At 43.5% G+C, this 72,089-nt stretch overlaps 2 protein-coding genes across 4 annotated transcripts in view; both read right to left on the bottom strand.

Moving 5' to 3' along the window:
* Positions 1-3,583, bottom strand: part of lysmd4 (LysM, putative peptidoglycan-binding, domain containing 4) — a 6,495-nt gene extending 2,912 nt beyond the window's left edge. The window contains exons 1-3 of one of the 2 annotated variants that reach the window (XM_035396694.1): positions 3,440-3,583; positions 2,041-2,315; positions 1-1,581 (exon numbers count right to left, since the gene is read on the bottom strand). The exon at positions 1-1,581 is cut by the window's left edge and continues 2,912 nt beyond it. In XM_035396694.1, coding sequence (XP_035252585.1) covers positions 1,003-1,581; positions 2,041-2,307 — 846 coding nt within the window. In that variant the 5' untranslated portion in view covers positions 2,308-2,315; positions 3,440-3,583 and the 3' untranslated portion in view covers positions 1-1,002. The remainder of the gene's footprint in view (positions 1,582-2,040; positions 2,316-3,439) is intronic. The other variant, XM_035396695.1, reaches the window with a different exon arrangement.
* A 40,566-nt stretch (positions 3,584-44,149) lies between these two features.
* LOC118215702 (arrestin domain-containing protein 4-like) lies at positions 44,150-57,111 on the bottom strand. Of its 2 annotated transcripts, XM_035396659.1 has the most exons (9): positions 56,719-57,111; positions 55,890-56,198; positions 51,642-51,717; positions 49,754-49,901; positions 48,888-48,990; positions 48,298-48,554; positions 47,530-47,692; positions 46,638-46,792; positions 44,150-46,140 (listed from the first exon to the last, which is right to left on the bottom strand). In XM_035396659.1, the coding sequence occupies exons 2-9, from the start codon at positions 56,176-56,178 to the stop codon at positions 46,057-46,059; spliced, it is 1,275 nt and encodes a 424-aa protein (XP_035252550.1). In that variant the 5' UTR covers positions 56,179-56,198; positions 56,719-57,111; the 3' UTR covers positions 44,150-46,056. The 2 variants fall into 2 exon arrangements, with proteins under 2 accessions (XP_035252550.1, XP_035252551.1); XM_035396660.1 differs by lacking the exons at positions 49,754-49,901; positions 51,642-51,717; positions 56,719-57,111 and having other exon boundaries at positions 55,890-55,941.
* Between the last annotated feature and the right edge of the window lie 14,978 nt (positions 57,112-72,089).

Below are 72,089 nucleotides of genomic sequence, written 5' to 3'. Positions count from 1 at the left end.
CTGTTCACTTACTGTAGCCAAACCAGAAGACAGTAGAGCTCCATACGCTGGAAATAAATGGAGATGATTTGTTCCACTTTGAAAAAGGATACGTCACAGTGTCATAACCCTATATGAATAATCTAGGTACTGCATATTCCTGAGGAACCTGCAAGGATTGGGTGAGCTTATTGAAGAAGACGCCTGTAAGGAAGGTCCTGTAAACACTGAAACTATGTTAGCGATAAAAACAAAGTTAAGAAGCTAGAGAAGAAACAATTTTCTGCAAAGCTGCTTCCTGCAACTCAGAAACTTTATTACTAGTGATAATGTTTTGGTGCTGAAAGAAAGCAATGTTGCAGAAAATCTTTTCCTCTTTTGGTTCTTAGCTTTCATGTTCCATTTGTTAGCACCAGCAAAGACGTTTCTCAGGTGTGCAAATAGTTTTTATAGTTTTTATAGTTTCAAAGTGGTAAGTTAGAAAAACTTTGATTCCTTTTTATTTCTTCCATGTTTAAATAATAAAACTCTGATCCTGGCAAGCCTTCTGGTAACCAGTTAACGCAAACACAAAAAAGTTACGCGTTCATGAATTGGCACTGTTGGTATGACACGCAGACGTAAATAACCTCTTAAACACAGCATACCTCTTAAAATGACAACAGGACAAGAGACAATTATAAAAGTCAGAAATTAACAAATTAGTAATTAATATCTGGAGTGCAAAAAAAGTGTTAACACACTGGCAACACTTGTTTTCCTTTCCAAGATGAGGAAGCGACAAGCACTTGAAGTTAGGATGAACTAGGGGTTGGCGGGGGGGGGCATTGGCAGGGGCAGTAGGCTAGGAGGGCCAGGGGTGCTGAAGCAAAAGGACCCACACTTGTTCTGGTGATCTCATCTCATTGAGCTTGCCTGCAGGATAACCTGTAGGGTGACTGTTAAAAGCTGGTTTAAGTAAAAACGTGCTTCCTCTCCTAGCTTCCTGTCGTACCGTCGCAGCCCTCCAGCCTCCCGGCAGAGCTACAGCAGAGGCCTGTTCAGCAAGTGAGACGGGCTCCCCCTCTGCGTCAGGGCACTGAGGTTCGACCGATCGCCATCCCAGGTAGAGTTGAGGATGCCCGCCGCACCCTCGCTCGTGGCCGACGCCCCGCTGTCTTGCGTCTTGTAGTAGATGATGTAGAACAGGGGCAGGATGATGCCCACCAAAAGCATGACGACCACAGCGTTCCACCACTGGATGCCCCAATCCGCCCCATAGCTGCTGGGCCGCCCGCCCCCGCCCCCCCGCTGGGGGCCCTCCTGGCCTTCCGACAAAATCTCGTCCTGGGCGTCTGTGCTCTGGATCAGCATCTCGATGTCCTGGTCCACCTCTTTGAGGAAGTCTGTGTACTCCTGGAGGCGGGGCTTGATGGAGCCATTTGGGGTCAGAGGGTGCGAGAATGAGGGCGAAGCTCCAGGGGGCGGGCCCGGTTCCGCTGGTTCGGCGGCACCGCCCACCTCAGTCAAGAAGCTGTGTTTTTTTACAGGGATTTTTATGGACTTGAGAGCGTACAGGTCCTGCTCCTGGATCAGGTTGTTAACCCGCTTGATGTCAGCCACCTGCATTGGGAGAGAGAAACTGGTCTTTGTTTTGTATAAACATCAGCACATTAAAACTTGCGCAATGTTTTACAATTTCAGAAGTGGAAAGTGAAAGTCCATAGGGATCCAACAGCCCGTTCCCACTTCTGTGATGTTCATACAAATTTGCCATGATCAAAGCTTGTTTAATTCTACGCCTGATGTGTTTGTATTACTGTTTTCTCTCTCACTCTCTCTCTCTCTCTTCCACTCTCTCCCACTCGCTCCACAGCATGATGATCCCAGACATGTAGTGTAAACTGTGAATACCAGACACAAATGTATGCATGAGGAAGCACACCATGTTGACACTTATCCTAAGTAAGCAGTAACAACTTGACGTATTTGCACAGTAATTCATACCGCATGCCCCCCTGGTTGTTTTAACTTTTTGACTGTATGACCTGCGTTAAGGGTGGACGGATCAATTGGATTCACCTTGCAGCCATACTGAAGCGCCAGCTTGTTCAAATTGTCTCCGTGAGCCACATCCCGCTCCAGCAGCAACAGGTCCCCGGTCCTCTCGCGCTCCTGCGAGCCCGACTCCCGAGTTCGAGGCCTCAGTTCCGTCATGCTGAACTCTTCCTCGGAAGACCCCCCAGAATCCTCGTGGCCGCCCCTGAACAGGTACACCTGACCATCCGCGCTCGCGTGCACGTCAACGGGAGCCTGAAAGGCTCTCGGCACCGGCTCCCCGCGCCGCATCGCGGTGACTGCACGAGCAGAAAAACCGACAAGATGCATTAACTGTCAATCAATCATAATCTGTCGCAAGGAACAGACACTTCAAAAACTACAAGCAGCAGCTGAGACAAAACTTAAGAAAAATCGGACAAGTCGTCTGACGTTAGAGCGCATCTGAACGGTTCACCAGAATACCAGAATTTACTAACTTTAGGATTGTATAGGCTAAGCAGATAGGTTTCACGTTACAGCACTTTATAGACCTTAGTTAAACATGCATACTTAAATTTAATAGCTCCAATGGCCACGCATGTCTGATGCCCTTATCGTGAACACTGAAAAATAAAGAACTTACAGGAACAGGACCGGCGTCGTGGCAAACTGAAACTGTACAAGTTAAACAATACATGGACCTTATCCACCGGCGAATTTACCACTGCACCTCATCTAGGCCTACAGTTTACAATTGTCCAGGCAGCGAACAGCAGATGGAATGAATGCTCTTGTAAAATTAGCAACATAATAACTGTATATTGATATAGTTAGTTTCCACCACAGGCAGGTTAAACAGATCAGTCAGTTCGCTAAACTTGTCAAAATTATCGATAAGCCAGACTTTCACTCACTTAACGTCAGCTAGATTCTTCGTCAATGATCTTTTCTGCAGACATCTTTTTTGTTATAGGTATGATATGATCGTGTAAATATTATACTGCATAATGACCGTGAAAAACACCACTGTAATTGTAACAAATGATTTCAGTATAGCTAGAATAGTCTGATGTCGCTAACATCAGGTACAGTTTCACAGAGAAATTGCATTTCACTTCAGCTGGACATCAATCTGGCAACAATCTAATTTAGACAAAAACAACAGCTAACTCCAACATAGTTAGTCAACAACTAGCACACAAAAACGAAGAGTCGAGAAGTTAACTGCTGACCGGTCAAATGTAGCAGTTAACTAAACTATCTTTACAATACATCGGCTAAGGTTTACCAGCTAGCTAGCAAGCTTTTGCTCACACGAGCAAGTTCATGTATGCGATTTACGTGCGTGCGTGAAGAATTTGAGAACATGCTTGCATGTCATAAGTACAATTCACAAAGAAATATGTAAATTTTACTGTAGTAATCGAAAAACTGTACTTACCAAGCTATTTAGAAAGTAGACCGTTTGCGAACCGCCTCGCTACCTTGATAGCTAACCTCATAACTAGTTCCGAAAAATCCCAGCAGTTCCCAATTTCAGCGGTTTGTGCAACCTACAACCTTGATAGTCGCTCCTGAGAAATGGGAGGGTGAGCGATAAGTAGGCCAATCACATCAAACGTAAATTCTGTCAGTGACCAATGATACATGTGTTTGCTTTCTCTTTCAAGGTAGGTAGGCAGTGCGGAGGGATGGGACTACTGTACGTGTTCAGGCAGTACATTACTGTATCCGATCATGTAAATGGGCAAGTATAAATATTTGTCCTGAATTGCGAGGACACATTTCATTTAAGGTTGCTGTTGCAGTCATCTCAGGTGATATACATTTGTATTTTTGCGCACATACCAATTTTATACAACGACTGGCTTTTAGTAGCTACATTAGAAAATGTAACATTCAATTCAGTAAACCTGTATAAATTTAAATCTACAATACATAAAGCATTCCTCCTCCTGGCATATAGCCGATTAAACCCGAGGGTACAGTTTTAATAATAAACAATTAAATAATGCTAATTTCTTTTTCCATATTGGAATCCAAAAACAAACTGTGCGACATGACTCCTACAAGGCTAATCTTTTTCCGAAGTGTTTCAGGCATCACTACAAAAAATAAAAATACAATAAATAAATAAATAAATAATATATACCTATCATTGTTGCCTGTGCCTTCTGCATGGTATAACTGTTTCAAACTGACAGCTCTTTGCCTGACTGGTACTTTTCCAGAGGAGCGCTTTTGGTCCTCCATTATATCTCTGTGTGCCATCAAATGATGGCATTTCTATTCTGGTGAATGCAGTAGGACTGGTTTCTTTTCAAGGGAAAGAACAGCTCACCATAACTTGGACTGTTATGAAAACAAACAGCCAAACAGGAATGCATACACCAATTTTGGGTTATTTATAAAGTCACAAAACCAATGTGAGTTGAATAATAAAAGACACAATGCAACTCTATCACATTAAATTAGGGCCTTATCTACTGCATGTCACCTTTAAAATTGAAATGTTAGTGTATTAAAAATGCTCATGTTACATAAATTGTTGGCTGTGGAACAAACACATTGTTCCATATCCAACATTACTCAACTGCAGTGGATGATGTGACTGGCTAATTAGCCCTTGTATGAAGAACTGAATTCCCTTATTTGATTAACCCCTACTATGTCCACCTGTGCATGAATTTGTTCTATGATTGTGCATGGGCACTTCAAAAACATATTTATTGACACGTCTTCATTGCCTCACAAACAATAAGTTCCCTCTCATCGCTGTGATTACCATGCGTATTGCTGAAATGATCCCCATTTAAAAGTTGAAATGCTTTTCATTTGAGAAAACAGTCCAAATAAACTATGAGTTTTTCAATATATTATATTATAGCAAATAATAAATTATGACATGGACAGAGCTTCCTTTTGGTAAAGCGCATACGGTTCATAGAAATTAAGACATGGTCATGAAGCACCAAATAAACAGACAAATGGGGTTAGTTGTAATTTAGCAATAATTATACTGTATATTTAACTGCTGAATTGCTTATATTTGAGTAAGTTAGAATGTCACACCTCAAACTGATCAAAGCAAAACAGGTTCTCTAAAACTGGTTGTGTACCAGCATAACCATATAAAAGTGAACCGTTGCTATTTGGAAATAGGCTGACAAAAAGCGAAGTCTTGCTTTTGTAGCCTTTTACAAATCAAATTAGTGTCACTGTTTTTTTCTACTTCTAGATGGCGCTGTTTACCCACCTTACATTATCACTGTACAACTGCCTTCAAAGCAAGATAGATACCAATTCAGTTCAACTCAACCGCTAAATCATTAGGCTGTAAAAATGTTTACACGTGAATGATCCTCCCCACACTTCCCTAAACTGCATAGCCCTACAAAATTACAACAGTTCTCCTCGGGTTCCCTTGTTGTAATACTGAATTGCATTTATATAGCACTTTTCTGGACTTCAAAGCACTTTACACTGAAAGGAATAAACAAATTCCAGCCAGCATCAATGTGGTTCTGCTTCCACACACTAAAGTGATTTTGGCATCTCCTACAGTACAGTCTCCCTATCCTTGCAAAAGGGCATCGTAGCTGCGTTAGGGCCAGAGAGAAGGCTGCTCCCCACTGGCACAGCTTATGGTGAGGTGGGCAAACATTATTCTGGACAGCAAGTTGGCATTTAGGGGGCTGTTCCAGGCCAAACACAACAATTCGAGAACTAACCACAGATCCATTCTCATAGACTATTTTAACATGACAGTAATGCATTCATTTTTTTGATGGGGTTATGATGGGAGGTTGTGACTGTATGTGTGTAGCACAGACCAGGGTAAACTGAAGCAGAAGGGTAATATGAGCTCCCCTGCTGGTTGCTAGGCAACCAAGTACAAGAGTAGCCACGCAGTGCCAACCACATAAAAGTGACACAGACTACTATTACTATACCAGCCTTAGCAATATTACATACGAGGTAAGTGAACCGCATAAAAAAAGTTATTTTAGTTCTGTGTAGTAATTCCATCAGTTCATACTGTAATGCCTTCCACATCTGATGGGGGGGGGGGGGGGGGAGCCTGAGGTGAGATTGCATCTCCATGTACCATGAGGCAGTGCCTGGTTTAGCTCCAGTACAAGGTCATGGATCAAACAAGGCTCCAGGGTCTGTCCTACTGCGCAGTTTTCTAAAGCAATATCCATCAATGGTATCCCATGATAATCCTTGTACAGCAATTAAAGGGCGACAGTCTATGGGTGACACTAATTTCGTAGAATCATATCTTTCATGACATTAATATAAATTGTCATTTATGGGCAAATGTTTCATTCCCCTCAAGGCCAAAATATACCAGAGGTTTGAAGTATGGTTGATCAAATATGTTTCTTACTAAAGCAAAGCCGTTCTAACATCCTAATATTTTGTGCGGTTTCACAGGGCAAACCATACAAAATTTACTGCATAGACACTGGGGGCCAGTACCCTCAGGGGTCCCTGAAAGGGTGGCCAGGGATATTTTGGGAGGAAGGCTGATTTGATTTATGGCTGTCGAACAGAACAGATCGAATGATACTTCAGACCGAGGTGCTTCATCGGCAGGTGCAATTAGGTCTAGACCCAGGCGTATTTTGACCCAAACCCTGGAGTCAAACCTTCCCAAATGTCAGAGGAAATGTTTGGGACTGCTTTCCAGGATGAGCTTGGTTAAATGGAGAGAAATGTCGAGTGAGTTCACTTATGTATGAGTCGCTATACCAGAGAACTGGTGTCGAGATGTTAAGCATGCATGTATGCATGTATGCATGTTACATTTAAGTGCAGGCTGTCAATGTATTCTACAGGGCTGAGAACCTTAATTATAGGCACAACAGCAGTGCCCCGCTCAGGAATCAAACCTGCAACCCACAGGCTAGAGCTTGCAGTTCCAGCACGACTATGCCAAACAGCCAAGTTTCAGGACCGGCTGGGCATTGCATCAGGTTTTCTGATACGTGAGGAGATGCCTTGCGTTCATCAGCGATATAAGCCACATCTGAGCTCAGAAATTGTCCCAGTGCTGTTTATAGTAGTTGATCAGAAAGCTCATGTTTCATTGAGGGCTGCTGAAATGGCCAAAGACAACAGAACTGTGGAGGTGATTCTGCTCCCCTCCTTGGTCCCACCACCAGTGGCATGATATTTGTCCCATTCACTGTATCCTAAATCAGAGCTCCATGTGAAATAAGGTAAATTCCTGTCATAGACATAGCCCTGATATCAGCCATAACAGAGAAACATCTTCTCTTCACATCCATGATCTCCTTTCCTCATAGGAATTTTTTATTTTTTTGCTCCCTGACATAACCATCCCTGGAGCACTGCCGACTGTGCCAGCAATGACCTTCAAAGACCCTGCCCCCATTTCCCTGTGAGCTAAACCTAGCAGACCCACCCCAGCTGCTGGCATGTAGTCAGAATCTGACGCAACATGGCCCTGGGGGTAAGGCCACAAAACTGTGGCTAAGGTCACATACTACCTCTGATGATGTCACAGTCACCTTCTCAGAACGGAACTCGATAAAGTGACTTTGAAAGATCGCGCTCAAAAGGAGCACAGCGAAACCTGCCCAGAGACAACCGCAAAAATAACCCGGTGGTCCTGAAAGCTAATCCTCTTCCCACTACTGACCTGAGCAGCTCAGACGATGCAAGCCCAAGAAATGCCGTGTTGGATAAGGCCCCCGTGTCAGGAACGCCTCGGAGACATTAGTGAGGAATGCAGTGGCTGCTGAGATATTGTAGACTTGTAAAATTTACCACAGAGTTCAGAGATTATCATTACGCTGTTCTGGACAGGGTTTAAATAGATCAGGGGTAGCCAGCCCAGGTCCTGGAGAGCCGCAGGGCCTGCTGGTTTTTGTTTTTACTCTGCACTTAATTGATCAATTAAAGCAGTTGATTACACAGTTGACTCACTCACCTGGTTTCTTTAGTCTGAGTGCTAGTTGTATTTAAGGTGAAAACAAAAACCAGCAGACCCTGTGACTCCCCAGGACCAAGGTTGGCAGACAAAAAATGAATGAGAAAAGGTGGAGGTAAGATCACAGCCTGACAAAACCAAAGCCTTTACCGTAACCGAGAAGATGAGTTATCTTTCCCAAAACAAAAACTGATCAGCAAGTGGCACGATCAGTTGCGCTTTCCAGGTGAGAACTTCACCAATAATCTCTACGATGGCACATTGAGCAAGCTTGAACAATCTCAGCCACATGGATGAACTTTAACCAGCTGCGAAAATGTTCATTTCTTTAAATACCTGAATGGCTTTCTTCCATTTATGAAATGTGAATCTCTCTCTCATTGGAATAAAAACAGTGATGCACTTTGTATATTCCAAAAGTCAAATAAGTCAGAAATGGCACTATTTACAGTCCCTCTATAACTATACACTGTACTACATCCCTCTAGAGGCAGACTGAGACAGAAAGGAGACTTTATTCTATGAGTAACATTCACATTTATTCATTTATCAGCCACTGTTATTTGTAGTGATTTATAAAAGTGACTGTTATAAGCAGCATTGATGTAACATAATATGTTGGTTTCCATGGATGAGTAACTATGTGACGTATTCTGTACCCAGGGGCCACAGCAAGATGGAAGAGCCTATTCCTCTAGCAAGTGGAGTAAATTATTTAAAAACAGGCTCGTTTTACCCCCCTCTTCCCTGCCAATGATTTGACCTATCTACATCTGGTATCTAGAGGGCTTGTGGTCAATTATAAACTCAGTTTATGAGTTAAAAGCGAGGCTCGTGCTATTACAGCTAGACAGCGCAAAAGCAGATTATTTTTTTTAAAGGAAGTGAACATCAGGGAGCAAGACGGGGCTTGGCAGAGTCACAGATGCTAAAGGACAGTCTGAGGAAATGAGGAAAGGCAGAATAAATAGAATCCCTCCCCATTGCCCCCCCCCCCCCCAAAAAAAAAGGTGTGAATTTGAGATGCCTATATGATGTGTGCTGGTGAATAATCCCAGCACCGCCAATGACTTGATGTGCCGTGAGCATCTGTGGCTCTTTAAATGTGCCAGTATGTAAATGTTCAGGGATTGCCATTAAATTACCATCTCTATGCACGCCTCATTCATTAATAACTGATGTCTAATGGTATTTGTTTCAAATTACAGTTTAATTTATATGGAAAACGGGCTTTGTGGAACCACTTTCAGTACAGAGTACTGTGTGTGTGTATGTGTGTGTGTGTGCGCCAGTGCACGTGTATGTGTGTGTGCAAACATGACAACCTGCAGCATGACTTATTCATGATGTGTCTAAAATATGCAGCTGTTTGTGATAACCTATAACAGGTGCCCTGATTTGTGAATGAGAGCGCACATGATTCAGTCACACAGACAGAACAAAACCAGAGCAGAACATCATGCATTTGCATCATATTGTCAGGCATAGGCATGTGGCTTCATGGGCGTGTTTCGCTACCGTAACATTATCCAAAATTTTACAGAATCTGTGGAAGGTTGGCACTGGCAACTGTGGGCCCACAGCCCCGTAAAATACAAGCCAAGTTTAATCTGCTCTTATTTAGCACATATCATTTGTTCCAGTGTATATGTTAAAAACGCAGACTTTTTGCTCCATATTCAAGGCTCTAGGCCATAAAATGCTATACAGTTATCATGTTCAAATAGGTCTTGAAATGGGCATAGACAATTAAATATTAGTGTTGAAGGTAAAATACATAAAATTCTGTTTCAGCTGTAGCAGTTGTTTCTCTCCCCCCCCCCCCCCTCTCTGCACTAACCTGTCACACTCAGTCCTTCCGGAAACACGACACACGTGCAGCCAGCGAGATGATCGCTTCATGATCTTATGAGCGCGCTCGCCGGCATCTGGGTCACCGCGAGTCTGCCATTTCACGCTCTGAGGGGCGCGCCGAGCTCGCGCCGCTCTCGCCCGAGAGGAGCGCCGACCTCGGCTTGTACCCATTCAGAGAGACCGCTTCCCCTCCGCCGGCGCCTCCGCGCGCATGTACCTATAGCAGCGAGACCTGCGCTCCACCCTCGCGTGCTGCACCCTCGCGTGCTGCACCCTCGCGTGCTGCACCTCGCCTGCTGCACCTCGCGTGCTCCCAGCACGAGGCTATTGGCTTCATTAGCGGAGGTCAGTAGGTATTCATACGTACGAATTATCAACTCTTTACTATAGGGTATTTTTTTTCTATTTTAGTTTCCATTGTATAGAATTCACTGCCTCTCTTCCAAAATTCAGTGCTAACTGAACTGGTCTTGGTAGTGTTATAGCTAGCTAGCCCCACCAAGCTCTCTCTCACTCTCACACTCAGTCCCAATTGCATTTTCCCCTTATGCCATCTAATTCTATCCTGTACCATACCATATACTACACTGCCACTGGCAGCTGTAGGCTACAACAGGTCAAGTGGTCGTGAGGCTTTTTATTAGTTCATGAATTAATTTATTGGGCTTCTGTTCACAAGGATCCATTGACTCTGTGTGTTCTAGTCCGCCCTTGTGAAAAAGTGTTCGGGGTGCCGACCGTAAACGAGATCGGCGTCTAACACAAAGGATCATCATATCATTTACATCACCTTCAGACCCCGCAGCTCTGAAAGAGGCTCAGTGGAGCGGCAAACGCGGCGTGTTTCAGGGCCACCGAGGAGCAGCCAACCAGAGAGAGAGAGAGACAGAGGGGGGCGTGGCTTCATATTACAGAGGAAGTGAAGTGTGTGCGCAAGGGAGAGAGAAATATGTATGTAAATATTTATATTATGGAACATATGCACCTACATACACCCCATTCCCTTCTTCTGTCTTAAGCTGTCATGAAAAAAAATTCCACACTCTTTCTTTGACTGTTGAAAAGTACTGTAAAAAAAGAAAGTTTTATGTTAACTTGGGAAAAGCTTCAGCTGTTTTCATCAGTTTTTTCATGCTTGAGTCCAGTCATGATATTCTCACATAAAAATTCATGCAAAGCTGTTATTGGCATGCTTTGTGATCAATGCTAAAACACAAGACATTTACTTTTTTTTAAATGTACTTTGCTGGTGGAAAATGACGGGATAAGTTTCCTGGCACCATTTGCAAACACACATATAATATCAAAAGTTTAAATATGGTGAAATTGCAGTTTTGATTTAGAGAACAAGGAGTTGAAAACCAGTAGATGGCAGTGTTGCATCTGGTTTATGTGAGTGTGGTTGAAACGACTGACTACAGCAAATGCTCACCTGCCGATGAAGATACACACAGTGCACTCTGTCGAAGTGAGAGTTTGAGCTTTGATTCAGCCATTTAAGAAATGGGTGGGTTGCATGCACATCAATCCTGAAGATTTCCACCATCCGCGTAAGCACACCACTTTAGGCACTCCACACATTGCCAGTTGAAACATGAAAAAGAGAAAAATGAAAAACTGTTTCTTGAAAAAGCAACTTCTGCATATGGTAGCTCTAGCAATTATTCAGTCTCAGAAACCTTGCTAGATGAGCCAATATCATACATTGACTGAAATATCACTCTCTCTCTCCCACTCTCTCTATATACAGTGTGTGTGCGTGCATGTGCGCACGAGTGTGTGAGTGTGTGTGTGTTTTAACTGATTTAAAACTACAAAGCTAAGGCTGTACCCAGCTTTCTTAATGGAATAAGGAATGCTGAGATGGCTTGTGTCATCTGGACCTTGGAGACCCAAGGTTAACTGTGTTCACATCCACACTCATCATTGCCCGGGGCTGAGGTGCTGTGACCTGATTGGCTGGCTCTCAAACCTGGCAACTTCCTCACAACCCCAAGCCATACATGTTATAGCCTCTGATCCCCCAAAACTAGAACAGGGCTGGGAGCTGAAAGCACAGCGCCTAGAGGGGACCGGGGGAACGGGACCTGCAGTGGAGGGGGTCATCAGGTCCCTGAGGTGACCCCCATAGCAACAAAGGACAAACTCTGGATGCAGCAGGAGGCACCATTGGTTACACCGATTCTCCAATCCCGTAAGAGAAGCCATCAGTGGCTGGCAGCTCGGCCTGCGTGTCAGCTGGAGTCACCCTGACGGACGCTGGCACAGTGCAGTGCCCATGGCCAGTCTGCAGCTCTGTGTACACTTTCTCTCAGCAATGTAAGGATGTTCAGCTCGTTTTCTTTTCAGCAATAACGGCTAAGACTGAACATGTTCAGACAGATTCACAGCTTGTTTGTAAGGCTGTACAGTACAGTGCGTCATAAACCGACAACTCTCCTTCTTCAAACATTTAAAAAAATTACAGAAAGGTGAATGAGTCACTATAAACTTGTGTACCAGATGAAATCTTAACCTAATATCATTTTTTTAAAATCTGAATATTACATTCATAAATTTCCTTCCTTTATTACTGAAACAAAAGTGCTTTTGGAATATTATCACCAAAGTGTGTCCACAAGAACTGACTCATTAGTCTCAATTCTGCCTATATCACTGAATAACTGAATTATACACAAAACTAGAATTGGATTTTTAATCATCCAGTTTGATAAGCTAATGTGCCTGTAAATAAACATGTCCAAGGATAAATGTACTTTGAAGTTCTAATTTCACATGTATATCTAATTGGAGCATGAAATTAATTGAAAGGGAAAGAATTTGAATATAAACCCCTGGGACAGTGCTCAATTGGACGCACAAAGCACACAGACAGGCCAGTGGTCTGTGCAAGTCGGATTAATAAATTCTAAACATGTTCACAGAATACTATTTCTATTTTATATTTTCAATGTATTATTAATTATTATTATTATTATTATTATTATTATTATTATTAATACATAATATCGATAATTTATGTGCATCATATGCATTTTTTTATAGAACAACCCAAATCTTTGCAGAGGATTCAAAGATTAAGAGATAATCTTAAGGTTAACACAGGAGTGTCTCGTGGCGTAGCCTGTAGAGCATTGTCTGCATGCTCATTGCGAGCCGCGACGTCGGCGGTTCAAGTCCGAAGGCACGACCTTTGTCACACGTCTCTCCCTCTCTTCCCTGTTCTTCCTGTCTCTCTACACTGTTCTGTCCAATAAAGCTGAAAAAGCTCCCTCCCACCCCCCCAAAAAAAAAAAAAAAAAAAAATCTAAGGTTAACACGTGTTAGTAACACTGTATATATCCCGGTACAGCTAAATATTGGTAGATGTGCATGTGCACAAACTTTCACACTGTATTGAGTTCAGTAGAAAGCAGTGGGTAAGAGAAAGAGAAGTGACCACAGCTGAGAAAGTGCCATGGCTGAGACCAATGTGTCCAGTGGGGGGAATCACATAGGGCCAAGAGTCAGCTGCCCTATGTTCAGCATCACAAGTCACAAAAACATGAGTACACACACACACCGCACACACGCGCACACACCCCCACACACGTGCGAACACACACACACCCATACATACAAGCACACACACACACACACACACTCAAAGGGAGGAGGCAGGCAGGACGTGTCACCTCAGCTCATTTCAGGGCTCTGTTAGAGGTGGTGCTGGACTCCGCAGAGCTCCGCATGGTAATTTGTAGCTCTGCCTTACCCGAGGCTGGTTACCTCTCCCGGTTGAATAGATACAATTGGTTGACATTTGTTTTGGCCCCAATTAACCCTCAGTTTGACTCTAAGTCAATCCTGCCTGTGTGTATCACATCCCTGAGAGGGGGGGGGCTATCTTCCGCAGGAGGCAGATGTTACATTTCTAAAGGTCAGCCCCCCCAACACGCACACTCACACACACAAACACACACACACACACACACACCCATCTCCCTGTTGGCAAATGTGAGTAACAAACTCGTGCTGTACTGTCTGTTTCGTCGTCACTGAAAGCCTCAGTCCACTTCAGAACACAGTATGGTCCCGGGGACCCCCAGAAAGGGAGAAAACATGTAACTGTGTTCCCTGTTCTGCCTGTGCTGGTTCCCAGTCTTTCCTGCCTGTGCTGGTTCCCAGTCTTTCCTGCCGGTGCTGGTTCCCAGTATTTTATGCCTGTGTTGGTTCCCTGTCTGTCCTGCCTGTGTTGGTTCCCTGTCTGTTCTGCCTGTGCTAGTTTTCCCAGGCCAGTACTGAAGTTAAATCAGTATGTTCAGAACCACAATGGCGCCTGAAATGACTCAGAGACCCGTGATGACAGGTTAAGACGCAAGTACACGCTGTAATATCCGCCTGTACATGATTGCATTGTTTTAGAGATGCTGGGTTGTTACTGTAGCCTCTTGTTGCTGTGAATTGAACATTTTCATTTGATGTCCTATTTGAGTCAGGCAGCTGTGTGCGTGCATGCCATGTGTGTGCAATCCATGGCCAAGCTTGTTTCTCATATTGAAATGCTGTGTTATTGCAATAAATACATTTTCAGTAGTGACGTTTTGTTTTAAATTGCTGAAGATTCGAAATCGTAATCATCATAAATCCTACAATACTTAAAGTCATGCTCACATTCAATCATGCACACATATATACATACACACCAACATCTGCATATATACATAACATACACACACACACACACGTACACAAACACATACACTTATGCATGCAAATGCACACACACACACACACACACACACACACACACACACACAGTGCCCTCCAATGTAAGTGTCCTTTTATCCTGCCAAATTCACCGTATGGTTAAAAAGCTGATAACAACCATTTCCAATCGAAGTTTTAATGCTTATGGTCGCATATGTACACCAGTGGTGGGTTTGGCAGTAGAAGAAAGATGCTTATATGTTGAAAAGACATCATACATAGAGAAATTGCTAAAAACCCTGGTACTGTCCCCTCAGGAACCTCAACATTGGCCACAAATAATCCCCTAACATACCTAAATCAACCAAACAATATGTTCACCAACCCCATAAACCACTATAGATGATTACTGTAAACAGGGTTGGCAAAAATTTTGGCACCTATCTTTTTTAGGAAGAAAAATTACCTGTTTAAAAACTTTACTCCAAGTAACTGAATAATTGTATTAGTGCAAAAATAAAAAATAATAGTTTTTTCGAGCATACAATGTAGCTCATTCTTTGCGTTGTTCAAACACACAGCTCATGTAAAAGCGTCATCATTTCCGCTGTTACTAGGGTAAGCATCTCCTCCTCTCTCTCCCCTTTTCCCCCCGCAGTTCATGTAAAGGCCATCCGCAGCGAGCGTCTTCGTGCGGGAATCTTCCGAGCTTTAAGTGAATCCGACAGTCCGTAGCCCTCGGCGCTCTCTGCTTTCCAGCCCGCTCCCTCCGCCCACCCTCGCAGGACCTCGCGTCTATTTCGAGTTGGCTTTCATCTTCTCCATGACAAGAGCCTTCACGTACCACGCTGTGCGTGTGCGCGGGGTCAGCGCGTGTTTAGACGATATGAGCATTCGCGGATACAAACCTTAAACCGCGATGCTGGGACACACCGACACGTCCTGTTTGCCGCCTGGTCTGTTGGGTGAAGCCCAGAGAGACTTTGAGCGTGAGCGATAACACAGCTGGTCTCTTCTGCCTTGTAATCATGCTTCGGTATCCTCTTCGTTTGGCTATCCGACACAAGCACATGAATTTGCCCCACGATTGGAGAGCACAAAATTGGCAAAACGATGAAGCTATTATTGGTTAAAACCAGTTGCTGGTTTGAATAATTCAGTGTTTTGATGCCAATAAACTATGTTGATTGTTTTTTTATGTCAACGATTGACAGAAAAACAACTCAACCCACTATAATGTTAACATAGCAAAACATAGCATATCAACATAGCCTATCAACATAGCAAAACATAACAGAACATAACATAACGTAATGGAACAGAACAACAAGAAATGAATGAATGAAGTTCATGAAGCCTCAATCTCTCTCATCAACACATTTAACCCCTTCAATTTACTTTGACTTCGGCAATTCATAGTAACGCAGTGGTGATGTACAGTTTATGTCAGAAAGAACCAATTACAACCAAGATCACCAGGAACATAAAGCTATGAAAGACAGGCACAGTTTTTATGATAAAAAATAAATGTTACATAAATCATTACATGTTTAATAGCTTTCATTTTATATAGAATGCTCTTTAATAATTAATTTGTGCCAAAGTACTTTCATTCCATTCCCAAAGTACACCAGATGAACCACAGAACAAGGCAAACACCATACGATCGAGGGGCAAAGCTAAACCTCAGAGAAGCCTACTTCAGCGTGTGACACAGAGACATGCATGTTACATTTCATTTAGAGTGAACCTCAGAATTCCTCATGGAATGGAACTTGGACAGAAAGCAGATTTACTTCAAAAGTTTCTAACAGTAAAAAATAAAACCTAGATCTTGTTTTGGTGTTCAGGGTGTGTGTGGGCAAAGAGCGATGAATTGTAGGGATAAAATTGTGCTCACTGTTGGGGCTTAACCAGGGAACTGTCCCCCTGAAAGTGTGAGAACCACGCGGTACTATTAAAAGGCTACATCAAGTGCAGCATCGATGCCGTTTAAAATATTAACACGATTCATACGAGCGTGGAAAGCACTGTTATCAACTGTACGTTATGTAAGGGAAATAAAAAATGAGGTTAACAGGAGAGGGGAATTGTGTACGCATGAGAAATCAGGGGAATACTGGCTGCTGGATTATATCTGTGTAATATGGTGTGTGTGTGTGCATGTGTATCTATTTGTGTGTATGTTTGTGTGTGATCATACATGTGTATGTATGCAGAGATGTGTGCATACACGTGCATGCATGCATAAATTTTAGTGGATGCATGTGTGTGTGTGTGTGTGTGTGTGTGTGTGCGTGTCCATATGCGAATGCTTGTTAATATTGCGTTGGCTGCCACTGTTCACACATTACCCCTTTTATTCTCCACCTCTATTGTCTCCTGCTGTCACCTGACAACACAGGACTGGTCAATCTCTGTTACCCTAAATGTGTGTACATGTTTTGATTGGCCTGAGAGGTAATGAAGAGTCAGAACTCTGGGGGTCATGCTGTAGTCGCACAACAGTTACAGTTGGCAGCCGAGGCCCCAGCGGAGCACCGCATAGCGAGCTGAACGCTGAAGAGACGAGAGCTATTCATTATTCATGTTCCCCGGGTCAGAAGGGAAAGCAGCCAATCAGAAGTGAGAGAGTGGTAGCGATGTCCCTGACTTCAGTTTGAACCGCCACTCCGGGCGTGCGTTGGGGCTGCTTCTCCATTCACCCCGCGTTGCAGGCAACCTTTAGCTTCGCCGGGGCTCGAGTAGAACTCCTCATGAATTAGTACAGGCAAAGTGAAAGAGTGTGTGCATAATTCCCTCTGATTCATAATGCATGGCTCTAACAAACACAGGGAGTTGAAAGTGAGCATATTACCCTGTGCACTTAAGGGGGCCGGATTCCTTATTCATGAGGATACTTCCAGCTTTGCTCTCTTCTTATGTCACAAAGCCAGAAGAGGTGCACATTTTCTGTATTTAAAATCTATATTCTGGATTGTTTATTACAAAATAGATAGGACACAGATCATATTTTTTAAAACCACGATTAGCTTATTTTGTTAATTTCAGCTTTTTCAATTATCTCTGCATGTTATATGACTTGCATACAGTAGTTTTGCCCAAAACTGCTATGAATGTAAGCAGGAAAACTTCACTGTAACCTAAATTGTCACAAATAGTCATATTGCTCTTATTGACTCCAGTAGAATTCCAGTACAGTACCAGGATTGCAGTTATGGAATTTTGGTTCAGCTTCTGCTACAGCCTGAATCACTGTTCTACTAAATTAATCTTTATTTTACAATGTGATACATTTATTTTTTTCTTTAGATACTTAATTTCCTGGGCATTCATTACATTACAGTGTATTCAGCAAATTCAAAATTCCATTTAGTGTGGTGAAGTGGTTAAAGGAAAGTAAGTTTCATCTTACTTTAAAATCCCAGCACGCTAGTAAGCAGAAGTTTGTATGTTCAAGTCCCAGGCCGGCCAATGCTATTATACCTCTGAGCACGGTGCTCGCACCAGGAAATTATCAAGCTGCATGAATAGACAGAATACCACTATTCAAACTGTGTGAGATTCCCTGGATATAAAAGACAGCCCGGGGTTTGGTGTTCCAGTTTAAGCAGGCCGGGGTCCAAAAATGCAGTCGGGAGTTTTGATATACTACAGCGAGCCATGCACTGTGCCGTGTGGTCTCACAGCGAAAGAAAAAAAAAAAAAAGGAGAAGAAGCAGGACGGTGTGTGAAAACACACATGGGGGAAACAGATAAGTGGACCCGTTTCCAGCCAGCATCTACAGGGAAAAAAGAAAAACTGGCAGTGCATCTGTTCACAAGCAACGGTGTCCGCAGAAAAGCCATTTCAGCGCCAGAGCCTTGGCAAAAGCGTATCTCCCAACATCATTTAAGAGAAATACGAAAAAAAAACACAAGAAGCTCCATTTATGCAAAAATCCTCACAAAAACACGAGATGCAGGTTGTGCAGACCATGTGATCCAGTGTACCCAGTAAAAACCCACAGATAAGTGGTAAAATAACGCAATTCCAAGGGTAAAAAAATGATGAAAATTCAAGGGAAAAAAACTGATGGAAAGACAAACAAAAAAATACAGTTCCCTTATTTGGTAGTTACCCCATAAGCTATGTGCAGTCATTAAAAATGCCACCGTGTAATGTGGGTATTAAAAGCTGCATGAGCACGTTTGTGAAACAGATGGCCTCGACTGACATTAGTGTGTGGTACATCTGACAAGGACAAAGACTAATGTACACTTCACAGTATCACAACATAGTATTTCATGGAGATGTAGTGTGCTGTGTGCAATTTAGGAACATGTGTGAGTCATTTTGTCAAAGACTGTCATTCTCCCCTACCACTTTTTGTACAGTACAACATATGTGACATGAAATCTGAAAAGTGGGGAATAACGATTGCTCACAATTAAGGTTAATTGGAACCAGACATGTCACAGCAATCTAGTGGAAAGAAATTGTCCTGGTCTTGCGTTGGGAAATGGCCTAGATTAAAATATGGGCCTTCACTGGGATAGAGTCCTTACCCTCGCCCCTGCCAAGGGTGCTGAATTTCCCTCTGTCGGTCTGCTTGTCCATCTGTCCGTGAGAATTTACAAAAAAATACAATTTTGCTGCACACAGACTGTGAGACGGCTGCCTGGAGATTTCCAAGTTAAAAGGATTTGAGTTCCCAAATTTCAGTGTAGGCAGTACCCAGAATCAACTATGAAGAACAATCCTACGCCATAATGACCTTGCTTAATGTTCCCTATCCGCTCTCATTCGCTTTGGTTACGGTGGCTAAAGCCAAAGGAAGATACTGGCTGTATCACTCACAAACTGCCAAAATCACCAATAATGCAAAAAGTACTTGTTTAATTAGAGCCTTGGTTGGATTGAAACTTGTGTCACATGCAGTTCCAGGTGTCAGGACCATGAACTTCCAAAGCCAACGGTAGACCCCAGTGACCTGGAGTACTGTACATGAGAGGGAGTATGCCTTTGGCAGTTCTACATGCTGACATCACAAACCGGCACACGCGTAGCTGCAAAGGAGTCAGGGCTGACCTGGCATTTTCTGAGGTCCTTTCCCCTTGCACACTGTGCAAGTTGAGTCTATGCTTTCCAACAGGGGTGTCACCCTGACGCCCAGAGAGAAAACCAGCAACCGCCTGTACGAGGATGATCTGGCACTTGGACCCTCTGTTTTAGCTTTTCCCAGCTCATACAGGAGAAATCCCTTTGCATCAGCAACAGAACATACCTCCTTTTCTCAAAGCAGAATGGATCCTTCATGGGGGCTTTTCGGTTGTAAAAATGCGGTTTTAGATCTGCAGGACGGGTGTACCGCTCGGCTGGGGACTGCAGGGAGCCGCAGCTGTTTACAAGCACATCAGAAGAGCACAAGTGCTTTGATACGGAGGCGACACAAGCCTACCAATGCCAGTGGATGTTCAATGTCGGCTAGGAAAAGAGGATAAGAAGAGGTACAGAGGGTCTTTTTCAGATTTATCCTGACAAGGTTTGTAAATTATCAGTGAAACCGTTCACTGTTCTCCTGAAAAAGGGCCCCATGCACCTTCAGTCATTTAGCAGTCATTTATTTAAGGTTCCTGTTGTGTGCGTCTGAGCCGCACCCCTCCAGTGGCCCTTCATAATAAGAGTCCTCTCCTGTTCCTGCTGTTTCGATAAGCTGGCACCAAACCAGGGTCTTATACTGTCTCCAGCAATGAGATGGAACTGAAAAGCAGAGTAATTTCCCCCCTCTTAGTGAATACAGGGACTAATGAGAGGGGACTGGCCTGACCGCACCCCCCTCCCCCCCCCCCCTCAGTGGCGCCCACTCTGATTATGTTGGGCTGGGTCAAAAAGAATCTCCTCCCCTCCTCTCTATAAGACTGTGATCATACTGGGTCAGGTCTAACAGAGCCTCCCCCCCCCACCCAAAGCTGTGATCACGCTGTGCCGGGTCTAATTGGTGTTTTCCTTTCCCAAAGCCGATCGAGTCCCAAGGCCTGGAACCGGTGAACTGGTCAATTAATCTTTTCTCCCTTAATGAGGCGAGGGATATCCGTGGGCCTGAGACGCATCCCGTACCCCGAGGAAACGCTGGCCCGGCGCTGAGTCACCCCCGGCCCCCCAATTAAAAGTGTGCACCCCTTTTGTCGCCCCCTCCCCAAATCTAGCTCTGAAATTGCTCTGATCCAGCCTCTGACAAGAAGGGGACGTAACCCTCATTTTAAATCCACTTTACAGACATGCAAGTACGGAAGGGGGGAAATCGCTTTGGTCAGACTTTAATTTCCCACTCTCCCTCACCCCCTTTCACCCCACACTCCCATAAATTAAAAGACTTGTTGGATGGTTTCTGCTGGGTGACCTCACATTGGAAATTGAATTGTGTAGCCATCTACCATCCTCCAAAACGAAGGTGTGGCCTAATTGCTAAAGAACTGGGGTATTGTAATCTGGAAGCCTGTGTGTTCCAGTGTTCCGACTCAAGTGTGTGCATCCAAGGCCTATCGCGCGGAACAAAACTTAAGAGCGCCATACCGCACATGACTGCATGCCTGTGTCCCACAGTCAAAAGCTTCTCAAGTATAAAAATCCCACCAAGCCAGAGAGAAACATTGCCTTCTTACTCAGTTTCACATTGTCAGAGTCCAGTCTCTGAACAGCCATGGGTGAGATTTGTTTCGAAGAGAACCCCCGCTAGGAATTAACCTTGCGATGTTCCAGAAAGCCTGATGGTATGTGACAGAGTGGGTGGAAGCACTCACTTAGCAGTAGCTCTCTTCCTGGGAACACCGCCCATATTGAAAACAGAGAGAGGAAAACAAAGTCAGACAAACGCCTGATTTGTGCCAACTTGACCTCCACCTGAAGCTGTTCAGTGATGGATATTTCCTGTACATACAGTATAGGATTAGTGGCCTAAAAAGCATTTTAGACAGCGAGACAATGTTGGTGGAATGGCTGGCAGAGTTTGCAGTTTCCACCAGTAGGTGGTAGTCATATTACATCGAACGTTTGCCCAAGGAGTAGAATCTGTCATCCACTACTAACCGAAGAGCCATTAAATTATCCTTCTGAAAATGATCACGAGAAATGCCTTTCATGTGAAATGCAGGCCAATCCTCGCTTTTTAATCAAACACTTTCGAAAAACATCAAGAAGGCTTTTATTTCAAAGGCTAACGCATTTTTAGCTTGAGGTTTGATTCCGACCATCTCTCAACAATTAAATGGATTCAGTTCAATTTGAGCATCTATTGTCAATTCACATTTCTTCTATTTCATCTACCGTCAATTCATGTTGCTTTTATAAATCACGTTCCTCATACCCATGATACAAAGATATTTGCATAAACCTGAAAGGTTAAGAGAGATCTGAATTGGGGAGACTGCAGCGCAGTCTGTAGAGTGGCCGTTGGGAACCAATGGACCCCCCCTTGTGTGGCTGGGGGTTTGAATCCCCGCTGTGACTCTTTCAGTACTCCCCTATCTCTATCTGTAACCCCATCTCTTTTCCCCTCGTCTGCCTAAAGTGAAAAAAGTACATAAGGACAGTGGACTGTCTGTCTGTCTTTCAAAAAAATGTTATCTGAATTAATACAAAAAGGAGTGCAGGTGTACATTATAATTAAATAATTATTTTCAAAGCCATTACAGTGCAATATAACACTGTTCATTAGCTAGCCTTCCAAGATTAATGGGTAAAAAAAAAAAAAAAAAACAACTCACCCTTGCTTAGGCACAAGAAATTGCTAAAAGAAGAGTGGAAAAAGGAAGGTATTGTTTCTAAATGAAAATATTGCTATGCTATTTAAACTTTGAAGCCACTGAGCCATTACGATTTGGCTGAGCCACAAAGAACTGACTGTGTACAAGACATGCTAGAACACAGATTTATATTTATCATCTTTGAAAATAAAAATATGTTACTGTTATACATTTTTTAACGGTTCATTATATTGAGATCAAAAGCTGGTTATCTCTGGAATTCAACATTTGCAAATGTTTCTGAGATGAGGTTGGAAAACATTCTTAACTAATAAGTACAATAAAACATCTTGGAAAATTCACAGGTTGTCTTTTCAGATTACACATCATGTATTGGTTTGGCAAAAAAAGAAAAAGAAAAACAGATTTCAAAGATCAGCAGTCAGTAATGTTTGGGCTACAGTAATCGGTAGAAATACATAAAGGGTAATGACTACTCACTAGCACTAGCTCAGAATTATAGGATTCTATCTGCAGATGATAGTTTTGAAAAATCAGGCTTTAACAATTTCAAGTCGCATATCATAGCATTGCTTTGTACCATCAATATTACCTTATAAATTATTTTTGGCTAATAATCATTTAATAAACACAACCAAAACACAAGCGTGTTCTCATGTTAACCAGTCACTACTAACGAAAATATCAAAAACGACCTTGGAGCTCTGGAAATACGTACTGGATGGGTGCAGTATTGATTTATAACTATAGAACTACAGTAACTATAGTTCCACAGCTCCTGTTTATCCGGTACAGGGTGGGACATGGAACTGTACTTATTACGGGGTTTATTGGGAGTGACGATGTTAGACTGTTTAAATAATTAAAGGAATGTACAGCTTCATTAGGTGATTGAGTGGGCAGTATCTTCCTCATGCCCTGAGCAGATGAGCATTGAGGTGCACGCGGAGGGTGTTTTTCCTTCTGCAGAGAGTGTGTGGTGATTTAGCGGTGAGCTGCAGGCCCCTGGGGGTGCGGGGGGGGTGGTGTGCGGGGCGGGGGTGAGGACTCGGAATAGACAGGGCGCCAGTCGAGCTGGCTGTTTGACGCTCAGTGAATCTGAAAGGCTGTGTCGTGTTTCTTGCCGATTGGCTCGACGGGTTTGGATTCTGCGCACTCGCGTTAACCGGGAGACTTGCCTTCCGGCTGTTTCGAACGCTGACCCCGCTACCCCTCTGCGGCGAAGGCCCCGCCCGACAGCCCGCTGCCTCGCCGCACGTGTTCCGCCACTTTAACTATGGGTTCAATACTGGAGGAAAATCTCTGCTAATCCTGATATACCCATCAATCTCCTAAGTTACACATGCTCTACCAACTGCATCTTTACATCGGGTTCTAGCTGTTAAAACCGTTCCTTACCTCTGAGTACTTGCTGCATCTTTGCACGCAGCTTCTTTGCTTATTTTCTTATGTATTTTAGTGAATTTATTCCTTCTTTCTATAAAAGGCACAGATAAAGCTACAAATATTGTTTATTATTATTATTATATAATTTTTAAATATTTTTTATTATTGTATGCATCACATATATAGTTATAGACACCTTTATCTGGTTAAAACAATCCAGAAATTAATTTGAGAGAAAAAATAAATAAATTGGGCATTCACGCAAAAACAAAACGCTCATTAGGTACGGAACCCTCAACAGTCTGGTGCATTCTTGTGGAGACCCCCAGGGCAAATACAGTATTAGAGAGAAGCAGATGTTCACTTAGATACCTGCTCTACCAGATGAAGAAAAAAAAATCAACACTGATTACCTTCTAACCGAAGCACAGCGTCAGCATCGCACATAGACTAGCTTAGGCCGACAAACTGCCCCAACAATGAGTTCAGAGTTCGGAGTCTCTCTCCCCAAGCCCATTTCACTGAGTGGAATTTAGCAGAACAGGGTCATTTTAACCTCTCCCTACTTACACATCATCTACGAGTTCTAGCCCCCCCAGCATGAAGAACCAAGATCGGTGACCCCACTCTTCTTCACCAATTAATGTCTGAGATGGACCGTTCGATACACTGAGCATTTCACAGAGAGTATTAAGATTCTACATCTGTGAGTTTAATTGACAACAGACACAAGGTGACATTTGCCTGATCTTTCTGATGCTTGTCTCTTTCTGATCTTCTCACATTGCATGGTCATACTCTGCGATTTTCACTGGTTAATTTGATCGGTCCCCTACAGTGGGAGGCTGTATAAAAAGGGCTGCAATTACTACATGGTTTGCCCGATATTGACATAAATAACCTCAAATTAAAGCTATCCATTGTCTCATTTTAAACAGAATGTGCTGGAGTACAGAGCCAAAAAAATAAAATAGTTTCACTGTCCAAATAGGTACAGACTACATATGTATAGTACATACACACTTTCTCCAAAGAGGCTGGTCGATGCAAAAGCTGAAATCTACATTTTTAAAATTAATTCATTCATTTTTTGCAAAGGTGATGCGCTGCGGCTCTCAATGCCTCGATTCGGATTCTGCACACGATCGTGAAAAGCAAAGAACGCAGTAGGACACGCCCGCCCTTTAGCCCCGCCCCTTCCCTGGCTCTGCTCCCGTGTCCCCTCCCCCTCTCCTGACTCCCGCGCTAAGCGGATTGGTGGCGGGGATCCAGGATCACTTAGATCGTTTTACCAGGGGCATGCAGGGGGCACAGAGGGACCGACTCCACCCCCTCCCCCCCTCACCCGGGCAGTCAGAGGGCAGAAATTCACGCTCCACCGGCTCTCGCGGTGTGACATTTTTCCTCTGGTTATCAACCCCCCCCCACCCCTCCACCCTCAACCCCCCACCCCCACCCTCCACCCCCCCGGTCATAATCGGCAGTGACATACAAAAAGGGAAGCAATCGTTGTCAACCGAGCTATCAATCCAATGAGACGCAGTGGCGGGGCGACGGCAGGGGAGGGGGGGAGGGAGGCGCGGGCGGGGTACGGGTCATTCCGCTGTCACAGCGTTCCGCGCATTGCCCCCGCTCCGATGCAAAATCGACAGCAACAGCGCAGCATCCGATGCAGCTGCACAGCAGCATCGCACATGCTCTCGCACTTTCATCTGTTTTTCCCCAAACATTGTAATCCTATTCCCCAAAAGCTCTCTCGTTAGTTCCGCCTGATCCCGCAACCGCTACCCCGCACCAACCACTAAAAAAAAATGTAGTTTAAGGTGACCTACAAGCCTGGGCCCGATTGACAAGGGTTTGGGCGCTGCTCGGGGTCATGCGCTGGTCATGATATTATTAACAGGTCAATCGCGTCCTGAAGCCCAGCATGGCCTGGGACAGATGGGGCTTACACAGAGCCTCTTTAATGCTCGTCTAAAGATGCTTGCTGACAGAGAGCTAATGAGGCTTTTGCGCTGCACTTCCAATCGACAACTAAACCGGCTTGGCCCTTTAACTTTTAGCTTTCAAAAAAAAGGGGGGTCAGATAATGTGTGTCCACGTCCAGACGTAAGCAATGAACGAGAGAGGATTAAGAACAGAAACATATCTTTTGTAGGCAAAACAAATAAAGGTATATACTTTTATGCATCTTGAGTGAATCATTAGAGCACATGCCTGGACAGCGGTCTCCAAGTGACTCAAGTTAAAGGTGCCGTGAACGAAGTGCATGTCGGGGGTGGGGATGGGGGTGTGCAGCAGAACAATTCAGCAGTTGTCTCACATGCTCTAATTTGAGGATATACACTGTGAACTTTCCGTGGCACACCTTTAAACCAAGAGAGGCATTTTGACACCATTTCCTAGGTTAAGAACAATTTTTTTTTTAAAGTATGGCACACAGTCAGGGTTCCATAGTGTCCCAAGCAAAGGCTTCTGGGACAGCAGTCATGTGGGTGGGCAGCCGCAGGTCATGGGATAAAGCCTTGCTTTGCGTTTCGGGGAGCTGCCGTAAGGAGTACCGACCGGAGCCAGGATGCACGTTCTGTGTGTGGGACCGACACGTGCGTGCGAGGTGCCAGGTCTGCTCCGGTCGTGACCGGCGCTCTCCGATGGCGGACATGCCGTGACCTCCTGATGACACTGGGCACGGGGTGCTGGGACGAGGGTGGGGGGGGTGGGGGGGGGGGGGGGGGGGCTGGAGAGGAGGAAAGAGAAGGAGCTGGATTTTGAGGGTTCCACGCCATCCTCCCCTCGCCCCTAGCCTTCGCAGTGCACGCTTTTGTGGTGACACTTTAATTTGGGGTCGGTTGGACCGAGGCTATCATCTATCCGACAGCAGCTCTGCTCAGGAGCAGGGTGCGGGTGGGGGTGGGGGTGGGGGGTCGGGCTCATAGGCTGCAGATATAATTGCTCATGCGGCGAAAGGGCCGTGCATAGCATCAGGGAGGATAGACTCCGCAACGCTAGGGGTCACTGGTACTCCATGAAATGAGTCCTGGATGCACTGCAACTTTCTGAATCAAATGCATCAGAACATTGCCAGGCTGAAGCAGAGAGTTTATTCCATGTCAGTTGTTCTCGTTTAAATTAGACGTGAACACTTGCAATGGAAACATAAAGAAACGGTGGCTAATCAGTTATTCAGATACAGCAGATAAAGACAGACGTAGCAAATAAAGGCATTTTCAAAACAGAAAATCTTTCTGGGAAAAACGCAGCGGAGTAAAAGACAGAGGCTGAAGAAACAAGACGCAATAAAAGATTTATCTTTCAGATCCGTTAGTAATCACTCCATCAAGAGTTATTACAGTAAGCAAGATGCAAGCTCTGGAAATGCTGTACCAGATCTTAAAATACAAATGTCAACACAGCACTCATGCATTCACAGACAGGTCATAGTTCCATATATTCCACTATTACTGGTATGGTAGGACCTCATACTATAGATGTGGGGGCATGGCAGCTTTTCATACAAAGATTTATTATGTTATACTCACACTTCAAATAAACTGCCAGCATTGATATAATTTTACATCTTCAATTCTTCTTATTAATCTGAATGCAATGAGATCGAATATAATCACATGTAGGAAAAATGACATTGTTTGCTGCGATTGGTCAGTCCTTGCAAAGAAAATACAGTAAAGCTGTCGATGAATGCACTAGAGATCCCCTCCACAGCCACCAGATAGACATTCATAAGCGCTTATGTAAATAACCTAAAATAGGCACAGGAACTCCATTATTGTAATGAGAATTTAAAACTCATTGTTTAAAACCTTTTTCTCAATATTGATCGACGGACCTCCTGGGGTGTAAAAAAAAAATTAAAAATTAAAAAAAAAAAAAAAAATCATAATAATAATGTATCATAAATATTGCTTCAAAAAGCGCTTTCCATTTCCTTAATTTCCTCAGAACAATTGCATCACATAAGGTTAGAGACTACTGTTGATAAGTGTGTGCTGAAAGAGCAAAAAAAATACCCATAAACCCACTGAGTTAAGCTCATCAAACTAACTGAGGTTTCACCTCCAATTATTCCTTTTATTTCTCCCAGTTCCCCTCCCAGTGTCTCCCCTTATGGGACCAGACTAATTACGGCTCAGTTTACAGGGTGTTTTCCTCGACTCCTCCGGTTCCATGAGAACTGAGGAAGTCTTGAGGAGAAGGAGCTCTTGGTGACACCAGGGGTCTGGTAATTATCTAATTGTTCGAGCAGCGTCTTTCTGTGATTTATGATGTTGTATCATTAGATGACCGGGCGCATAATGAGGTCCCCCCTCAGCTCGCGAAACCCCAAACCTGAACCGAGGGGAGGGCCCAGTAACCAGCCCAATTATTTTACTGCCAGTCTCCGGCTCTCATTAAGGTTGCATCACTGTGTAGCTGCCGTCCACGGCTGTGCCTGATCACAATAACTTCATCTACGGTGTCCCATGTGAGCAATCGGCTTGGAAAACATGTTTTTTCTCTGATATTGACATTTTCCATATTCAGGAGGCAGTAATATCACACACGGTGCCATGAAAAAGTATTTGCCCCCTTCCTGATTTCCTCTATTACTGCATATTTGTTTTAGATGTTTAGACAAAATTATTTCATTTAAAAAAGTTATCAAACACCCATATCACCCATGGGAAAAAGTAATTGTCCCCTTAAAACTTAATAGGTGGTTGCACCAACTTTAGCATCAATAACTGCAACTAAACACTTCCTATAATTTGATATCAGCCTTTCAAATTGCTGTGGAGGAACGTCTTCTTTGCAGGACTGCTTTAATTCAGACAAAATGGTAGGTTTTCGAGCATAAACTCCTTAGCCGAGGATAGGGAGGCTTGCAGTTCTTTGGATGTTCTTCTGGGATCTTTCGTGACTTCCTGGATTAATTGTCTCTGTGCCCTTGGAGAAATTCTGACAGGCCAGTCATTCCTGGAAAAATTCACCACTGTTCCAAGTATGATCCATTCGGAGACGATGGCTCTCACTGTGATTTGGTGAAGTCCTAACGCCTTAGAAATGGTTTTCTTAACCCATTCCAGACTGATATATTTCAACAAGTTCTCTTCTCATCTCTTCTGGAATTTATTTTGATCGTGCGAAAAGTAAGCTTTTGTTTGGTTAAATGGTTGATCGAATAACTAGAAGGAAAATCACTTTTTCACATGGATGATATGGGTGTTTGATAACTTTTTTATTTAATAAATAATATCTTTAAAATGTGTTTTGTATTTCCCAGCTTCTAATATTACATATTGACTAAAGATCTGAAACCAGTCAGTGTGACATATATGAATAACAGAGGAAATCAGGATGGAGGAAAATACTTTTTCAGGACACTGTATGCTTAGCAAAAATATTATTTTATGAGGGATGTGTCTCCGTAGCTTATGAAAGTCCTGTCTAGACTTGATTTAGGCTGTGTTGTAATTTGCTAAAATCAATTAAGTGAACTTTAGTTTTCCTTTTTTCCTTACAAAGTAATATAATTATACAAAGATGTACTGTGAAAATGGCATCATGGATAATTGGGTCACATCTGGACTTTTACAGATGTAAAATCATGTTCCTTTCTTTTCTTTTCATGAGGTCAAGGCCTCTCCTTACTCTAATCCCCCCCCACCCCAGCATCACCCCCCAGCTCCACTCACCCATCTCCTCCTCCTCCATCAATTGTACATTTGACATCAGAGGACAAGGGGTTGCCCTTTCGAAAATCCCCTGCAGGCCCTGCTGCAACCCTGCAAGTGGAGGTCACAAAGTCACGCACGTGGGGTGGGCAGGCTGGCTCAAGGGCACAGCTAACCGAGATCAAGGGCCCCTCTCACATGCCGGTCAGGCAGTGGGGAGGGAACCCGCACTGACTGCTGGGAAGGGGAGCCCCTCGGCCCAGCACCGCGCGGAGCGGAGATAAGTACGCTGAAAACTGAGTTTAAACTAAATGTAACCAACTTGACTTCCACAGTGAAAGGGACCGCGTGAGAGCTGTTACTGTGGCAAACTTTTCGCCGCGCGGGAGGGACGGCTACCGCGAAAGTCGTCTGACGAAGCGACGCCCGGCTGCCGCCGCCGATTCCGCCGTCCGGGCATTCGTCAAATTAATTAGCGCCGCGCGGCCCGCTTCTGATGCCTCCTCATTTAGGGCCCTTAAACGAGGCCTCCGCACGGGTCTGACAGAGGGCTGCCGCAGCCGCCACCTCCGTCTGCACATAATTAATTGAAAACTCTGCCGGCTTGACAAATTGGAATGATGAATCTACCTTCAAGGAATAGCTTAAGGAGAAACAGCGCGGAAAAAAAGAAAAGGAGGGTGCATAATCAGTCAGAAATGCAGTGGCGGTGTCTTTCTCCCCGTCTTCGGGCAACGCGAACCTCCATTAAAGCTCCAGGAGATGCGTGTCTTACTGTGCCCCCCCCCCCTTTTTTTTACGCGGCTCAATTGATCACATTTCTTTTCCAATTTAACAGATTGGTCATGGTGGATCTGTTTTTCTTTTCTTTTTTTGCACTACTGAGGCATTACAAAAAAGAGAAGAGAAACACACCAAGGACATAAATTGTGCTCTATTGTTATTTCATGCAGTGTCCAATCTCAGATTAATTGTATCAATACTTTTCGCCCCTTACAGATAGCATACAACGCTGAACTAAATGGTACCTGTTAAAAGATCCATTATATTTTGAATGTGACATTATGAACGGATGAGGCTCACTATTCACAATAGTGACGCTACGTAAAAAAAAAAATATATATATAAAAATCTGAAAACAGATACAGACACGATGCTACCACTGCTAGGCTGAGGGAGAGAAGACAAGATATATATGTATATGCGATTTATTCCAGTACAATTCCCGTGCTGAACACAGTTGGGAGATAACAGGCAGAGAGAAGCTATTCTGGAAGGGAATTCCACGCAATTCAGTTGATTACCCACACACTTGTCACAACGTATAAAAGTGAAATAGGTTCTGCCCAGGGTCAGGTCATGAACTCTCTTTAGCTTCGCTTGCCTAAGTTCAATACGACAGCCCTATGGTGAATGCTCAACAGCGCTCAGGGCACTCACCACAGGCAGTGCTTTCCGACTTCGCATCAGGGCATCAGTCAACCGACGGACGCGGTCACTGAGGCGATCACAGAGGTACTGGAGCATCTTTACTCGTACCCAGGAGGGTGCAGCTTCAACACCCCTTTGGCTGGGCAGTGCTGTTGCACCCCCTCAGATAGGAACCAGATTCCCTTCAGGAAATATACAACTGTACAGCATGAAAGAATGTTGTCCATGTATTCATTAATTATTTTCATCCGGGCTGTGCGGTTTAGCATGCCGTGATGCTAGCTGCAGTTCTGAACGGTCCATTTCCATTTTAACTGTTGGGACGCATTGATCTAAAAGAGAACAGGGAGGTTTCGTCATGGGCCCTGCAGACTCGATGTGGAACAGCACTGAGGCTGTAACAAGGGGAACTGCTGGAACGTGTGAATAATCGGACCGTGTGAGAGAACATAACCAAGATGTGCATTTTCATGCGGATGTCTGTGTCTGCGTGTGCGCGCATGCGTGTCTATGTGCCTATGTGTCTACCAGTACATTTGGATTTTACAGCCTGGTGGTAGAGGAAAGAAAGGGAAAAAAATCCATGTGATTTGTCATGTCTACCATGTCACATGTCTGCCAAGACATGTGTGTTTATGCTTGTGTGTCCCTGTGCATTTCAGTGAGCTAGTAGCAGGGAACTTGCTAGTTAAAAGACATTCCATGATAAGCTGTAAACAGTTGCCATCCTTGCTAATTTAAGCCTGGATGTGAAATACTAGAGTATCAGGCATCCTGGGTATGACACTACAGAAGGGCTGTAGACTGATCTCAGATCAGTGAAAGCTGAAACAGGACGAGGAGGGAAAGTGAAGTCGGAGACGGATAAAACTGATCTCCAGCAATGAACCTGACAAGAAAGAAAAATCCCCTCTTACATTCTCTCATGCCATATGTAACACTTATAAACTGGCTTGCATCAAGAAGAACTGCAGGAGAATTTTTGATTAGCAGTGCAAACCATAACTCATCTGAGTGCAGGATTATCTTTGTTCAGCCACCCTCGCTGGCAATCTAAACTTTCATTTGATGGAACAATCAGGATCACAAACAGACAAGCCGGGTTTATGATCTCAAGGTAGTTCACAGGTCAACTATACCATGGAGTAAATGGGCACTGGGTCTGTGTTCCTACAACATTCATTTTTTACAGCAGCACTAATTTATTTATAACCATATTATTATATCTAGTCATACTGCAGGGCTTTAAAAAATTAAGTCATAATGTAGGTCAATACTGATTCATGAATACTGCAGGACTTCAAGCTGAGCAGCCCATTACATTTTTATAAATGGGAAAGTATGCACCTCCGAGAGTACGACTGGACCACACCCCATTCCATGAACCAATCAGATGGTCCACTGTTGCAGACGCTGATGTCATTCAGGTGATTTTTTTGAAGCTACTGTTGTTTATTCTGGATGTTGTGAGTTGAAGGTTTTTGCCTGTGGGGCAGACACATTCCCTTTTCAGGGAAATCCTTTGCTATGCCACGAACAAGCGGATCAGCACAACTGATCCAGAGTCAGTGGATGAAAAATGGCAATCAGGGCAGCTAACAGCCTATCACAGTGCATTTTACTCTTTAATGACATGGTTCTGCTCAGCAGCAGTCAATATAGGAGGAAGCTCAGAGTCTGCACAGTGACTGTCTTGATGCTTGCCTGAGTGAAATGGGGTTAGGACCCATCCAGCAGTGCTCTGAATACCCCTCTGGTGCCAGAAAATTTGTGAATTCAGAGCTGAGGACAACTTTCATGCAGCACATAACGTTTCACATTCCTCATAGTATCTCACTCGAAGGATTCAAACCTGCAACCCTCTGCTCCTGAGCCCAGAACCTGTACCCATTGTCCCACCCACAACTGCTGCTGCTGTCTCCGGACAGAACAGTTTGGGATCCGTTCGACGGTTCCCCTCGCTGTGGTTTGCTAAGCTTACGGCAGCCAAAGTCTCACTCTCCAAATCAGACGTAATTCACACGCTCAGCTTTAGAGCTGCCCCTAGGCGCGATACCTCCTCCACTTCCCCCCGTCCGACTTTGCGGCTAAGCCGCTATCTCCCTCATCCCATTGTCTCCTCATAAACCTCGCCAACATTAGGCAGAGCCCTTGCCCCCCCCGAAAGCTCTACCAAATGCTGTGCGGCTGAGGCACGGATTCGCCCGCCCCGCTTTTCATTAAAAGCGGGCGACTGTCATCCGAGAGAGCGTTCTTCGACGTACCCCCGCGCGCTTCCGGCCCCTTCCGAGAGCGCCGTACCTTTTCGCGCACCTGGCTGCGTAACAGTCCCTGTGAATTTAAGATTCTGCAGCTGGCTCGCCGGAGGCACCGCACAGAACGGTGGGGGAGATCTGGAGTTCATAAATGAGTAAGACTCTCCAAATGAGTTTGCTGACCTCTTAAACTCCGTGAAATTAATATAAGCAGACATTCTGCGCGCTGCGGGCTGCTGCAGAGCCCGAGAAACTCGCTTAAGCTCTCAGAGTTTCCTGAAAGTTTTATACGCTGACTTTTAAGACATTGCTGCCACCGAGTACTTCTGGTGAGGAGGACACAAATGAACAGCACAAATAAAGCCAGTCTGATTCTGCTTTAGCTGCTGGGTTCCCCTGACTGCGACCAACGCTGCCAAGAGGAATTCTGGCAAGTTTAATTGTCACATCATGGTGTCACAAAGTTTGTGAAGAAACAAACTTTCAATGTCCAGAGAAATCTAAATACAGTTAAAAGAGACTGGATCTAATACTATTGCTTATTGGACCTAAACTGGATATTATACAGTTACAATAGGAGGCACAGCTTTCTCTTACAGAGATCCTGTCTTATAGAACCAGCTCCCTATGCAGGTTTCAGACACTCGTAGGCTACAGTTAAAGATGTCTGAGAGGGGTAAATGAGGACCATAGAACTGTTGCGTGAGCTTAGCTGACTGCTGTTTTCTGGGACAGCAGGTATGGAGGGAGGTGGTTCTGGTGGGGATGCAGGACCCTGATAAATGGCTGACCCATGCAGTTTAGGAAGTTAGAAGCAAATGTCTGGACAGATGAGCAGGCTGAGACATGCTAACAGTGCAGCCTCTCAAGCCAGCAGGACCAGACATTTAGCAACGTTTAGCAGCCAAGCCCAGCTCATTATTCTAGGCTATGGCACAGAGGGAGGACAGTAGCTTAGCCTAGTCCATGAATGCCTGGTCAGAATTGTGCATTGCAGTGTTAGAACATAAACTGAAATTGGGTCGGATCTCCAGTAGGAGGGCTCTCAGTAGTGGCTGCCTTAGCCGTTATAGGTTATACACAGGCAGCTGGGGTTGTATAGGATTGTATAGAAGCTGGATGTAGCCTCTAAACAAGAGTTTATACTGCACTGTCAGCTTTATTTTCTACGCTGCACTCTTTTCCCTCTACAGTGCCTAACCTCTTCTCAGTTTCTTTTCCCTGGAGCTCCAGCCTTGTTCCTCACCCTGAGTTCACAGACCGCTCCAGCCCGGTCCCTCTCTTTGTGGTCGTAGACCGCAGCAGCCCTGTTCCTGCCCCGGTTTATGCCGATGCCTTGAAGCAGCCCGGAGCTCCAGAAGCATCGCCTTGCCCCTAAACGGCACGCTGTACTTTCCTTCATTTCGACTTACACATTTCCAGCAGCTGTAACCTGCTCAATCCGTTTTATTTCATGTGACTGATCTCTTATTACATTTCTGTTACATCCACGCTACCCCTACTTTACACCAGGCTGGCCTGCGGAACTTCTTCCTTGAATGTCCATAAGAGAAGACATTAACTGCAGATGTACACTATCATTTGTTCCAGCTGGATTACACAGAATCTCACCAGGATGAGGGCTTGTACCAATGGCAAGTTAGATCATAAACAGCATTTTAACCTAATTTTAGTCTAATACACACAAGTCCTCTTTTAATAATTAATTATTTTTAATGAGGTTATGAGTACATAATCACTTCAGTCGGCTTTTTGTATTTGGGCCAAAATGGGCAGAACAAACAACAAAAGGCAGAATTAATAAATAAATAACAGACTCTTTGAATATAGTATTGACCAGTAACAATCTGCAGCCGTTTGCATGCAAAACAAGAGCAATTTAACTTGAGGCATTGCCTTTGAGGGACAGTTGGTGTCTATAAAACTGGGTCATCTCTACCCCATCCCTCAAGGGGCTACCAGCCCTTATGCTGTGCCAAACGCACACTTGTGCATAAACTTATGAGTTTCTCTCCAGAGCGCCCTCGTTTGATTTGATAGCTGATAAACGGTGCATGTAAACCACAGCATTTCACCAAATTGCTGACTGTACATGACAGCTGTGACCAAAAACGTTCCTAAACCACCCGTCCCCACCACTGAGCGCAAAATGTTTCACTCTTTTCATTTTCAGGAACTTAGAGGGTAGGCACCCCATCTTGTTACTTGAATAAAACCCAAATTAGGGTTTGCACTACAGCTGGGGCCATCCATGGGAAAGATTATTATGGGCAAGATTAAATTATGGGACCTATCTACAAATCCTCATGTCATAAGTTCCATGCCATAAATGCCAACCATTCTATTGTTCACATTGACTTAGAATATTCTGATGGGGAGGCCTCTGAATTATGAAAATGAGCAAATTAAAAGTTTTAACATTTAATTCACCTCACGTCAAAAAAAATGTTTAATAGCCTTACAGAGCTTGTGCATTAAACCCGCGGTGTCCCAGTGTGGGGGATTTTAAAGGTGTCGGTGGATTTTAATGGGTGGATATTAATGCTTCGGGGCTTCGGCAGGTGAGGAATAAGAAATGAGAAGATGGCGTGGCATGGACTGGCACTGGGAGCTTGTCCTCGGGGAGGATACTGACGCGATGAGCCATCTCCGTTTCAGAAGACGCCCTCCACCCCCCTAGTGAGTTTAGCGAAACCTTCCGTTTCGATAAAGGGACGCGTAACTTAAAGCTGGCGCATAACGAGGATGGAAATAACTTCCCCAAACACCGGTGAACTCGCACTAATTAGTTTCCCTTTCAAAGCTGAGGGGAGGATTTACCGGAATAATCCTATGGAGTTTCGACTTTGAGGGAAAGAGATTAAGCCCAAACGCTGAAGTTTTACCTTTCAAGGAGACTTCGCCAGGCGCCGAAGGCTTTCTCTAACGAGACGGGGCCGATGGTATACGAGTCGTTTACAGCAGGTGCAAGCAGACGCAGACCCAAGAGAAGGAACTGGGAAATGTGGAAATGAACTCCAGGAAGTCCACCCTACTGCTGACCTATAGCACAAACACTCCCTAACGTTAAAAGTGCATTAGATATTTAGTGGACCACATATTTTTTTATCTCCAAAAAGCCATCTATAAATCAAAGAAATTAAAATCAATTTTGATTATTATTATTTTTGTAATGAAGGCAAAGATTGACCTTTGACTTCATTTTATAATATGTTAGCAAAAATTACAAAATATTAAATGACCAATTTCTGAACCCGATGCTTGGAAAATATCAAGGGCAAAACTCGGCATAAAGGCTCTCTTCTTGCTGTGATTATGTGACCAGCATCAGTTCAGAAGATCCACCCATGTCGCAACGTGGACAAAAAGTAGCGCCGTTCACTTTCATAATCTTCGATGCTCGGTATTCAAGGCAGGAAGCGGCATTCAACGCATATGCACTTTCGCCAGTAGATGGCAGACGCACCTAACCTTTTCTCCAACTTGTTTTCAGCACGCGCATTTAGCAGAGCCACAGTAGAAATACAATAAATTCTAGATAACAATTTCTCGTTTACTGCTTCTTATAGTGAATGGCATAAGTTCATTTACAGTTGCGCAAAGCGTTTTCACAATAAACTGTACCACAATGTATAGACAGTGTACTGCCCCAGACCAAGCAAGCCAAGCTTCTAAAATTGACTGGAATAACAGATAATGATATACTTAGGGAGTAGGGTTAGTTAGAATGCCTTAAGCTGGTGGAGATGACACCCCTCGGCATAATAACATAAACGTCCTAGAGCAGATCTCCACATCTGTGTTTATTGCATCATTATCAGATGAACTGGGCCCGTGTGAGCAAGAGAAACGAGACAATAACAGCACCATACGGGAGGGAAGAGTTTGGTAAGATCCCCTTTCTAATCACATATGCTGTACCTTCTCATAAGCACAGTGCAGACAGACACACACGCCTACACACGTAGGCCTATGCATTTGTATGCACGCACATATACAGTACACACATGCAGAAACAGTCCTACCGTCCCACACACACATACACACATGAACACACATGTGCACACACAGACACACTCTTACCACATGGAAGAGCAATCAAATGCACACAGGCATGCACACTCATATATGCACACAAACAGGCAGTGATTCCGGTGCACGGATACATGCACACGTACTGTATATTTGTGCATTTATTACTAGAGGCACTTCTGCCTCGGTTCCCTCACACCAAAGCACTTCGGCTCATGAGCCCTGTATCCTCACACAATTACAGCCAATTTGGAGGGCTTCTCTCATCCCCAAGCCAAGCTACAGCTTAGCACAAAGCTCAAGCCCGGCGAGTCATTTCAGGCATTCTCGTCAATCAGTGTTATGTCTGAGAAAAACACCAGGTCATCAAAATGTGCCACACCTGACAAGAACCTATCCAGTGCTTATCGCTAAAGGGCTGATCCAGGCAGAAGGACAGCTCCAGAATCTCACACCACCACCGGCCGACTCCTCGGCAGACGCTGACACCCTTGCAGATTCCAGCGCCAGCTCAGCGGGGCGCGGCGGCCAGTCTGTGCTGACGGTTCGATTCTACTTCCTGCAGCCTTATCGCTCGCTCGCTTCATCCCTGTGGTTTGTGGCACATTTTAGAGACAAACGGCCATCCTCACGAGAGCCACGTCTTAAACAATGCACAGCAGCGATAAAAAGTTTCACGCTCCTAGTTATTTTAAAAACAATCTGTGGAACAATACTGTTGAGTGGCTCTGAAGATGTGAACTCTGACCTTTGTCCATGAATTCCAAAGTCCAATAGTTAAACACAATGTTCATTGTCTGCAAGCTCATAAGTTGAATTACTGTGTCTTTGTTCTAGTTCTCATATATTCTTACAATACACTATACATGAAACGGTTCAGGGAATTTGACCATTACGTCCACTGTGCGTTTGCTTAGTAGACACCTTTACCAAGATAGACTTGCTTTTTATGAAAATTTACTACAGATTTTGCGAAAGAAATTCAGGTGCATTCAAATTGAAACTTCAAAAGAACATTATTGATGCCTTGCTTCAGGCTGGAAACACTCATGGGTAGATCCACTAAGAAAAATTAGTCAGCGCAATTTGTGCTGCTTATTGAGCAATAGCTGTGAATGCTATCTATGGCATGTTAACAAGTGATTCACTAAAGTACTGATGCAAATCACATAACCATGCAACCACACCCAAATAATTAGCGAGTGCAGTTCACAAGTACAATATGTTTGTTTTTAAGATCCAAAATGTGATATTTTTGTCAGAATCAGCCTTCACAAAGCAAGAGCCATGCCAAGTTTCATCTTCTGTGCTGCATTAGTTTATGTCTGAAACAGCACGGTGTCTCAGTTATCTGAGCCAGGGTTGCCACCAGGGATGGTCGGCCCCATGAAACAATCTCACATTGGGCCCCACCACCCCAGAAAAATGTTCTAGTATTTTCTAAGGGCCCTTGGAATCTTCTCACCTTCTTACCTTACGATGCACCTGATCCAAGCACAATTAAGCCTAGCTATCAATTTACTACGGAATGCACAATGAAGAGTTGACCAACATACAAAGTTGAGCATTCGCTGATTCAAGAATATTAATTGCAACCTGCATCTTATTTTAATGCCCTGCGATACATTGGTGGCCTCGCCAGTGTGTATTCCTGCCTGCCCAGAGGGGCAGTACTCAGGGGAGATTGGTAATACACTGAAGCTATTCACCTACCTTTCCTTTTGACCAAATATCACTGCCTTCAGATGACTTGATGGTTTGGGCTGAATTCAGGGGTAAAAGCTGACTTGGTTTGCATGTACAATTTGCAGTTTTTGGATTTGTGGAGCTAACTCCAAGGTGTGAATCTTTTATTGCGCGAGAAAAAGAAAGAGGTGTGAAACCTGCCCCAGAACACATTTGAGAGTCATGAAAATGCAGAGCCACCTCCTCTGATAAAAGTACCGGTTACCTTTGTGTTAAGAAACTTAAATTAAAATAAAATAAAATTTAAAAAAACTTTTAAAAAGTTTTTTGGATGGAAAAGGTGGCTTACGTTTTCCACCACTTTAAAAAGGTCCGAGGCATTTCTTTATAAATTAAATGGAACAGTGCACTATAGGATCGCAGGCTCTCTCTTTATGAAGGGTTGTTGACTGTTCTTGATATTCAGTGCTGTGGTTTTCATACTTGTTGATTTGTATTAATGTATTTGCATTAAATCAATGCCTTGGTTCCAGATCAAATCAGAGACTGTAAAAGGCACACCCCTGAACAGATTTGCCCCCAAAATATATATATTTGTGGAACAGAATCCCAAAATTAGGCTGTTCTCACCTCACCATGCCACAATAAATGCTAACTGGGCCTTATTACCTTTGATCTGATCTCAAACAGAATTAAAAAAGCTTTGTGTCTCAGAGCTGTTAGGGAATAGGGGGACTGCACCTCATAATTAACCCATGTGACCCCACTGTAAAATTTTGGCATTGAGGTTGCCAGTGTGGAGAGAGTCCCCATACGTGTCCTATGGGTTTCAGCTAGGTGCTGCCTTCGTGGCCACTTTAGTGGAAAATGTTACATCCAATGTACTATGCATACTAAGATATTAATGCTTTCAGCCTCTGGACACTTTCTGTGGCACAGAGAACAATTAAGGATATTACATTTAAAGACCTTTACATTACATTAATTCAGCAGTTTCTCTTATGCTAAGCGACTAACAGTATAGTAGAAGCCATAAGTGCATTCACCTGATTAATATAACCAATGGTGTCATACCAGGCTAACAACATTCCCAGACCAGCAAGTGAAGATGTACCATCACTGAAACAGGAGTGAAGGTTAACTGTGCTAACCAAGAACCAAAGTACAACTTCTACATACATACAGATTAATTTTCTACAAGCTCTAAGAGAAACATAAAACTATAAAATTTAACCTAAAACCATAAAAATGTGGCAAGTAGGAGCGTGTGATCTATGGCAGAAATAACCGGTAGAATTAAAGTTCCAAAGGGCCACCCCCCCTTTCAGAAAATAGATCTAGCCTACTTGTACAAATAACAATTTGAAAATTAAGTCCTGAAAAGTGTTTACAAAAACTATTATCTTATGAATAAGTATGAACCGAATCAAGGTTTACACACAAGCTCTGTAAATAGAGAAAGAGTCATCTTTTCCAAAGCCACTGCCAATTTCCAGGCTGGAAACAGTACCCTCAAATGGTCGCAGATTTTAAAAAAAGGGTTAGTGATGGGAATCAGTCCTAAACGAATTCGCCACTAGACACAGACATGCAAACAAGCACGTCAGCAATCGTAGCCTGACACAGGTCCAAGCACGCACAAAGTTAACCCAGGGAAACAGAGAGAGGAAGTGTGTGTCAGAGGGTGTTGAAATGACAGAGAGGGAGACACAAGTGAGACAGAGAGAGGGGAGGGTAAGAGAGAGAGGGAATGGGAGGTGAAAAAGTCAGAGGAGATGAATTTGGATAAATATTGAAAGTACTGTAGATACTGCAGTCTGTTATATTCAAAATTCTCAAAACAACATCACACCATGGCTGCGCTTTGGGCAGTAGGTTAGATTCCAAACTGGGGCTCTGCCGTTGCCACCTTGAACAACCTGAGTTGCTTCAGTAAATAGGCAACTGTATAAATAGATTGTATGCAAAAAGAATGTAAGCTGTTCAGGGCGATCAGAGCATCTGCTAAAAGTAAACATGAAGCCTCTCACCAAAGCGTAGGCCTGCTTGTGCATGCAAACCTGGTTCCGGCGTAATGACCTTGCTACGCGTGGCGTGGCGTGGCCAACGGCACGTCTCGTCTCAGAGCGTCGTCATGAACCTCCGTGCTGCCCGCGCCCGCGCGGCCCTGTAGAACCAGACCAGGTCGGCTGAGCCGCGGTTTGATCTGATTAGACGTCTCCTTTCCCTCTGAGGGCCGTCCTTTGAAGCTCCTCAGAGGAGCGGCAGCTTCGCCCTACGTCTGAAAAATCGTACACGGTGTCACAGTATCCGCGTTTGCTGGAAAAAAAAAAAAACATCCCTGTCTTTAATGGCAGTTTGAAAGCCAAATCAGTTGAAAGCCATCTCCACTGGGGAGATCTAAAAAATAAAATCATTTTTTAAACCACACTTTTTATCCATACTTGCTGTTTTTTTTGGGGATTTGGCATTTTCCTGTTTCCCAACACCTAAACGCCTCAGTAAAGACTTTGATATCTCTGAACCCCTGTGAGTTTTATGGCTATGGAAGCTACTGGTGTGTAGGGTCTGCCCATTTGTTATGAATTTTCAACTATGGAATATAATTTGGTAATAATGAAATGAACACCATTTCTGAGTTGTTTAGAGGTGCCTCTAGCTGCAGTTGGACTGCCCCCACCCAACCTGTTCCTTGTCTGCTTGGGTCACACAAGAGAATTAAGTTATTTCTCCTGGATGTACATGTCTAAGTATTCCTATACACATTTTTACCTGTGTCTGCGTTTTGTGTGTCTCATGTTATGGTACTGGTGACATAATTGTAGGCTACATTGTGTATTTACATTATGTATTTGGGAGTGGCACTTTTAGCAGATGGACAGCATTAGACTTAATGCCACAGGCAGTAACAAGGGTATTTAAAGGGGCGGTATGCAAGTTTGTTTTAGAACACTAGTGTTCATATATAGTTAAATTTCCTTCACATCCTAACTGAAATCAATAAATTAAAAGCTCAAAAAAAAAAAAAAACGTCTCCCTGACTGCCCCAGGCTCTGAAATCATTAATTGTTGGCGTGTTCCTAGTTTGAGTGTTTTGTGATCAGGAACCTGGCCATTCAGCATTAGAACCCTTCAGAGTTCACACACTTCCAGCCAGCGGTTCAGGTTCTGTTCAAGGTTTCTACCTATTATCAGCCAGGGAGTCTTTCCTTGCCACCGTCGCCCAAGGCGTGCTCTTGTGTCCAGGCCCGCATCTCTGTAAAGATGCTTTGTAGCAATGCCCTTCGTAAAACGGGAAATAAAAATGAACTTGAATTGAGCTGAACTGAATTCAGCGTAGCTCACAGTCAGAAGTGCAGCGGTTCAGTGCTCTGGGAGAGCTTATCTGGGTCACGGTCGGAGGTGTGCTCGTGCGGTGCCCTCTCTGGGAGATTGCGCGGTTCACGGTCAGCGGTACGGACCTGCACGTGGGGCCCCGCCCCGTGCCCATGTCCTGTTTTCGTGCCGGGCTGTTATTGTGTTATAGGTCACCGCATAAGTTCAGCCAGGCATTACGTAATCAGGCTGGGTGGACAGGGGAGATTCCGTGGGGAGGGGGGAGGGGTGGGCTGGGGGGGTGTTAGCAGTTAGCATGGATCTAATGAGTATACATGGATCTAAGTGGACCTAAGGATTATGTACAGTAAGTGGATCTATGTGGATCTAAGTGGACCGAGTGGAAGTAAGTGGATAACGAGTGGATATAATTTGATAAAGGAGAGTTCCTCCAACCTTGGTTAGACATTGTGTCATTGTTATGCAGCCTCTGTTATTAGATTTTCAATTTGGGTGCCTAATTTTGGATAGCATCCTATTTATTTATTTTTTTGTTTTATGATACAGCAATATTTTTTGTTCCTTTTGTTCTTACCTCATGGCTCCAAAAGGTTCAGTAATAGGGCTTCATTGATTCGTGAACAGGACTGCTTCAGACCTGATGCACTGGAAAACCAAGAAATCTGCCAATCTGAACAAGTGTTTGTAATATTTAGACTTACATTCTATTACTATTTTGATAAAGACAAAAATATTGCCTGAGGTGAAACAGTTTGACTCCTTTCAAAATTTGCCAATGGGGTAAGACAATTTCTTAAAACATGCTAACATTTTCTACTTGACAGAAAAAAAAGATTTTAGGTCTCTTTACCAAACAAATCATTTGCTAACAGTGACTTTTTTGCAGTGTGGCCTCAATGTTCCAATCAGAGCTCTTGTTCAGGAATAAGAATACTGCTCTATGGCTGGACCTCAGACTCCAGGCCGTCCTGATTACAGATCACATCACTGGCGATTCAAACGGCCTAACCCCGCGTTCCCACGCGCCGCTCTGACAGTTATTTACACCCTTGTTTACCAAGTGCAGTTTCCGTGCAGCACGGACAGATAGTTGACTAGCGCAACAGATCGCCTGGAACCTTGTAAAAACATGACGTACTCCTGTGAGAATGTTAGGGACATAGCGTAACAATACAATCGCATGCTTTACAGTACGGCCTTCTCTGATGTGCATCCAAAGTACAGTACACTTATTCTTGTGTGCTACTTCATGTTTTTTATTTTAGTTCACATCTAGGATGGACCAATGGCTCACCATTACGTGCTAATAACACGCAACAAAAATGCATGTCGCGCTACTAAACCATGACAAGGCTTGAACCTTCTAAATACCCGTGCAATTCTTTAAACTATTTAGGTCTGCCATGCTGTCATACGTGTAGGCTATATGCTGCATATGCTTTATCGTGGGAAAGAACATTTAAGTGGCGCTTCAGCTGTGAGAACGGCCTGTTCAATGAGCGTTTAAAGTCTCGAAGCTTCGATTCACACAGTTAAAAGCAAAGGGGGCTGGTGACTGCAAATCAAGAAAAACGAACAAGAGCCTAAATGAATAATAAAAGAGCCTAAATTAAGAATAAACTGTTTGAACTAGACAATGTGTCCATGGCTATGAATAACTACAACATGAGTATTGTATCTTATCGTACCTGTGTTTTGCAGTTGCTCCAATGACCTTCGGTACGCACTTATTGTACGTCGCTTTGAAGAAAAGCGGCTGGCAAATACATGTAATGTAGTGAACGTTGCTCGATTTTAGGTCCATTTCCGACATTTTCACGTTAAACGCACTATCCCGTCGACCTACAAACGCAGTTTTGTCGAAAAGCAACAAACACACAAATCGCTTAAATCTACCAATAAAAGTGAACTGTGGTTAAAACGACTCCGGGTTGAAGCCTTCAATCAACAAGCGGAACAGGTGCTACAGCGGCTGGGCATACATCTAATCATCATCTCAGGGGAAAAAAATGCTTTAGCATTTATTGCTAAATTGTGAAAACAGGCCTCCCTCTTGTCCCCCAATAATACACACTATCAAATGAGTCTGTGCATACACACCATTCATAGCACCAATTTTATTATTGATAGCCAGGCGCATTTTGTTACAATGCTGACATGTTTATTCAGTGTTAATTTGCGTGATAAAATATAAATGATACGGAACATTCAAGAGTAGCGACGTTTTACAACAACAACAAAAAAAGCATAATATGCCATTACGAATAATGCAGGCAACGGTAACTTGTGCCATATGGCAATTGCGTCGATGTCCATGTCATACAGACCAAAGACAGGACTGGATTTTGCAACAGAACAGTACCTTGAAATATTTTATTCACATTTTCATTTACAAAACAAGACAAGCAAACAAATCAACAAAAAATAAGTAACCCATTGAGATGGATTCACAGGAAAATAACAATAAGCAACGATATCTCATTACATCTCAATGACAAGGCGAAGAGTCTGAATGCACAAACTTGATCCTTGCACTTGTTAGCACGTGGTGCTCCACATTATAGTAAACCCAAGACCATAAAAATTAAAACACCTGGGAGATGTCTGGTTATCACTACTGATATCCCAACATAGCAGCTTTGAAGGCACTTGATTAGCATTCTGTGAAATCGCAGGGAAAAAAACAAAAAAAAAAAACAACAATACTTAAAAAAGTCCCCCAGATGCTAAGGGCACAGGCCTATAAAGTTTAGTGCTCAGGCACAGACATCATAATCCACAGTTTAAACACTCCAGAGGCACTAGCAATTGGCACTTTATAGCAATACACTGAAGGCAGCCACTGTATAAAGACATCATTCTCCCCATAGTGTTGTATTGAACATTTTTAAAGAGATGTCAATGTCCAAATACAAAGCCAGACAGCACTAGCAAAGTTACAGTACTTGGCTGGTTAATTTCTAATTGTGAGCTTTGGTATCTTCACACTTAGTGCCGAAGATGTCACATAAAAGTAAACATTTGTTAAATTAATGAAGCACTGCTACACATAAACATTATCTTAACTTAATGGCAGCTTGGACCCTAAAGAGGAACTGCCTCTTTAGACCAAACGTGTAAACTCAGGCGTCTCCATTCGACACACCCGTCAGCTCGCGTTGTATGGGAATGCTTTCGATACGACAAGGAAAATCTGCACAGTTTAATGTCGTTTAGTATTGCTCTGGCGTACCGCAAATTTCTGTCTGCTGTAGCGTAAAAGCCCTTCCTCAAACAGTTATTCCTGAGCCTTCCCATCTCTTAAAAACCCTGATTCCTTGTGTCCTGAGAATACTAGTTAATTGAACCGTGTTCTCATCCACTTCCTTGGCTTCCATTGTCACTTGTCCTCAAAACCTTCAATGGGCGCAGCACCCTGAACGTCCTTGGATTTGAACTTAACACTGAAGGACAGTTACAAAAACACATTCTCTCCTGAACAGAAGCATTTTTTTAACCTCCAAACCCAGAAATAGAATTTCACTGTGTAACTGAAAAGGTACAGATTGAACTTACGAACCCACCAATGAAACCATTGTAGAACCGTGAGAAAAAAAAAACGCATTAGCAAATCTTTCGAAACCATTTTTTCTTTCTGTTGACAAGTGCCATTTTTTTTCCTTTTAGAAATGCACGCTCTATTGTTTCTGTTTGATCGGAAACAAACCATGCAAACGTTCACAATGTTCCTTCAAATAGCAACGAGGACATGTTTTTCCCAGCGTGCACCACGCCCGTCTGCGGCACGAACGAGTCCGCAATAAAACGTGACGTCCAGGCTGGCCTTTCCCCACGGTCGCCATTCCACTTACACGGTCCCTTTTCCCCCTGTCCCGGTCACGGCTGTACCACGGTCATCTCCGCCAGAGCGAGAGCGAAGGCGTTCTGAAAAATCGGTCACGGCTAATGTGCTGCGGCTTTGAGGAAACCGGGGTCAACGGTAAACTGGAGCGTAAAGGCGCGGCCTTCCTTAAAGCGCCAGTCCGGCGCGCGGCGCGGCGAGCCAACCCAGCTGAGGCGGCGGTTCCAGGGCCCGGGCGGGGTGGGGGTCCACCTGAGCGAAGGGAAGAAGGGAAATGGACTCATTAACACGGTCTGGACCCGGAAACACACTTCTGCCACCAGATACCGATCTCGCTGGAACGGCTAACGTTCTTAGGGTGTGTCTTAACAGGAAACAGGCTACTGAAAATTATTCTGACTATTAAATGCTCCACTGAAGGATGACAACATTCTCCCACACCCAATGATGGGGAATCCTGATGAATGTGGGGAGATATTTTCAGAATTAACTGGGGTACAGGTTTGTGGTAGAAACCTATAGCATATGTCAGATGTTTAAATATATGCAAGTGTATGGTGCCCATTTTTAATGATCTTATAGGACATGTATTTACCGACTGACATGTGTAATCGTACCCATTATTTGTAGTTTATGGCTGTACTGTGTCTGTTACTAGCAGCAAGGAGAACTTATGGACATAATACAGATTATATAATATTCCTTGCTAACATGTATTCTGTTTTGCAGTGACCCATATAATATCTCACCTCACAGTAGACTGGGGGGGGCTGAAATCGGAATTCCTGGATGTATGCGAAAATCGGCCCTCCCAGTTGCCTCTCCAGCTCCTCCGATTGGACGAGAGAGGGGGAGTGCAGCTCAAACTCTTCCTCCGACACCACGTCCGCATAATTTGGAGGAGCTGGTAGAAGAGAGATAGAGAAGTCACATGACCTGAATCAGAGCTATACCAGTTCTGGCTTTTTATTTTTACTCAAGTTCATTTTTCACTTTTTCACAAATAAACATTACTTAGGGTACAGGCTTGTATTGTGGAATGTGTGATGCCACGGACTGTGTCACGTTGGCGTTGGACTTTGAAATAAGCTGGGAAACTGTGGTAGACAGATAGCGACATGCCTGTTTTCCAAGTAATACCAAATCCACAGAATTCGTCACAGTCCTTCAGAAAGAACTGGTGGTTCCTGGTCTGTTAAAAAATTACTGGAAATGCAGGGAAATATTTCACCACATTTTAATCTCTCTGATACTTGCATAATCTTGAACCACACTGATTACTCAATGAACAACATACACCCTCCCTCTGGAGTAACATCTGCCAAACAGGGCAGGTACTCCCCCACAATCACATGCGCATGCGCACACACACACACACACACACACACACGCGAACACATAAACAGACACACACACACACACACATGCACAAACACACAGACAGACACACACACATGCACAAACACACACAGACAGGCACACACACATGCACAAACACACACAGACAGACACACACACACGCACAAACACACACACACACACACACCCCAGCACGAGCATGCGCCACCTTTGCGCAGCATGCCAGTCACCCCACGGCGTGTGTGGCGTGTGACTGAGCCGGATCGCAGGGCGTGGCCGTACCTTCGGGCTCCTCGGGCAGTGCCAGCGTGAGCCAGCTTGTGTCCCGGCTGACCCGGCTGCTGACGCTGGCGCTGCGGGCCCCCATGCCGCCGTACGGGATGGTGCCAATCACGATGGGCAGCTCCGCCCTCAGCTTCCTGGTGCCCGGGATCTGCACCGTCACCTTCGCAAGACACGCACCTTCACTCAGACTGAACATGTCCCCGCACTGAATGTGGCAACACTTGCAGAACATCACCGCCTTCCCTTACGTGCTACACAATAGTCATCCAATTTGCATGCAGCGACCAAAAAAAAAAAAACCGTTTGAAGTTCAAGATGTGTTTGCAGTCTTCCTCTGTGCAATAAACTTCCCTGCCTGGCGCTCCCGGTAAACAATTACCGCGGGGGTGTGCGACGGACGGCCAAAGCAAGCAGTGCCGCGCGGTGAGCGGGAGACGCTATCCGCGCTCACGCGGGCAGCCACCGGCTGATTCTGGAAGCATCTGTGCATTCCTGCCAATTCAGCTGGATACCTGGCTGTGGTTAATACTGTCTAATGCTACAGGACTTGAACCCTGGGGCCTTCTGGTGACCCCTTCCAACTGCTTACCCAGCAAACAGAGCGACCGTTTACACTGCCGGACACTTACGGAAAGACGCACTCTGTTTAAAGGGACAGCAGCGCTTCTCCTTTAGGGATCTGAACCTGCGGCCTTCTGGTTGCCACCCCAGTTGCTAAGCAGGAAGATAAGGGCGAGCGAAATGCCGGTTTCCGTGGATACTCACAGCTAAAGAGTACTCCACCCTGATGAGGGCGGAGTTGAGGACGGAGGGGGGCAGGGGCGGGATCTTCAGCGCCTTCCCGTTCCAGGAGTCGGAGCTGCCGGAGGGGATGTGGTTCCCCCTCACGCTCGCCACCGCCTGCCGGTAGGTTTTGGTTTTGCCCCTGGCCAGGAAGGTCTGCATCTGGTAGATGGTGGCTTTGGGCACGACGAGGCGGGAGGAGCAGTTCTCGATCTCGGCGTAGATGGGGATCACCTCTCCTGATTCGAAAGGGAAAAGGGGTATGAAGAGCATGGAATAAACTGCAGGTTGTGTATCAAATTTTTAAAAAAAGGTCTAAAAAGGAACACAAATTATTTGCATCAATTCAGAAGTCAGGCACAACCCACGGTTGCAGTGCTTGTGTGATCGATCGAGACAGCTGGACGTTTACTGAAAGGGTTCAGGACAAATGACTCATGCACGGGACCTAAATCCATGGGCGCAAACCCAGTTCTGTGGGCACGGGCCCTTCTCAGCAGGTTACGAAACGCTTTTTTTCCCCCTGTACTGTACCTCAGCATCGAGGCGAAAAAGGAGGCTGCGAGTCTCACCGTTGCAGTAGCCCTTCCTGTCGATGTTGACACTCAGAGAGACGGGGCCGGAGGTGAAGATCCAGCAGCTGATCATCTTCTCCTTGTTGGTGGAAACGGGGGACTGGAAGGAGCCGGGGAGAGAGGCGAGGGTGAGAGACGCGGACACCCCGTGCACAGCGTTCCCAGCCCGGTTCCCATGGACCCGGCCTTGAAGTGGCGCGGGGAGGGGGGGGGGGGCTGGGGGGTTGGGCTTTTAGGAAAGCTGGTGTTCTTGGACCTGGGCCGATAATGCGGCTCCAGGGACGGGGCTCCGATAACAGGAGCGCTGTGGCGGGGGCGGGGGGGGGGGGGGGGGGGGGGGGGGCATAACAAACACTCCCGCGCGCGGTGTTACAAGCGCAGGATGTTGCAGCAGGAAAGACAAACCTGAAGCGTCAGTATTTCACAATACCACAAAAATGTAAACATGAGAAAGAAGCAGCAACAGGGAACTTCAAAGTATATTTGAACCAATTCCAGAGAAAAAAAGTGAACCAATCATCATTTCAGGTGAAGGGGAAATTTTCCATGAAACTTGAGCACAAAGCTTTAGATCCTAGCCAGGACCTCAATAAAATTAATTAATGAACGAATAAATAAAAAATCCTAAGAAGCACCAAAAATGTAATTTTAGAAACTTTTGAAGTTTCTAGATTTTATTTTTTCTTAATTTGAGGGCTTTTAGGCTGTGTCCGAATCAGCGTCCTTGACTACTTTTGAGTATACAAGTTCAATACAAGTTGCATACAACTTGTATACTCAATAGTAGGCAAGTGTGCCTTAGTGACTTCCCAGAGATTTTCATAGGTACCCTGCCACGAACTTTCCTCCATATCCGCTCTTACCAGCAGAGACGGGGAGTTGACGTCAATGTGGCAGAGGACGGGGAACTCTCTGCGTACGCTCTGGTCCTGGGCCGAGGGCCTCTGCAGAACCGCGTTCACCCAGTACTGAACCTTCCCATGTCTCCCGACGAACGAGGACACCAGGGGCCTGAAAGAGGCGAAGGTACAGGACATGTGCAGCCAACCGCGTCACTTATAATAATCATCGACAAAATGTTTTACCCCAGGTCCTGACAGATGATAAACTAGCTCAAACAGTGGCAGCCAATCCAGCGTGTTGGAATTGGTTACAAGGGGTTTCAAAAATACTTCCTAATCATGAACGTCGTCCCCTATAATCATTGACAAAATGTTTTTTAACACAGGAAAGACGGCCCTGAGAAGGGAGACACTAGCTTAAACTGTGGCAGCCAAAATTATTATTATTCCTAAAAAGCAACCTACAACTCTACCCATGGTTTCCTAAGAGCGTGGAACGGACATGAAATTGTCATTTTTGTCGCAGTTTTAGGAACTTGCACTAATCAGGAGGAAGCAACAGCCAAGCACAATGGGACAAAGAGTGCAGCGGTAGTACCATAAGTACTGTACTGTAGGTGCCCCTACGTAGCTAGCTAGCCACGCTAGTATTTACATAGCAAACACCAAGTTTAGATACATGACAGTGTGTAGCATTATCATGAATATAAAGTTGCTGTTTGCTATCTAATACCTCGATATCAAGGAAAGCAGTAGTCTAGAATGGTATCAATAAATCTTTCAAGCTATAGTCTATGGTGCAATGATGTAGTAGGTTGCTCTTACCAATTTGGACTAGAAACGATGTAAAATAAATCTTGAATCTAATGCGATTTAATAAAATTTTAACCATTTACAAATAATTTCATGTTGAATGTTACTATTTGTATTACGTGGGATGACTAATCTCTTTAATGATACTTTAACAGCATATGCCAGAATCATATACTTTGCTTCAGGCCTGCTACAATACTGTTTACTCAAAAAAATAGAAACACAATGCCAAAGAAATGCTGATGTAGCATTTGTCATTCCAATGCTGAAAAGCTAGCTTTATTTACAAACCCTTTCATTTCACGTGCACCACCAACTGAAGTTCTAACAAAAAGTGAATAGAGAGCAAGGGATTGTGGGCAACACAGTGGCAACGCAGCACACAGCAAAAGAAGCCCCCAGTTTGAACACAGGTAAATATCTACACGACCAGAAATGACAAAATTTGGATGATAATTTCATTTATATTCCAACAGAGGAGCATTGAATAAGAGTGAAGTGGTTAATTGTGTTCCACCTTAATGCATCCTATATGTTCATCTGAACACCTGCTGGAGTCTTTGGTGGAACATCAGCAGTGTGCGCACTTTTTCTTTTAAAGTCTTTAGTGCAACGGCATGTAGACTGACAGAAGACAACACATTCATTCTGGCTCTAGTTTTTTTTTATTTTTTTATTTTTTTTTAAACCTGACTAACTACCCCAGATCTGTGCCATATATTTGCACAGTACAGTTACGCTCTCTACATGTGTAAATGGGTTAGCACAGAAGAATCGCTTTGTAGCCGCTGTATGGCAAGCAAATTGAATTGGAATATATGGGATCTGCTGATTACATACTCTGCCGAGAATGCCTTGCAATGAAATCCAGAAGCACTTCTATTTAATTTGGACAGTGTTTTTTACAGAGACAGTCACAAACATGTTCTACAGAAAAAAACACTTCTCTGAATGTGTCTGGTTGCACAACAAGGTATTTTCCTGAGGCACTGGACGTACCCACCTTATGCATGACCCTTAACGAGAACAACTAAGTGCATTGACTTTGAGCTTTGTTAATTCTAGCTTGTCTGCAAACAAGTCTACAGTCACTCACCTTTGAGGGAGCACAAATCGGAAAGCAAATTCATGTCTCCCTGCATCAAGGCTGACCCACTCCCCGTCTTCACTGCCTGTTTCAACAATAAACAAACAAAAACAAAAAAAACTAAAAATATAAGTTTATCTTATGGCAAAAACAGTCATAATAACGTTTACTAAAATGAGAATGCAACAGATAACAGTACTGCAAATGTACAGCCTTGGCCACAGACCCAGAAAGGCATCATTTCAGTTCTGTAGTCCTCAACTTTAGGTCACTGTGCTTTTTCTCTGCAAGTACAAATGCGGTAATGCTTGTTCAGATCTAGCAACCGGTGGGTCGGAGGTTCAAATACCACATATGGTGCCGATGCCGTACCGCAGGGAGAGGTACAGGTTCTCACCGGAATGACCGAAAGGTAAACATCAAGCCGCGCGAGCGGATGACACGCTACGTCAGTGCTACGCGAGAGGCCCGGGATGAGCTTGCCTGCCAAGCAAACAAATAAGGTCATGTAACACGAGTGCCTGCGCACGGCCGTTTGAAAATAACCCTAAAACACAGGCGCAGGTCTCTCGGGGGAGCAGGAAGGGAGGCCTCCGGCCATGTCTTGTTTTGAGCACATTCCGCGAAGCCATAGCGTGACCCCTCCCGCTCACAAACAAGCCCAGAGTCGGCAGCAGGGGTTATTTGCGGCCATAGGTGAGCTGTACATTGTTGAATTTTATTTGATTATTGAGATTTTCCATCTGGATTTTCTTCTCCCCTCCCAAAAATAAAAGGAGCAACGTGAGACTATTCAGCAGGGTTTGGGCCATGCACGAGTTTAACCGAGAATGGATGATACATTCTAATTCAATTTCTTGAAGTCAATGTGCACCCAAGGAAAATAACTGAATTTGAATGACAGAAAAAAAGAATTGAATTCCTTCTATAAGTGGTTGTCTTGACTTGCAAATCAAACATTTGAATCAAAGACAGTTAAACAAATCAAATACAAAATGCATGTATTACAATTATGATGTTATGCTGGATGAATTCTAAACTCATTTTCATTTGTTCATTAATAAAATGTTAATATTCACCTGTCACTCAGCACGTTTTCCAAAACAGTCCTGTTTGGAATTATGAGACAACATTACCTAGATTTCCATGAACTCAAACTGAATTGAGTCAAGGTTCATGACCTAAGTTGTTTTTTTAGTTTTTTTTTTTTTTTAAAGAAGGCCCTGTACCTGTGTTGAATTTGTGAGACTTGTGATAGTGTGTGGTAGTTTGACCTTGAAAGAATTGACTTTCAATCATTTTGGCGAACCAACACCAACAACATCAGGGAATCACAGTGCAGTTGGTAAGCGCTGTGGTACTGTATACCTATTCATGGATCCACCCGAGCAGCTAAAATGGCTTCCATAGAACTTTCATTTTTTTCCATGTTGCATGCGTGATACTGTGCATGAGACTGCATCATTTGGCTAAACATTTCAGTGGGAGTTGTGTTCCAACTTTCTCATGCAACAATGCTCCTTTCCATAACAACAAAGTTCTCCGGAAGCCATTTTAACCGTGCCCTTCCAATAACCACTGTATGTCTTTCATCGGCCTGTGCTCTAAGCATTGTAACACCATGTATACAACACTAGCAAATCATAAGAAAAACAGAAGAACCACTGGGTGCTCAGGTAAAAAAAGCATTTAAAAAAGCAGCCTACCCTCAAAGGCATCGGAACTGGTTTCAATTTCATCATCGATATGCCAATTTAATAAAGGCTTTTTAACTAATTTCTTTCTCCAACCAGAGTGTCCTGAACTTCACTGAAGTCAGCCCTGTTAAATACTCATTGTACTGTGGCACTCTTCTTTGTTGTCCTCCAACTAACAAATGACCATTTTAAGCATTATAATTCTACGCATGCAACCCTAGCAAGTGACCATTCAAAGCATTCTAAATTTGTGGGTCTAATTAGCATGAGGAAAAAAAAACTCTTACAACAATTGAATTAGAATAAAACAATATAAATTCACATGTTAAATTAAACAATAAAATACAACTATTTTTTACAACCTAATTTATTCATCTAATTTATCAAGGTTTCCAGTAACTTCTGAGCCAACTGTATATGTGAATCAGACACTATCACAGTTGACTTATTTTTCTTATTTTTTCAGGACAAAGCAATCTGACATTCTCAGCGAATCAGCTGTGCTTACCAGCAACAGCACAACTGAGTATGGACACACTGAATTGCTTGACCACTCTGATACATCGAAATGGCCAGCCACCAAGTCATCAATCGGAGCTTACAAACAGCACTATTGACTACATTGCCAATGGTCTGCTTCCTCAGTCAGCAGTTGGAAACAAGTACTTTTGCAAAATTCTCAACTTAGCTGAACTCAGCTTAGCTCGTTTCGCCATGCCAAGCCACAGGCGCCTGAGTCAGAAGCTTATTGCACAACACACGGCTATCATCAAGGTTAGGATGACTCGAGAGCAAAAATGCAGAAAGTTCAATACATCCATCTTACCGCGGACATCTGTTCCAGCTGGGACCTGCAAACTTTTTGGGTATAACTGGCCACTTTATTTTAAACTTTGAACTTCACGCAGTAACGGTGGCATGCGAAAGCTTCAAGGGAAGACACACAGCAGAAAACTATTTCATAAATATGACAATACTACAACCATCTACAACATTATCAACAAAGCGTGTGTTAATGTGACCGATAACACTGTAAACGCGGAGAAGGCATTCACTCGCTTCACCAGTGGAGGTTCATGACAGTGACATAGATGATGATGATGATGATGATAATGAAGCTGACCTCCGGGAGATCAGTGTAATTGATTAACAGGTTTATCTGCCATATGAGAGAAGCCCATGCTTTATCCAGGGTCCCGCTTGTGGTGCGTGATGCCATGGAACAAGCTGGCCCTCTAAATCACAAAAAAAACTTTTGCCAAATCACGATGGCAAAAGTTCAGAGGCTTACATCACCCCAAAACCAAGAGCAACGGAAATCCCTGAAGGACATCTGACGCTTCAGGCTGCAGATGCAGTAAGATAGACTAGCCAGCTGAAGGTGATGAGGTCATTTCTTCAGATCCCCTCAGAAGTTTTTTTCAAGAGCTTCAAGCCCCCATTCAGTTCACAGCAAATGAAATCAAATTAACCAAAGAACTCTGCAAGAGACTGGAACGTTGTCAAGAAGCAATGGATCGATGTCAAGCTGATAAATTTGCTACCGTACAACAATGAAATCTTCAACAACAAAAAAATGGCTGGCTACTGTAAGTTTGCAGATATGGAGTGGTTTCAGCTGGCTGCCCCCAAGGACCCAGGGTTCAAATCTGACTGGTGCATGGGTGGAGAAAGACACAACATCAAGGAGATACTGACAAACAAGGTCCTCTCTCTTTCTCCACAAAAATCATCAACTGCAAAAAAAATCCTCTGCACCTCTGAACCTCCAAAAAAAAACAAAGCTATTCGCTTTTATGGTTTCCCTTGCCCCAAAGCTACCAGCATCAGAGGAGGTGCCGAGCTTATCCAGGCCTACCATGCCATACTGAGGAGTCTCATCCTTTCCAGTACAGGAAACTAGAACCAGTCCCCTTAGTCTGCCTAAACTGCATCCCAATACACAGCCATTCCTGCCTCATCTGGACCTTAGGAACACATTTTCAGCGTCGCTGGCAAGATATTTAGGCCTGAGAGATGTAATCTTAGTGACATGATATTTGAAGATGTAATGATGATTCAGTGCAATACAAATGGGCAAAATCTCAAAATAAAAGAATGTCATCATGTATGACAGTATAGCAGAACATATAGACAAAACATAGCAGTCCAAGTGAAAATTGAAATAGTTGAAGTTACATACATCAAATAGCCCCTGAAAGGTCTGTTTAACATTATATGATATTCAGTACTGATAATATATAACACTACATGTAATCAGTTATGTGGTAATAAAACACAGAATTTCACTGAATTTAATTCAATTTCAATTCAATTACAATTTTGTTTCCTGTAGGCTTTTTCAAATTCCAATTCCTCAGCTGTACAAGAATTGATGAGTTTATTCATGAATTGACTCCAACCCTGGTATACAATTTAGTTACTTTAACATTCTTTCGCAAAACTGGATTATACCAGAAGCTTAGTTGCTCTTAACCAGAAATGGACATGACACCACACTCATAATGCAAAATCAGCAACATAAGTTAATGTTAGTGTATCGTGTATCATGCAAATGTACCTGTTGTTTCCATTAGAGTTTGAGAAGCACCAAAATATTCCACCTCCTCTTTAATACAGTGCCCCAGGGATGGTGTTGCCATGGGAGCACTGATGGGCGACGATGCTCTGCAGGGACCCTCGTTCCAGCATACCTGCGCGCACCCTCGTGCCGTTATCTTGATGGCCTTGATTTGAGTCGCTGTCAGCAACTCCAGCAACACATGTCCGGATACGATTTCACCACTGCAATATCCATTCTTCTGCTCGTTATCAAACACGATGCCGAGCGTTTTGACTGTGTCAATCATTGTGGGTTCTTCTTTGTAAACTGAAAAATGCGATAACAATCAAAACCGCATTGTGTCGAGTCTATCACAGTCACCGTGATTTAAATGCCACTGGACATTACAATTATACTGTAAAGTTATACATTGCAATAGTAGCATAGTCAAGACAGTTGCAACATTTCTTCCACACTACATTGTGACTTGGGTATCATTAGCGAACGTTCACTGTTCGACATGCTCAATTCAAATATGTTCGTAAAACAAAATGAATAGCCACTTCCTCTGCAGTGCACCTTTTCTCAAACATTCTGGCGAACCGTCCTCTAATATTAATGATGACAGCAACAGTAGCAACAAGCTAGCTCTCTAGGGGCTATTGTTAGTAAACAGCAACGAATAATAATAATAATAATAATAATAATAATAACAATGGTAGTAAAACAACACCACTACGAGAACTAAGTTACTACAATTAGTAGTTCGAATAAGAACAAAAACAACAACAATAATAATAATAATAATAATAATAATAATAAATAACAACAACAGTAATGTTCTTACCCTTTCCGTGTCTGCGTGCACGACTATTAGAGTAGTGTTACCGAACAAGCAAGCTGAAGTTCACAAAATTGATAAATGACTCATCAACCAGTTAGCTCACTCTGAACTGTCGGGACTGCTTTCACGCTGATCATATGCTTGTAACTCTAGCTAGCTAAATTGCTAGCATGCTACCAATCCAAAACACCAAGTCAATCGTTCTCTTCTTGAAAATGAAAAGAACCTTACTGTAATTAAACACTGGATGTGGCGTTTTAAAAATGAGGAGTACTGTGTGGTTGTCAGGTCATTAGGATGAAGTATCAGCAAGCACGCTATCACAACACTGCACTAGACTGCACTACCGATCCCTACCTTTTTTGAACTAGTATTAATTGCACATTTTGTAGTGCGGGTTCTTCAAGAAAGACTCTAGCAACACCCAAATACTGTGAGCTGTGAAATGATTGGCCAGACTTACTGTCTGAACACGATTAGGGCGGGATTTAAGAAGTTGTTGACTCTGCGATTCGATGAAATCTAAAAGTGACACATTGACAGGGCAGGTGCATGCAAAAACAGCTGATATTTATTACCGCGCGTGATTTGTGATTTTGGACCAATGACAAGCCAAGAAAAGCACGTGAACAGCTTCACGATTGGTTTGCTGAAAACAAACGGCCAATGACACTTTCGATTCTCCCACGTGGACAGTCGATGGCCAAACATAGCCAGTGCTGAAAGAACGCGTCGCCATGGAAACGGATAGGCTTATGGAGAGCCAGAGGGGCCAGAATTTTCGGATAAATTTGTAGTTGTTTAAACTAGTTTGTCTGTTTTATTTGTTGGTGTGTTCTAGTTTGCCTGTTTTATTTGTTGGTGTGTTCTTTTTGTTGTTAAAAACTTTCGTTTTTCATTCCTGCTTTTGTTTTTGTATTGCATAATTATTCGATGGGTGGCATGGTGGTGCAGTGGGTAGCACTGTTGCCTCACCGAAGGTCTTGGGTTTGAATCTCTGGGCCTTTCTGTGTGGAGTTTGCATGTTCGCCCTGTATCCTTGTGGGTTTCCTCTGGGTACTCTTGGTTTCCTCCCACAGTCCAAAGACATGCAGGTAGCCTAAATTGCCCATAGGGGTGAGTGAATTATTTTTGTGCCCTGCGATAGATTGGCAACCTGTACAAGGTGTTTTCCTGGAATCCCGAATCCTGTGATCCAGATGAGAGTACACTGGGATATGCTCCAGCACCCCCGCGATAATATATGGATTATTATTCAATGTAAATAATTATAATTTTGTGTAAATAATAAGCAAACATGCTGTAGCCTATACGCATAAATTAACCAATATCCCTGCTGTACTTTTTGCCAAACTGCAGACCAATTTCAACATGTTAACAAATGTGTCTCACCATAGCAGTGCGGTGATCATTGTAACTCCACTAGAATTGAATTAATCAGTTTAATGAGGATGACAAAGGTGTAGATTTGAAACATCATGCCTGTATTTTTTTAATGATGTAAAGTTCACAAAAATATACCAACAGTGACAAATGACCAAACTACAAATCACCACAGTCAGTGGCATAAGTGCATGTTTTACTTGTTTTCCTAATTAAGTGAGCAAGTTCAAAATCAATCTATTGAGACACATTTGAAGCATTATTAGGTAAGAACTAATGAATATGATGGAACATCTTTTTAGTAATAAACCATAACCAGGTTAACATCACTGAAGTCTAGGCTAACTTTGCAGCAGCAAATGTTATTTCAAATTAGTTTACTTGAATAGAAACAGACATAGAACCCTGAACACTTGCAGATGTCCATGTCTGGAGCAATTCTGGCTTGAATGATCCCCATGAATAAATATCTAAATGTTTGCCTATTCCAATATTGTGGAATAAATTTCATAATATACACATGATGTACGTGTTTTAATGCTGTGCCCGGAGGATCCCATCAGTTCAAGCAGCACTGCTCTCTGGCGCCACCCTATGATGAGTCTAAGGCCTGCACTACTGATCAAGAAAGAAAGAACCTTGAGCATAAACATATTCCAAGTTCTTAGGGCTGCCAGAAATATATACATTTTAATATGTAATCTATATATAGCTCCATAATGTTCGGGACAAAGACTCTCTTTTTTTTCTTCTTGATTTGGCTCTACTCCACAATTTGTAATCAAACAATTCACAGAAGTTCAATGTGCACTTGACATCTTGATCGGATGTGGTTATTTGCAGATGTAGTTAAATGTCCAGCGGGAAGAATTATTGATTGTGGGACTGGAGTATTTGTGATGACGAAATCAGCAGGAAAAGATCTGCGTTTACATGAGGTCAAATGGTACAGAAGTTAATGTTTTTAAAAGCTGAGAATCTGTGGTCATAGTTATTAATATAGGAAACCCAGAAAAGTAGCTTGGTCTCTTGGTATTGTATAAGTAAGGGGCATCCCCCTGCCAGGCTGCAGCTTGGCGGATGGCATACCTGCCATCTTAGTTATTGTCACAGATATAGCCACACCCGACAGTCTCAAGCAGAAGACAACCTGATTGTATAGCCAGTAGCAGTAGCCTACACTTGTTAGGAATATTTTTTCCTGGCCTGTATGGTACTGTCATAGTCCTTTTACAACATAGTGACCTTCATTAAAGCCTACTGTGAATGAAAAATATATAGGTTAGTGCAATACGCAGCCAGTGGAAGGATTATTCAGTCGTGTGAGCGGAAAAAAACGGGGGTCGGCATCAGGTCGTTAATGCGATAAACCCTGTTACAAGCATTGCCGGCGCTGGGAAAAGCGTGGGGTTCGTACTCATGTATTACCTCTAGCGCGGCTGAGAGCGCGCGGGCCGTGGGATGCCGCTAGCTCCCTCGAGGGCTGACGGATAAGATACGACACCCTGTCCTCTCTCCGGCTGAGCGGTCGCTGAACTCTCTCGCGCTCACGCCGCTTCCAAAGTGGGTTCAGCTAGAGGTTAATATAAACAAACAGTCGAAAATGGAGGTCCGCGGATTATGAAATGCTGGGCGGACTGACAAATCCCTCATTGCCATTAGCCCGTGGCCCCACCTATGCCCTTCCCCATCTTAAAATGTTTTAGTGCTTTGCAGTTTATGCACGTGACTAGCTTAATTAAATTCCTGTGTATTATATGCTAATATTGATGCTATTGCCCAATCTTTTTTTCCCTTTAAAAAGTGTGTACACCATTGTGTATTTTTGGTTAATAAAGTTGTATTTTTCACAGTGCCCTTCAGTGATAGTTCAGATGCTGTTATCTAAATCATCTCTCCATAAATTTAATCCACAAATAAGGCAGAACTGGCATGATATTAAACTGCAAAACATAACATGGGAGTATTGCTTCATCTGACATTTTCTTGGTTGCTTTACAAGAGGTTTTTAAAAAATATATATATATTTTTTAAACCCCGTTAATATTTTTGAACGTCCAGTTCTCCCACGAGTGCTCAGCCTACGTGTCTGTTAGTTTTTAACTGGGCTGAAATTATTTTGATTCTGTTCACTCCAGAAATCTGAAACGTTTAGACTGATTGCTTTTAACGCCCCCTAGTGGATTTATCCATATGTTGCAGAAACTGCAAGTGAGCGCTCCTTCCAATACCTGGTCATTTATTTTAATCTCTCTCAAACATCAGAGGTGTAAATCTGTCATCCGAGCAATTGTCTCAATGGCTAATAATAATAATAATAATAATAATAATAATAATAATAATAATAATAATAACATTATTATTACATTACAGACATTTAGCAGACATTCTTATCCAGAGTGACTTAACTTCATAGCATTCATTTATGCAGCTGGATATTCACTGAAGCAACGCAGGTTAACTGCCCATTATACTACACTACTGTCACTAGTTGTTATTAATACTCTAACATCATCAGACTTTAAATACCAACACATATAAATACAGTAAATGAGTACAGGAAGTTGATTATAATTGTGTTTTAATGTTACCACTCTCCTTTACTCTTATAGAATGATCCTCAGTTGTGATTGAGGTTCTGTTCATTATTATTATTATGATTATGATGATGATGATTATGATGATGATGATGATGTTGATTATTATTATTATTATTATTATTATTATTATTATCATTATCATCATGTAAAACTGAAATTAAAATCTTTATTTTATTCTTTAATTTTTGGAAACGGTACATGGGAAAATAAGCATTATGTAGAACAGATTTTAAAAATGGCCTGCCATGAGATAGTTAAACAAAAGACGTGGACAATCCCCGCCGGGCAGTTAGATTTATCACTGCCAGCACCCATGTGCAAATTTAGTGGCGTTGGCCGTGCATTGTTAACTGTGATTGTCATCTAATTAAATTGCGGCTCATCAGGAGAGATGTTTTTCTTTCTTTCTCTTTTTAAGAGCCCTGAGATAAGCACTGGGAGACTGCTTGTGCATCCCCCGGATCAATAAGGATGCTCCCGTCTGGATTACCAATCGTCTGAGGGTCACTCAGGGCAGTGGAATTAATTAGGAAGAAATTCTTATACCCCTCAACTGACCCCCCATTCTCCAGGTTTAACTTTATAACTGGGAGGGGGGAAAAAGAAGGCTGTTAAATGGTTTTATATCAGCCTTCACTTCTCTTTCATGCTAATTGTTTTCGGGGGCTCGATTGGCCCGTTTTAGAGCAAATTAAAATGTTACTCGTATGAGGAGAGTAATTCAAAGTGGCGTTAACTGGTCTTGTGATGTTCCCCTAAATCAGCCAGCCTCCAGCAGGCCTCTGCATAGTTAACATACATGCAGAGCCTCCTGCATTTGACACAGAGAGCAGCCTTCCATTGGCTTGCTTTGTACCGACGTCTTTGATGTCTGCATAGTCCTGCATGGTCCTGTAGAACCAAACAAAATCTGTGCACAACAGTACATCTACCCGAAGCCTTAGCTTCAAGAAAACCAGGTCGCTGTAAAGTGCTGGGTTTTTCCTTTGATACTTTCAAGCCAAAGCAAACAGGGTAACTTGCTGCAAAGTTAGCCCTCATAATCTCTTTAAACCACCTTTTGTCTGTATCAATTTTCAGTAGAGTTGCTCTTGCAATTTAAATCTCAACATAGTCCAGAGGGCTACGTGATCACATCTTGAACCCATTCCATGCGAAACAGATGGTTTCTGGTCATAACCCAGTTGAGTGGGACCTGCAGGTAGCTGGCCTCACCTGTGCAACAGGCTGCTAATTTGGAGAGTTGTGGGTACTCCAAAACATGGACTTAGTGCTCCAAAATTCATATTTTATATCTTCAGGTAAATCAATGTTTTGAGAAACTGTTATGTATATCTTCCACTTATTTCAACCTACTGTAGATATAGTAATTCTTGTATTCATAGATTATTGAGAGCAAATGTAGGTCTTCTATTAGTTTGGCACTTTGGTGTAAGTGATTGTAATTTGGTTTGGAAATGTATTTTCGTTATCAACACACACACACGCACACACACACTCTCACATGCACACACACACACACACACACACTCACACGCACACACATACACACATACACACACACGCACACACACACACACACACTCTCTCTCTCTCTCTCTCTCTCTCATTTTACCATTTACCATTTACACACACACACACACACACACACACAGACTGAACCCCCGTCCGTCAGCAGCTCTCGGGACTAATGCACTCGACGGTGAGGTGCGGCGAGGCGCGGGGGCGGGGGCGGGGGCGGGGGCGGGGGCGCGGGGCTGGGTAAGAGCCGAACACATCCAGGAGAAACCCATTACACACCGCCGTGTCTGAGAAACGCGCCCGAGCACAGGTGCGAGATCGATGCGTGCGCGGGAGGTTAAATCTATTTTCGCTGCGTGTTCCTATTTCACACTTTAATGGCGTTGCAATGCGACTGTCACCCGGCCTCCCAGTTCACGGCAGGCAGGGGGAGTCTTTTAAGGGAAGCGGAAAGCCGCCGCGCCGCCGGGCACCGCGCCCGGGCGACAGTTCGCTCCTCACCTGAAAGACCCGTCCCCGCTGCGTGGAGCGCCCCGCTTTTAGTCGCCATGTTTGCATGAGCCACTTATTTATTTAGTTATTTATTTATTTATTTCTCCCACCGGTATCATCTGTACCTGCATTGGATGAAACTAGCATACAATTGAACATTAGTTTACTCAAATATTTATTTGTGATATATTATTAAACTATTTGTGCCAGTATTCATGCGCTTGTTGTTTAATGAAAGAGAAAAGGCATTCTTCTAATCTTTCTCATCCATATTCATGAGTGAGAGCCTGTGAACGGAGTGTAAAATAAAACTGGATAATAGCAAGGTTTCTGCTCAGAGTTGTGAGTGAAAAAATAATTTTTGATGTCAATGAAAAATTTACATCTGACCGATTTCCACCTACTGTATGCCCTGTATACTGACAGATCCAAACTTGAAATATGTTCTGCAGTGCTTTCTATGGGTAATTGGGTGTTTTACAGCATCTATAAAGTATGTGCAAGTATAGTCACATAAACTTTATGAAAATTTAGTTAGCTCTAACAACCTCACTTAAAATGTGCAAAATATTACGTATCGGCATCAAGTCAACCAGCGCCGGTTAGTAGTGGGTGTTGAGAATGGTACTGAAAAGAGACGCGTGGCAGAGAAAGTCATTTTGCACGTCACGTCGCTCGCTGTGCTGATTAACACTTTTTTTTTTTACACCACAGATAGCTGCCTGTGTCTGGATGTAAGAAATGTTCTGTCTGACCTCTAACTTGGCTGCAAATACTGTGCTAGTTTTCTTCTTCTTTTACATTAGTTGTATGGCCTCGGTGTTGCTACAGCTGTTATGGAATTCTGACAAAAGGATGCATTCCTCTTCCTGTTACTGAATAATTGCTTTTTAACTGTCTCCCCCTCTGTATCCATGGAAACATTAAAAAAATGCTCGACAGAAGATCTCTTGTTATAGCCATGAAGCACACCCCACCATTATACCATAGAAATAAAAGAAATTTCATTTTTAGATTCTGCTTCCCCCACAGCCACTGTTTCTATGAGGGCAGTGGAAAGATCTTGTCCTTGTGGTTAGCATCTTGAGGAATCAAGGAGGTTTAAGAGCACAGGAAGTGGCCATGATAGCACTCTAGTGTGGTCCAGCTGTGGTCTTCTTTTGTCCCTCAAATGTTCCTCTACGTCAGTGTGGAACTTAATCTCAACGGAAGTTTACAATGAATTAAAATTCATATTGTACGGTTTTCTTACCTCAATCATGTTAGGTATGCATACCACCATGCAGGACCACCATGTTCATTTTAATAATACTTCATGCCTTCAGGAAATAAAGTTTAACACGCTGTGGTAAGTGCACTCTTTATGTCCATTGTGGGGGCTGTGCCTTCCTAAAGAATATGGAACATGACCTCACATTCAGCTGAGCAGGCTGTTAGCTGCATGCCAACAGGAAGAAGGGACACAGCCAGCTCTGCAGAGCATTCTGGGTATTAGAGGCAAGCAGAAACAAAGAAGACTAACCACTGGTTTAAAGAATGTTTGGAAAATGTCAGGATTTTAATACCGACTCTTGAATGCACAGACAGGGGCCTGACCCTCGCCATGGCACCTCCTGGCCTGTCATCCTTTCTCTGTCTGTTAACGTCTTTGCTTCCATTTTGTTTTTACACATTCATGTGCACAAGGTTGCAAGTTTGAAAGGCACCTGTGTGGTGAACCAGAGGGTAATGAATCAGTAAGTTTGAGCTGTCCCCAGTTAGGAACACTAAAGTAATAAAATAATAGCCACTTCCCCTAGGCATAATGCAAGAACATCAGCAAAATTTAATGGAGAAACAATATCTTGCAATGCTTACAGGTGTTACTGAGCAATCAGTCACACCTCCTGTCCTCTGAAGTCCTCAAACCTCCGTGATCATCATACTAAATAGCAAAGCATTTTTACATGAGGTTGTGGAACTTGTATTATCGAATGGTTAAATTAAAAGTTTTCTGGCGCCCAACATCTCTGATCCCTGTGAAAAACCAACTAAAAAATGCATAATTAATGCCCTTTGTGACTACAATACATTGCAAATGTTGTTTTTCAAGTGACTGATTCAGCAGAACTGTGGCAGAAATTAAACAAAGTACAAAAAAGTATTCTGGTAAAAAAAAAAATGAACAGTAGAGTGTGCTGTTACCAAGGCCAAGATCTGAATGAATGAATGAATGAATGAATAAATAAATAAATAAATAAATAAATAAATAAAATCAGTGGTATTACAGCACAGTGGTTTAGGGATTGGTTTTTATAACAGGAAGATAATGTTTCACTGAGCAAAGCCCAGCACACAACCTGAAACACTGCAGTACCTATCCAACTGCACGCATTTAGGGTTTGTGAGCTGCACTGTAAAGTTGTGTGTGCTACTCAGAAACAATATAACTCAACAAGAGAATGTTTTGCGTGTGTGTGTGTGTGTGTGTGTATGTGTTTGCTGATTGTATGTGCAGGGAACAAGTAAATATGGATGTTTTTTTGGAAAGGGATGAACGTCTTCAATATTCTACACAAGGTCATGATCTGATCAAGTCTACTGCCTGTGTTTGTATGCCCAGTTCCTTCCGATGATGCCTCTACTATTCAATGATTGATTTTTCCAGTGCCAGAATGCTCTGGGACACATTATTCTGGCTTCACACCATAACGACTGTGCAGTGTGTAAGTATTTCGATATGATGTTAAAGCACTGTCAGCATTAATTTGAGGGTATATATATATATATATATATATATATAGAGAGAGAGAGAGAGATAGAGATACAGACAAACAGAGACACGCAAACACACATGACATGAGCTGATGAGTTGTACTAGGAGGGGAAAGACAAAATGGCCAGCTTAGATGTGGTACGAAGGTACTGGAGTTATCCCTAATTAAACTCCCTGGTCAAACTCCCCCGTTATTGAGTTTTCATCAGTTTTGTATGTTATGGGAGCTGCATCCCCTTCCATGTTAACAAATTCATCCAGCTAAGCGAAGGGCAGTTGAGCATCTGACCAAGCCAAAATAACAGTAGCTAAAGAAGGTAGCCATCTACACTGTAAACAGCACTTTGTTACAGTACTACATTTGCTCTTTGTAAAGATATTCTCAAAAATGCCACTGTCTTTTTTTCAGCGTTTTAAGTGTTTCCACAACACACGATGGCCCAGACTGTGTGTTACTGTGTCTTACTGTGCAGGAAGTGAAGAATGACTCGATGCTCTGAACTGAATTCTAATGAACTCCTCCTGACCGATTGCTGTAATTGGCACAGGCTCTGAGCTGAATTTCGCTGCTCGGTTAATTGAACTGAGAGCTCAGTAATTAACCGTTTGATCCTCTGAACTGCAGGCTGTGTGCAGTTGACACAGAAGTCGACTCGGTGGGTAAGATACAATGAGTCGTATAATAAAATTGTTTGTGTGTGTGCATTTGATGAGAGTTCAACCAACGAGAAGTCGAGGGGATGACAGGGTAAGATTAATGAGATTAGTACGATCTATTCGATGGTCGTGCACGTATACTCAAATTGAGCTGATTGCTGATTCTAATTCCCATAGAGTTTATTGCAAAGGCCAAAATGTGCTGTGTATATGTATATATATCGGATTTGTTCATATAATTGATAGTAATACATTTTTTGTGCTGCATGCCTTTTATGCACAGTACACATACACACACACATACACATACACAGACTAAATAGCAGCATTCATGAAAAGTCCAGAGAGGAAGGTGTCCCACCAATCCCCCTTTCACCTGGCACGCAACTTCAGCTCTTCTCCCCACACACAAACGCTCCTCCTCTTCCTCTTCACCTCCTGATGAAGAGGAGGTGGAAGAGGCCGGCCTGGCGTCTGGGTCCCGCAGCGCCCTCTGACCTACTTGGCAGTGACGGAGGGCCGGTTTTGGCGCCCAGGCGGAACGTGCGCTCTCTCTCTCTCTCTCTCTCTCTCTCTCTCTCTCTCTCTTCACAGAAACGAGGCCGTAACACTCCGACGGAAAGGATCCTGCAAGACCTCATCCTCTCTGCCTCATTTCACGCAGAAACCAGCAAGCAAGAGCAGCGGCCAATGGCTTGTTTTAATTTTTGTGTATGTGTGTGTGTGTGTGTGTGTGTGTGTGTGCGCACGCACGTGTGTCTCCATGTATTTGGGAGTAGGTCCATGCATGAAAATTGACATAAAACTATTTCCCCGCACATAGTTTAAGACCTGAAAAAAAATAGCTTTCAATTAAAGAAGAAAACAAAAGCTTTTGTCAAAGCAAAATGGCTACCTTCATAGTGATCAGTGTTCATGCCTCCTTTGTTTTCAGTGACTTTTAAAAAAGTATCTGTCCCTCCTCAATTTCAAGATGGGCTGACTGCAACCAGGCAGGTACATATAGCCGCTGACCTGGACCAACACTCTGACATCATTCCTCTTCCATTTAAGACAACCAGGGATCTTTTCAGGCCTCAAAGGGCAAAGGTCAAACATTTATTTTGGGACAAGCCAACCAAAGGCATTCAGTTACAAATGGTGCTGATGACAGACCATCAATATGGCTTTTGAAGCGCCTGTCCAAAACTGAGGTGCCTTTGCAAAATGTATTTTGCAAAGGCACCTTGGTCTGTAGTACCGTAGTCATCCATGGTTGATCTTACAAATAGCAAAACTTTTAAAACTCAGTTACTATGTAATGTCTTTATGACTGCATCTCGAAAATGTATGTTTCTGGGGGAAAAAATAAATGTGTGAAAATCAACACAGGAACATGGGGCACGTGAACTGTTTCGGAAGTTGCACACGCTGTGTTACGAATCCCATTACCCCGTGGATCCATTCCCCCACCGTGTAACGGATTAACAGCATCTCTGTGAGAGGGTTTGTTCAAAAATGCAGGCGTTTCATTTGGCAGTGTGCTCTACATTCAGCAAATACCCTCAAGACCGAAGTTTCTCAGAGCTACTACTTGTGCGGGCTGTTCTGGGGATAGGAGGTGCTGTGTTGGTGAGCAAGCACAGTGTCATGGTAAGACACCAAATGAAATAGCCTCGTTCTTCCAAGAATAGCCTCCCAAGAACAGATCGCTCAGAATCCCTCAGCAGCTCGGGTCAGATTTCCAGCTCTGCGAAGTCCCAGTTTAGGCTGCGTGATGCCAAATGCGTTCGGGAGCCAAGACTCCATCTTTTTCTGGATTGCGAAAAAGGGATTTTCTGGCTGAACTTAAACTGCAGGTCATCAGACTTCTCTGGTATCGTTCAGAATGTTACAAGACAAATATAGTTTGTAAGCGATGTGATGCAGTGACGAAAGGACCGTGCCCTTCTCGATAGAGTTCTGAAAATTCTGAATTTTCAGTCCTGCTTTCAGGGTTGTAAAGCCGCTGGATTGTGGCAAAGTACATCTACAAGTGACTATTATTGAAAACATATTACAGGTAGGAATCATTTATGGAGGATTTAATGGATGAAGTAGACGTAATCTTGATACTTAAGAGCAGGGAGAAGTTTTCAACCGCTAACACAGCATTAGGAAGATAGACGGTCCATTTATATGTACCACATTTAATGAATTAAAAGAGTGTAAGTCCTTTTCTCTGCTCCAGTTGGTCTTCGCCAAGACAGCTGTTAGACTGAAGTTCACACTCACACATGCTCACACACATGCACATACTGTATGCTCACACACACAAATGCACAGATACATTCAGACACATGCACGCGTACACACACACATATACACACGCACACACACACACACACACACTCTAACTAAAGACTAATACGACTGGCCTAGTCTTGGAGAAGTATAGTTATTCAATAAAATGCCTTTGCACAAACATAAGGGATACAAAGCATTCTTTTTCACAGGAAAGAATGTACTCCGTCTTTCATGACATCTCAGTCCTCAACTTTTTTTAAAGCGCCATTACGTGCGTAGACAGCTCTCATTTTTCCGTACGCGCACGGAACAAACTAATATAATGAAAATAGAAATAAGGCTTTAATTCACACATTCTGACAGGTTCAATTTATACGGGCTTATTCACAACTATGCCTGTGTGAACTGAGATGAACAATGACTCGAACACCGTAGAAAGTGTTGATGCGGAATTCGTCAGTTCTTTTTTAAAAATTTCCAGGTTTAGGGGTGCACTAAAGCGCACCTCTTTTTTTTCCTTCTTTGGCTTGGCTAGAACGCATTATTTAAAAATTAAACCCAGTGAATGTGTTCAGTTGGACAAATAGGTATTAATAAATCAGCCTCGTTAAGGACTGCTCACTTGATGAGCATTTGAAGCCCAACTACATTTCTTATAGGCTTCATATCCAATCGCCTGCAGTCTTTCTCTTTCAGCAATGACGTCAAGCTCCAATTGATCTATACACTGTATATAAAATGGTGATAATTAGTTAAGAGTAAACTAATGCATTGCAATGATATTATCAACAAAGCGCTGCTGGCCAAGCCATAGAGCAGTAGTAACCAACCCTGTTCCAGGAGATTTACCATCCTGTAGGTTTAAATTTCAAACCTAATTTGGCAAGGCTGACTCTACTAATTAGCAGCTCAATGTAAATCTTTAGCTGTTGAAGAAGATGTGCTTTGTTAGGGTTAGAGTGAAAACCAACAGGACGTTAGATCTCCAGGAACAGGGTTAGTTACCATTGCCCTAGAGTTGCATTTAAAGCCATTCTAATACTTTTGATAGTCTGTCTGTCTGTCCATGGTTTTTTCCAGTAGCTTAATTTCAGCAGTACTGTTCACCTCACCCTGGACTTCTGCAGATGGGCTGACCAAAACCAGTAGCCCACTACTTCTCACTGACTTTGCTGACATTAAAGTAAATAACACCATAAATGCCAAGGGCTGTTTAATTTCCCTCCCAAACTTTAGCTCACTCTCGATTGAGATGGGTTGCATTGACCAGGGAGCTGCTTTTAGCAGAGAACAGGTTGATGAATGAGAATGATGCAAACTGCTAAACGGAGCAAAGGGGAAATTCCCAGTGCTACTGAGCTTGCTTTCCCAGCGCCCCGGCCTCTTCCGAGGGCTGGGGAGTGTATTAGCTCAGTATCGCTCCGCGTGTCGTTTGTTCCGCGGGCGAACGCCGCTGCTCTCGCTGCGTCTCGCCGCGCGCCCTCGCCAATTACTTTTGATGTTAAAGCGACGTGACATTTGTAGTTTCTGCACTCTGCGATGGCTGCGCATGTTAAAAGATGCATCGTGCCCTTTTTCTTCCTGCAAATAATTCAGCGCTCCACCTCCAGGGGACAAACACTGCTAGCTTAAAAGTGCGCGGTTTAAACGCAGTCGTCTGTTACGATCTCCATCACCACTGTGGGAGCCGTCAATATGCTCAGTACCGTGTTGCTAATTGTTGGAGGCATACCTTCTCCCTGTACTTTTTTTTTTTTTTTTTTTTTTTTAATCTTTAAGGGCTTCACAATTTCATCTTGCCTCCATCCACTTTTTCTGCCAGGCTAGCTGTCAATCTTCTCAGATGGGGAACTCTGGGAGTGCCAGCACAGCACAATTTTTAAGCGGCAGGTATTTATTTGTATATTCATTTGTTTGTTTTGTAGCCTACCTCCAGTGCCGGGCACATGCTTGATAAGATGTAGAGGAATTCTTTATCTGCCTGCTTTATCCATGATCTTAGCAGATGAAATGTGGAGGCGGCCATTTTCTTCACCAAACAGTCCAGATGTTGTGTGTGGGAGGAGTAGGGGGTGCAGCAGCACATCTTCATTTAGATTTCACCCATGCAGGGAAGTCCGTCATCTACCGTTGATGCTGACAAAATTCTACAGTATAGCGCTGAGCTAAACTAAAAGGAACGCAGACGCCAGCTGTGAACACCTCACATTGGGCCTGAATAATGACCCAAAAAACTTTAATTCACATTTCACCACTGCCCTCATGGTGATGACTTATGATCTCCAAACAGAGCATGGCTGTGTATCAGAATTCACACAGGCTGGGGCGACCAGCTTCTGCTTAATAACAGCAATTTCCTGACACGGGCTTGACCCTCTAAAAAAACTGAATTATAACAACAAGTAAATCCTCCCTAGGGATCAGGCCACAGTCTGGCAACCTCAGCCTGCCAGCTCGCAGTCGACCTTATAGATCTGAAGCACCGGCAGGCGTATGTGCTTTGGACTTAAAGGGTTAAAAAACAATACCCAACAGCCTACGTGTTCAACCGCCTGTAAAGAGAAAACTCCCAGAAGTGTCTAGCGCTGTCAAACATCCGATTTTAATCTAACATATGTTCGCCGCGTTAAATAAACCCATACAATGGCCAACAGACCGTAGACGGCAAGCCCTGCGCGCCACGGTGACGGGCTGATTCAAACGGCGTGGACCGGATTGCTGCATTAATTAAGACGTCTTTGTGGGAGAGATATCGAGAGGAGGTTTAATGAGTCCGTCCGTGAGTCTGCCGAGACACGTGAGGCCAAATAAATGATTGAATCGCTGAAAGGTTGATAAAACATTTCAAACCGAGCACTGTTTACTGTATGTAAACATGCCCAAATGAGGTCTTTTCAGAGTGGATGAGAGGAGGGGAGGGGAGGGCTTGCGCTACGGTATGTTCACATGCGATGCTACACTAGATAACTCCCACACTAGGACACAAAACACGCGCTCAGTTTTTTTTTCTGGAAAGCAGTAGCGGTCAATGCGTTATGGTGTTGATAGAAACATGGTGTCACATGGACACGGATGCTCACCGCCCCTCAGGCTGTGGGGGGCTCTTGTTGCCATCACTCTCGCATAAAAATGTGAAACGTGGCAGGGAGTCTGGAGGCTTTATTGTTTGGTCTAAAGGCTTCACTAACCCAAATTTAAAAAGGACCAACACACATCTGGCTCAAGCTCAATAAAGGCACTATCGATTGTAACAATGGACTGTTCATTTCTGTGGCATACAGTCCACCTTCAGAGTGACCTTTTTATGATGATGAATTCTTCTACGATCTCCACACAGATACCAGCCATTTCCAGGAGCAGGGAAATCTCCTGCTGTGTGGGGACTTTCACTGCATTGACACAGAAGGAAACACCCACATATTCGAGGATTCTCTGCGTCTAATGCTCATCACCATAAAAAGAAAGTACACTGGCATTGTTTGAAACAGGAAAGGGAGTGAGTTGACACACCTCTGTTGAACCTGTTCAGGGTTAATGGTTGGATCTGAGGGGCCTTACAACTTAGGATAGTTCACTTACACTCAGGTCATGAGACCAGTTTAGTGGACTATGCCATTAGGGATACGGGCTCCTCCTTAAGGTGTACATATACTGCTTGAATACAAACACTACCAGAGCTGGATGTGAGCATAAATGCTCTA

Source organism: Anguilla anguilla, chromosome 16 (assembly GCF_013347855.1).
Source record: "Anguilla anguilla isolate fAngAng1 chromosome 16, fAngAng1.pri, whole genome shotgun sequence".
NCBI classification, from domain to species: domain Eukaryota; kingdom Metazoa; phylum Chordata; class Actinopteri; order Anguilliformes; family Anguillidae; genus Anguilla; species Anguilla anguilla.
The sequence above is the reverse complement of the archived record's forward strand: the minus strand, read 5'-3'. Positions and strand labels throughout refer to the sequence as shown.

Coding starts and splice junctions, on each gene's coding strand:
- LOC118215702 (XM_035396659.1), bottom strand. CDS start 56,178: ATGATTGACACAGTCAAAACGCTCGGCATCGTGTTTGATAACGAGCAG. Junction 48,991..49,753: donor TCAACTCCCCGTCTCTGCTG/GTAAGAGCGGAT, acceptor GGCTCCTTCCAG/TCCCCCGTTTCCACCAACAA. Junction 46,793..47,529: donor ACTGCCCGAGGAGCCCGAAG/GTACGGCCACGC, acceptor CTCTTCTACCAG/CTCCTCCAAATTATGCGGAC.